Source organism: Schistocerca serialis, chromosome 1, assembly GCF_023864345.2.
Source record: "Schistocerca serialis cubense isolate TAMUIC-IGC-003099 chromosome 1, iqSchSeri2.2, whole genome shotgun sequence".
NCBI classification, from domain to species: domain Eukaryota; kingdom Metazoa; phylum Arthropoda; class Insecta; order Orthoptera; family Acrididae; genus Schistocerca; species Schistocerca serialis.
This window is the reverse complement of record NC_064638.1, coordinates 778,877,344-778,949,432: the sequence shown is the minus strand read 5'-3', so window position 1 is coordinate 778,949,432 and position 72,089 is coordinate 778,877,344. Positions and strand designations below refer to the sequence as shown.

General features: G+C 39.7%; 2 protein-coding genes across 2 annotated transcripts in view; one reads left to right on the top strand and one right to left on the bottom strand.

The window, feature by feature from the left end:
* Positions 1-37,786: 37,786 nt before the first annotated feature.
* LOC126432011 (zinc finger MYM-type protein 1-like) lies at positions 37,787-40,023 on the top strand. The gene is made up of 3 exons (XM_050090439.1): positions 37,787-37,805; positions 37,964-39,324; positions 39,685-40,023. The coding sequence occupies exons 1-3, from the start codon at positions 37,787-37,789 to the stop codon at positions 40,021-40,023; spliced, it is 1,719 nt and encodes a 572-aa protein (XP_049946396.1).
* Positions 40,024-69,004: 28,981 nt separating this feature from the next.
* LOC126483190 (nuclear pore complex protein Nup153) overlaps positions 69,005-72,089 on the bottom strand; it is a 104,701-nt gene continuing 101,616 nt past the window's right edge. The window contains exon 9 of the mRNA XM_050106597.1: positions 69,005-71,067. Within this exon, the coding sequence (XP_049962554.1) occupies positions 70,983-71,067 (85 nt within the window). The 3' untranslated portion in view covers positions 69,005-70,982. The remainder of the gene's footprint in view (positions 71,068-72,089) is intronic.

Genomic DNA, 72,089 nt, shown 5'->3' with positions numbered 1-72,089 from the left:
ATGTGAAAATTACCAAACTATCAGTTTAATAAGTCACAGCTGTAAAATACTAACGCAAATTCTTTACAGACGAATGGAAAAACTGGTAGAAGCTGACCTTGGGGAAGATCAGTTTGGATTCTGTAGAAATGTTGGAACACGTGAGGCAATACTGACCTTACGATTTATCTTAGAAGAAAGATTAAGGAAAGGCAAATCTACGTTTCTAGCATTTGTTAACTTAGAGAAAGCTTTTGACAATGTTGACTGGAATACTCTCTTTCAAATTCTAAAGGTGGCAGGGGTAAAATACAGGGAGCGAAAGGCTATTTACAATTTGTACAGAAACCAGATGGCAGTTATAAGAGTCGAGGGGTATGAAAGGGAAGCAGTGGTTGGCAAGGGAGTGAGACAGGGTTGTAGCCTCTCCCCGATGTTATTCAATCTGTATACTGAGCAAGCAGTAAAAGAAACAAAAGAGAAATTCGGAGTAGGTATTAAAATCCATGGAGAAGAAATAAAAACTTTGAGATTCGCCGATGACATTGTAATTCTATCAGAGACAGCAAACAACTAGGAATAGTCGGGTGATGCTGAGGGAATTAGATTAGGAAATGAGACACTTAAAGTAGTAAAGGAGTTTTGCTATTTGGGGAGCAAAATAACTGATGATGGTCGAAGTAGAGAGGATATAAAATGTAGACTGGCAAGGAAAGCGTTTCTGAAGAAGATAAATTTGTTAACATCGAGTATAGATTTAAGTGTCAGGAAGTCGTTTCTGAAAGTATTTGTATGGAGAGTAGCCATGTATGGAAGTGAAACATGGACGATAAATAGTTTGGACAAGAAGAGAATAGAAGCTTTCAAAATGTGGTGCTACAGAAGAATGCTGAAGATTAGATGGGTAGACCACATAACTAGTGATGAAGTATTGAATAGAATTGGGGAGAAGAGGAGTATGTGGCACAACTTGACAAAAAGAAGGGACCGGTTAGTAGGACATGTTCTGAGGCATCAAGGGATCACAAATTTAGCATTGGAGGGCAGCATGGAGGGTAAAAATCGTAGAGGGAGACCAAGAGAGGAATACACTAAGCAGATTCAGAAGGATGTGGGTTGCAGTAAGTACTGGGAGATGAAGAAGCTTGCACAGGATAGGGTAGCATGGAGAGCTGCATCAAACCAGTCTCAGGACTGAAGACCACAACAACAACAACAACAACAACAACAACAACAACCCTGTCACTGCCACAGCATCACTCTTCTGGGCTCCCCTCCAGATGGGCTATGAATAAGGCTGACTGGGACTTGTTCGCCTCCATTGCCACTATTGAGCTTCTTTCTAATGATGTCATTGATGTGGTGGTTCACACGATCACCACCGGCATCGTTTCTGTCACGGAATCTGCAATTCCCTGTTCTTCTGGGTCCCCTCGGCGGAGGACTGTGCCTTGGTTGTCACCTGAGATCACTGAGGCGATTAGAGACTGCAGGCAGGCCCTCCAATGTCATAAGCGGCCTCCATCACTGGAACACCTCCTTACCTCTGTGCCTGAGCCTGATGCCTTATTTGCCAATGGAAGCAGGAGTGCTGGGAAAGGTATGTCTCCTCCATTGGCATCCGTACCTCTCCATCACAGGTTTGGGCCAAGATTAGGCGAGTCTATGGCTATTGTACCCCCATCAGCGTACCTGGGCTTTCCCTGAACTGAGCAGTCTGTACTGATTCAGACATGATTGCAGAACTCTTAGTAGAGCATTATGCCCAGAATTCCATTTCTACAAATTACCGCTGCCCTTCTGCTCACTGAAAGAGTGGTTGGAACATTGGAGTCTTTCATTCCACATGCGCCACCCTGAATTGTACAATGCTCCATTCAGTGAGTGGCAATTCCAAAGTGCTCTAGCCGCTTGTCCTGATACGGCTCCCAGGCCGGATCGCATCCACTATCAGATGCTCAAACACCACTTGGTGAACTGCCAGCGACACCTCCTAGACCTTTTCAACTGTATCTGGGTTGAGGGTGAGTTCCCGTCTCTATGGCAGGAAAGCATTATCATACCAGTGTTGAACCCTGGCAAGAACCCACTGGAGGTGGACAGCTACCACCCCATTGGCCTCACCAACATTCTGGGTTGTTTAGGGAAGAAGACCAAACAGCGAGGTCATCGGTCTCATCGAATTAGGGAAAGATGGGGAAGGAAGTCGACTGTGCCCTTTCAAAGGAACCATCCCGGCATTTGCCTGGAGTGATTTAGGGAAATAACAGAAAACCTAAATCAGGATGGCCGGACACACCAGCGTTCTGTGCAAGTTGCTCGAACGCATGGTGAGCTGGAGGTTAAGTTGACTACTTGAGTCTCGGGGCCTTCTGGCTCCATCTCAGGGTGGGTTCTGTAAGGGCCGCTCTGCCACCGATAATCTGGTCTGCCTCGAGTCTGGCATCCATACGGCATTTTCCCGCTGTCAGCATCTGGTTGCTTTCTTTTTTGACATGTGGAAGGCATATGATACCACATGGTGACATCACGTCCTCACCACACTTCATGGGTGGGGTCTTAGGGGCCCGCTCCCGACTTTTATTCAAAATTTCCTGTCGCTTCGTTCCTTCTACGTGCAAGTTGGTTCCTCCCATTGTTCCTCCCGAGTCCAGGAGAATGGGGTCTTGCAAGGCTCTGTGTTGAGTGTCTGCCTCTTTTTAGTTGCTATCAATGGGCTAGTTGCAGTTGTGGGAATGTCCATACTGGCTCTTTGTTTGCTGATGACTTTTGCCTGTACTATAGCTCCACTGGCATTGCAGTTGCTGAATGGCAGCTATAGGGCCCTATCCGCAGGGCACAGTCTGGGGCCGTCATGCACGGCTTCCAGTTCTCGGTCACCAAGACCTGTGTCATGCATTTCTGCTGGCGTGGCACTGTTCACCCTGAGCTATAGCTTTATCATGACGGCGAACCTCTTGCTGTGGTGGAGACGCACCATTTTTGGGCTTGCTTTTTGATACCCAGTTGACTTGGTTCCCTCATATTCGACAGCTTAAACAAATGTGCTGGCGCCATGTTAACGCTCTTTGTTGCTTGAGTCACACCAGCTGGGGCGCCGATCAGTCTACCCTTCTACGACTGTATCAGGTGTTGATTCAGTCCTGTCTCCATTATGGGAGCCTGGCTTATGGTCCAGCATTGCCTTCCATGCTGCGGTTGCTTGACTCCATAAATCCCTGCAGGATTGGACTCGCACAACTTGAGCTTCCCGCACAAGCCCTGTAAAACAGCATACTTGTGGAGACTGGTGTCCCTCAATTGCAGATCTGGTGCCTACGTCTACGGACCACTTATGCTGCATATGTTTGTAGCTTTCCCGGGCATCTAAATTACCATCTCCTGTTCCCCAACTCAGTCGTCCATCTTCCAGAACAGCGGCCCCGGTCGGGGTGTACAATCACAGTTCGCGTCCAGGCTATTCTCTCTGGGCTTGAGTTTTTCCCTCTCCCACTTCTTCTCTGGGCTCATAATCATATACCCCCATGGTGTGTGCCCCGTCCATGCCCTCAGCTGGATTTAGCCCAGGGCCCGAAAGACTCAGTCCCTCCTGAGGTCCTCCACCGCCGCTTTCTTTCCATCCTCGCCATGTTTCACGGCTCTGACGTGATCTATACCGATGGTTGCTGGTCATATTGGTTATGCTATTACTCTTGGGGATCATTCTGAACACTGCTCATTACTGACTGACTGCAGTGTTTTCACTGCAGAGCTTGTCGCCACCTCTCGTGCCCTAGAGTATATCCGCTCCTGCTCAGGTGATTCCTTCATTATCTGTAGTGACTCCCTGAGTGGTTTACAGGGTATCGACCAGTGTTTCCCTCGCTCTCGTCTGGTGATGGCTATCCTGGAGACCCTCCATACTCTTTCCCATTGCGACTGCTCCATGGTCTTTGTGTGGACCCCGGGTCATGTTGGCATCCCAGGTAATGAACGTGTTGGCAGGCTGGCCAAACAGACTGTCGGTGCACCGGCTTTGGAGATTGGTCTTTTGGAGTGTGAGCTCCAATCAGTTTGGAGGCAGAAGGTCCTTGGCACCTGGGGTGATAAATGGCGCACCCTGCCTTCACCCAACAAACTTCAGGTTGTCAAGGAGACTACAGGCGTGTGGCGTTCCTCCTTGTGAGCCTCCCACAAGGACTCAGTTGTTCTCTGCCGGCTACATATTGTCACACCTGGCTGATGCACAGTCATCTATTGCGCAGCAAGGCCTCACCTCTCTATGTCACAGTGGTTCACATTTGTGCTGCCTAATTCGCTCCCTGCACTTTTAACGGATGACGCTTGCAGTGGCAGACTTAGTTTTGAGTTTTATTCGTGCAGGGGGCTTTTGTTGCTCGATCTAAGGATTTGTCCTTTTTTGTGTTGAGTCTGGCCTTTGGCCTACAGTTTTAAATTGGGGTTTTTAGTGTGTCTTTTGGTGGTTGGCTTTTCCTTTTTTGTTTCCATGGTTGGCCAACCACCTCTGTGTGCTTTTAATTCCTTTTGTCTGGTCTTTGTCTGTGTCTTTCTTGTTCTGTGTTATCCCTTGTCATCTCCGTTGCTTGTTCCCGCCCCCTTGTGGGTGCTTCATGGTCGTGGAAAAAGGGACTGATGCCCTTTGACCTTTGCAGTCTTGTCCCTTCAACCCCCACAAACCAACCAAAAATTATTTCGAGAAGAAACATAAGAATATTTTTAATTTTTATATCTATGTATCCTTATCTAATTCTAATTGTTCAACTTTTTCCTAATTAGTTACCCGTGACTGTGTGGATAGCCGAACCCCTCCTTTATCCAGTAATATATTCAAAATAATCTTAAAAAACCATTTACCGCTTTAAACAATATTTCCTTGATCATTTCCAAATCCTTTTCCCCCAATTATTACCCTACAAATGGCGACTGAACAGTGATCGCGATCTCCAAAAATTTTACATGGAAGTACAATAGAAATTAGAATGCATTATTGGAGATCAACAATGTACTAACAATTAGTTTTTATTTTATATTTATGTTATACAAAGGAGAAAGACGGAAAAGACAATTAATAATTACTGGGAACAAGAAACATTTAAGCCATCCAAATATACTGGAAATTACAAAATTCCAAATTACGAGGAAATGTGAACAAGACAACTTTCAAGGTCGGATCAAGAGTGTTATTGAATCTTATTCATATGAGATCAATTCCATCATGATCCCACCCTTTGTTCAATTTCTCAACCTTTGCAGCAAGCAAGAAAGTCCAACCTTGTAATGTTCATTCTTGTGGTGTTTGTGACACAATAGTACCACAATTACATACAATCTTGTTGCAAGCAAAAAGTAATTTCTAAAAAGACAAGAAAATTTTCAGTAATACTTTAACATTTTTTTATATATTCAAATATTACGTGTGTTTTTTCAAAAATGGAACCCAACAACAAGCAACAAATAGCTATTAATAATAGTGAAAATGTCAAAGTATGGATAAATTTGCCAATAAGGGATGACAATAACGAATCGTAACAAGCTGGTAATTTGCCAAATAATGAGAATATTCTGTTAAACTCTAGTATAATCAGTGAACCACACGTGCAGTTTGGGGATAATAAATGGCTCATGCTTGACGAGACTGGTCTGAATTCAATATCGGAAGGTGAAATTTTGGAGAAAGAAGTAATGAAACTGACAATGAAAATTTTCGTGACTCAATTTTGAATGAACAGAACTAGTTCGTAAGAATGAGTAATATAGCAATATAGATATAAGGGAAAGTAGAAAAAATATAAATGACATGGTTAACAGCCTAAAGGCACTAAACTGCTACTGTATAAATGAAAAACCTACTAGACTAGATGCATGCCTTGACAATGTAATTAGTAATGTAAATCAGGATCAACTAAAGCATGATGTGATTGAGTTAGAGTTATCTGATCATGACGGGATATGGGTCAGAATGGACAGTATGAACCCAGAGAGAACTAAACAGTTAGTCACTTTCAGAATACTAAAAAGAGAGCAATATTGTACAATTGAAACATGAACTGAAGGTGGTAGATTGGTCAAATACACTACAAAATATAAAAAATCTTGATGAATGTTTCTCTGTTTTTATATATTATTAAAAATGCAGTAGATAGTCACTGTCCACATATCACAAAAAGATGCATCCCTAACAACAGAAAAAACCTCAGCACTCTAACAAGTGGTACACTCCAGAGCTCAAGCAAATGAGGACACTGCTACTTATAGTAAAAAATAATAGTGATAAAAATGAGGAAGCCAGGAAACACTATGTGACCCTTAAGAAGTTGTACAAATATGAAATAAAATCAGCTAAATGTAAAGTATGTGATGAATATATTGCAGGCTCAAAAAATGCCTGTCAAGCAGCTTGGAATATAATAAAAAGTGAAATCAATATGAGCAAACAGGAAACCACAATGCCTATAGATTGCAACATCCTTAACGAATATTTTATAAATTGTGCCAGCTCTCATTCTTTGTCTTCTTCTTCTTCTTCTTCTTCTGGTAAAAATAATTCTGATAATATTTCAGCTGCTGTAACCCTTCGTAAACAACAAGCACCAGCAACCAAGAAATTCTCTTGGTCGAAAATCACCTCCGGCCACATTATCAAATCTATAAAGAAACTTAAAAACTCAAACACAGGATATTACGGGCTTAGTAACAGTATTGTTAAACACATAGCCACTGCAATCTTAATGCCACTAACATATCTGATGAATCGCATACTTGAAGAAGGAATATTTCCATACTTGAAGAAGGAATATTCCCTGAATGTCTGAAAATGAGTTACACTCCCAATCTATAAGAAAGGTGACAGAAAAATGTCAAACAATTATAGACCTATATCAATAGTTCTCATTATATCAAAAGTAATAGAAAACTGCATACATATATAAATTTACAATTATTTTGAAAGTAATAAATTATTGAGTGAGAACCAGTTTGGCTTTCGATCTGAACTATCGACAACCAAAGCAGTTGAATACCTCCTTAGTAATATATATGAAGGATGTGAAAAACAAGAAACTCACTTGTGCTACACTGTTAGGTTTAACAAAGGCCTTTGACTTAGTCACACATGAAATAATGATAAAAAAACTAGAACATTATGGTATTGTAGATAAACCATTACAATTTTTTTCAATCATACTTAAGCAATAGGGTACAATTAATAAAAACAAACTATGAAAAGTCAACACCCACGAAAGTAAAGAGAGGAATTCCACAAGGCTCAGTGATTGGCCCTTTCCTGTTCATAGTTCACATCAACGGCTTCTCAAATTATATGCCATGCAACAATGTACTGTATGCTGATGATATGAGACTAATAACAGATGGAGAATATATGCAATATGTCATAGAACACAACAAAGTAGTAACTGAAATGAGCAGTGACTGGTGCAGAGCAAACCTTTAATCAATAAACAAATTGAAAACTGAAGAAATTTACTTCACCCTGAAACCAATTGAACAGAATACAAAAAATGTCAAGTTACTAGGTTTACATATAGATCAAAAACTTACCTGGGGCAGACACACAAATTATCTATGTGGCAAACTTGCTCAAACTCTCTTTCTATTACACAAACTGAGACACATTATCAGTAAAAATCTGCTAATCTCCACATACTTTGCTTTTTTCCATTCACAACTGCAATACGGAGTACTTCCTTGGGGCAACTCAGTGGGTTCACGTACCCATCTTCAAGTGGCAGAAGAAAGCAGTCAGGTGCATTTTAGGACTAGCACCAAGACAAAGTTGCAAAAATCATTTTAAAGAACTAAAGATAATGACACTACCTAGTATATACATTTATAATTGTTTAATATATGCTAAAGAGAACATAAAGAACTTTAATTTAAGATCTGAAGTGCATGTTCATAATACTCGAAATAATAGTAACATAGACCTACCATATACAAGGCTGACATTAACACACAAGAGCCATAAACACCTTAGCTCGAAATTTTATAACAAACTCCCAAAGGCTGTGAGCGAACTACCGATGAATAAGTTTAAGCAAACAATAGAAATGTGGCTCAATTGTATGCCATATTACTCACTTGATGAGTTTCAAAACAGTGACACAAAAGAGATACGCTACATGAAACAAAAAAACTGCCATTCGAATTATACCTATGTGTTAGTGACAGTAATGTACCAACAAAGACTTTTTACATGGATACGTAAGATGTACCATAAATAAATTTTGATACTGTTGTATATTTAACTGTTATGATTTATTATTATTATTTCTTTACTTTCTCAGACGTTAATCTGGTTAAAAATGGGAAGTTACGCGGACCTTGATCAAGCGTCACTTCCTTTTAACTGTACGGTATATGTTATATTGCATTTAGGAACTTTCGGGTTATTATTATTATTATTATTATTATTATTATTATTATTTCTTTCCTTCCTCAAACGTTACGTCTGGTTAAAAATGGAAAGTTACGCGGACCTTGATCAAGCGTGACTTCCTTTTAACTGTATGGTATATGTTACACTGCATTTAGGAACTTTCAGGTAATTGAGCATGCATCAATAATTACGTATTTCTGTAGTTGTATATATAAGTTTGGACGTAGCTGTATTGCATTGATGTACTGGTGGATATTGTGCGGTATGACTCCTGTAGTTGATTGTATAATTGGTATAATGTCAACTTTATCCTGATGCCACATGTCCTTGACTTCCTCAGCCAGTTGGATGTATTTTTCAATTTTTTCTCCTGTTTTCTTCTGTATATTTGTTGTATTGGGTATGGATATTTTGATTAGTTGTGTTAATTTCTTCTTTTTATTGGTGAGTATGATGTCAGGTTTGTTATGTGGTGTTGTTTTATCTGTTATAATGGTTCTGTTCCAGTATAATTTGTATTCAACATTCTCCAGTACATTTTGTGGTGCATACTTGTATGTGGGAACGTGTTGTTTTATTAGTTTATGTTGTATGGCAAGTTGTTGAAGTATTATTTTTGCTACATTGTCATGTCTTCTGGGGTATTCTGTATTTGCTAGTATTGTACATCCGCTTGTGATGTGATCTACTGTTTCTATTTGTTGTTTGCAAAGTCTGCATTTATCTGTTGTGGTATTGGGATCTTTAATAATATGCTTGCTGTAATATCTGGTGTTAATTGTTTGATCTTGTATTGCAATCATGAATTCTTCCGTCTCACTGTATATATTGCCTTTTCTTAGCCATGTGTTGGATGCGTCTTGATCGATGTGTGGCTGTGTTAGATGATACGGGTGCTTGCCATGTAGTGTTTTCTTTTCCCAATTTACTTTCTTCGTATCTGTTGATGTTATGTGATCTAAAGGATTGTAGAAGTGGTTATGAAATTGCAGTGGTGTAGCAGATGTATTTATATGAGTGATTGCTTTGTGTATTTTTCTAGTTTCTGCTCGTTCTATAAAGAATTTTCTTAAATTGTCTACCTGTCCATAATGTAGGTTTTTTATGTCGATAAATCCCCTTCCTCCTTCCTTTCTGCTTAATGTGAATCTTTCTGTTGCTGAATGTATGTGATGTATTCTATATTTGTGGCATTGTGATCTACTTGACTGTTTCTGGGTCTGTGTTACTCCATTTCACTACTCCAAATGAGTAGGTCAATATTGGTATAGCATAAGTATTTATAGATTTTGTCTTGTTTCTTGCTGTCAATTCTGTTTGTTAGTCTTTGTCTATATTTTTCTTTTAGTTCTTCTTTAGTATTTGTATTATCTATTCCTATTTTTTGTCTGTATCCTAGATATTTATAGGCATCTGTTTTTTCCATCGCTGCTATGCAGCCGCTGTGGTTATCCAATATGTAATCTTCCTGTTTAGTGTGTTTTCCCTTGACTATGCTATTTTTCTTACATTTGTCTGCTCCAAAAGCCATATTTATATCATTGCTGAATACTCCTGTTATCTTTAGTAATTGGTTGAGTTGTTGATTTGTTGGTGCCAGTAGTTTTAGATCATCCATGTATAGCAAATGTTTGATTTTCTGTTGGTATGTTCCAGTAATATTGTATCCATAATTTGTATTATTTAGCATGTTGGATAGTGGGTTCAGAGCAAGGCAGAACCAGAAAGGACTTAATGAGTCTCCTTGGTGTATTCCATGCTTAATCTGTATTGGCTGTGATGTGATATTATTTGAATTTGTTTGGATATTAAGTGTGGTTACCCAATTTTTCATTACTATGTTTAGGAACTGTATCAATTTAGTATCTACTTTGTATATTTCCAATATTTGTAGTAACCATGAATGGGATACACTATCAAAAGCTTTTTGGTAATCAATGTATGCGTAGTGTAGTGACCTTTTTTTAGTTTTAGCTTGATATGTCACCTCTGCATCTATTATCAGTTGCTCTTTACATCCTCGTGCTCCTTTGCAACAGCCTTTTTGTTCTTCATTTATAATTTTGTTCTGTGTTGTATGTGTCATTAATTTCTGTGTAATGACTGAAGTTAATATTTTGTATATTGTTGGTAGGCATGTTATGGGGCGATATTTTGCTGGGTTTGCTGTGTCTGCTTGATCTTTAGGTTTCAGATAAGTTATTCCGTGTGTAAGTGTATCAGGGACTGTGTATGGGTCTGCAATGTAACTGTTAAATAATTTATATTTAAAAACAAAGATGATGTGACTTACATACAAAAGCGCTGGCACGTCGATAGAAACACAAACAAACACATACATACACTCAAAATTCTAGCTTTCGCAACCAATGGTTGCTTCGTCAGGAAAGAGGGAAGGAGAGGGAAAGACGAAAGGATGTGGGTTTTAAGGGAGAGGGTAAGGAGTCATTCCAATCCCGGGAGCGGAAAGACTTACCCTAGGGAGAAAAAAGGACAGGTATACACTCGCACACACACACATATCCATCCACACATATACACAGACACATACAGACATTTGTAAATGCAAAGAGTTTGGGCAGAGATGTCAGTCGAGGTGGAAGTGCAGAGGCAAAGATGTTGAAAGACAGGTGAGGTATGAGCGGTGGCAACTTGAAATTAGCGGAGGTTGAGGCCTGGCGGATAACGAGAAGAGAGGATATACTGAAGGGCAAGTTCCCATCTCTGGAGTTCTGACAGGTTGGTGTTAGTGGGAAGTATCCAGATAACCCGGACAGTGTAACACTGTGCCAAGATGTGCTGGCCGTGCACCAAGGCATGTTTAGCCACAGGGTGATCCTCATTACCAACAAACACTGTCTGCCTGTGTCCATTCATGCGAATGGACAGTTTGTTGCTGGTCATTCCCACATAGAATGCGTCACAGTGTAGGCAGGTCAGTTGGTAAATCACGTGGGTGCTTTCACACGTGGCTCTGCCTTTGATCGTGTACACCTTCCGGGTTACAGGACTGGAGTAGGTGGTGGTGGGAGGGTGCATTGGACAGGTTTTACACTGGGGGCGGTTACAAGGGTAGGAGCCAGAGGGTAAGGAAGGTGGTTTGGGGATTTCATAGGGATGAACTAAGAGGGTACGAAGGTTAGGTGGATGGCGGAAAGACACTCTTGGTGGAGTAGGGAGGATTTCATGAAGGATGGATCTCATTTCAGGGCAGGATTTGAGGAAGTCGTATCCCTGCTGGAGAGCCACATTCAGAGTCTGCTCCAGTCCCGGAATGTATCCTGTCACAAGTGGGGCACTTTTGTGGTTCATCTGTGGGAGGTTCTGGGTTTGAGGGGATGAGGAAGTGGCTCTGGTTATTTGCTTCTGTACTAGGTCGGGAGGGTAGTTGCGGGATGTGGAAGCTGTTTTCAGGTTGTTGGTGTAATGGTTCAGGGATTCCGGACTGGAGCAGATTCGTTTGTCACGAAGACCTAGGCTGTAGGGAAGGGACCGTTTGATGTGGAATGGGTGGCAGCTGTCATAATGAAGGTACTGTTGCTTGTTGGGGGGTTTGATGTGGACGGACGTGTGAAGCTGGCCATTGGACAGGTGGAGGTCAACGTCAAGGAAAGTGGCATGGGATTTGGAGTAGGACCAGGTGAATCTGATGGAACCAAAGGAGTTGAGGTTGGAGAGGAAATTCTGGAGTTCTTCTTCACTGTGAGTCCAGATCATGAAGATGTCATCAATAAATCTGTACCAAACTTTGGGTTGGCAGGCCTGGGTAACCAAGAAGGCTTCCTCTAAGCGACCCATGAATAGGTTGGCGTACGAGGGGGCCATCCTGGTACCCATGGCTGTTCCCTTTAATTGTTGGTATGTCTGGCCTTCAAAAGTGAAGAAGTTGTGGGTCAGGATGAAACTGGCTAAGGTAATGAGGAAAGAGGTTTTAGGTAGGGTGGCAGGTGATCGGCGTGAAAGGAAGTGCTCCATCGCAGCGAGGCCCTGGACGTGCGGAATATTTGTGTATAAGGAAGTGGAATCAATGGTTACAAGGATGGTTTCCGGGGGTAATAGATTGGGTAAGGATTCCAGGCGTTCGAGAAAGTGGTTGGTGTCTTTGATGAAGGATGGGAGACAGCATGTAATGGGTTGAAGGTGTTGATCTACGTAGGCAGAGATACGTTCTGTGGGGGCTTGGTAACCAGCTACAATGGGGCGTCCGGGATGATTGGGTTTGTGAATTTTAGGAAGAAGGTAGAAGGTAGGGGTGCGGGGTGTCGGTGGGGTCAGGAGGTTGATGGAGTCAGGTGAAAGGTTTTGTAGGGGGCCTAAGGTTCTGAGGATTCCTTGAAGCTCCGCCTGGACATAAGGAATGGGATTACCTTGACAAACTTTGTATGTGGTGTTGTCTGCAAGCTGACGCAGTCCCTCAGCCACATACTCCCGACGATCAAGTACCATGGTCGTGGAACCCTTGTCCGCCGGAAGAATGACGATGGATCGGTCGGCCTTCAGATCACGGATAGCTTGGGCTTCAGCAGTGGTGATGTTGGGAGTAGGATTAAGGTTTTTTAAGAAGGATTGAGAAGCAAGGCTGGAAGTCATAAATTCCTGGAAGGTTTGGAGAGGGTGATTTTGAGGAAGAGGAGGTGGGTCCCGATGTGACAGATGTGACAGAGGACGAAACTGTTCCAGGCAGGGTTCAATTTGGATAGTGTCTTGGGGAGTTGGATCATTAGGAGTAGGATTAGGATCATTTTTCTTCGTGGCAAAGTGATATTTCCAGCAGAGAGTACGAGTGTAGGACAGTAAATCTTTGACGAGGTCTGTTTGGTTGAATCTAGGAGTGGGGCTGAAGGTGAGGCCTTTGGATAGGACAGAGGTTTCGGATTGGGAGAGAGGTTTGGAGGAAAGGTTAACTACTGAATTGGGTTGTTGTGGTTCCAGATTGCGTTGATTGGAATGACTGCGTCAGCTTGCAGACAACACCACATACAAAGTTTGCCAAGGTAATCCCATTCCTGATGTCCAGGCAGAGCTTCAAGGAATCCTCAGAACCTTAGGCCCCCTACAAAACCTTTCACCTGACTCCATCAACCTCCTGACACCACCGACAACCCGCAACCCTACCTTCTACCTTCTTCCTAAAATTCACAAACCCAATCATCCCGGACGCCCCATTGTAGCTGGATACCAAGCCCCCACAGAACGTATCTCTGCCTACGTAGATCAACACCTTCAACCCATTACATGCTGTCTCCCATCCTTCATCAAAGACACCAACCACTTTCTCGAACGCCTGGAATCCTTACCCAATCTATTACCCCCGGAAACCATCCTTGTAACCATTGATTCCACTTCCTTATACACAAATATTCCGCACGTCCAGGGCCTCGCTGCGATGGAGCACTTCCTTTCACGCCGATCACCTGCCACCCTACCTAAAACCTCTTTCCTCATTACCTTAGCCAGTTTCATCCTGACCCACAACTTCTTCACTTTTAAAGGCCAGACATACCAACAATTAAAGGGAACAGCCATGGGTACCAGGATGGCCCCCTCGTACGCCAACCTATTCATGGGTCGCTTAGAGGAAGCCTTCTTGGTTACCCAGGCCTGCCAACCCAAAGTTTGGTACAGATTTATTGATGACATCTTCATGATCTGGACTCACAGTGAAGAAGAACTCCAGAATTTCCTCTCCAACCTCAACTCCTTTGGTTCCATCAGATTCACCTGGTCCTACTCCAAATCCCATGCCACTTTCCTTGACGTTGACCTCCACCTGTCCAATGGCCAGCTTCACACGTCCGTCCACATCAAACCCACCAACAAGCAACAGTACGTCCATTATGACAGCTGCCACCCATTCCACATCAAACGGTCCCTTCCTTACAGCCTAGGTCTTCGTGGCAAACGAATCTGCTCCAGTCCGGAATCCCTGAACCATTACACCAACAACCTGAAAACAGCTTCCACATCCCACAACTACCCTCCCGATCTAGTACAGAAGCAAATAACCAAAGCCACTTCCTCATCCCCTCAAACCCAGAACCTCCCACAGAAGAACCACAAAAGTGCCCCACTTGTGCCAGGATACTTTCCGGGACTGGAGCAGACTCTGAATGTGGCTCTCCAGCTGGGATACGACTTTCTCAAATCCTGCCCTGAAATGAGATCCATCCTTCATGAATTCCTCCCCACTCCACCAAGAGTGTCTTTCCGCCGTCCACCTAACCTTCGTACCCTCTTAGTTCATCCCTATGAAATCCCCAAACCACCTTCCTTACCCTCTGGCTCCTGCCCGTGTAACCGCCCCCGGTGTAAAACCTGTCCAATTCACCCTCCCACCACCACCTACTCCAGTCCTGTAACCCGGAAGGTGTACACGATCAAAGGCAGAGCCACGTGTGAAAGCACCCACGTGATTTACCAACTGACCTGCCTACACTGTGAAGCTTTATATGTGGGAATGACCAGCAACAAACTGTCCATTCGCATGAATGGACACAGGCAGACAGTGTTTGTTGGTAATGAGGATCACCCTGTGGCTAAACATGCCTTGGTGCACGGCCAGCACATCTTGGCACAGTGTTACACCGTCCGGGTTATCTGGATACTTCCCACTAACACCCACCTGTCAGAACTCCGGAGATGGGAACTTGCCCTTCAGTATATCCTCTCTTCTCGTTTCCGCCAGGCCTCAACCTCCGCTAATTTCAAGTTGCCGCCGCTCATACCTCACCTGTCTTTCAACAACATCTTTGCCTCTGCACTTCCGCCTCGACTGACATCTCTGCCCAAACTCTTTGCATTTACAAATATCTGCTTGTGTCTGTGTATGTGTGGATGGATATGTGTGTGTGTCCTTTTTTCCCCCTAGGGTAAGTCTTTCCGCTCCCGGGATTGGAATGACTCCTTACCCTCTCCCTTAAAACCCACATCCTTTCGTCTTTCCTTCTCCTTCCCTCTTTCCTGACGAAGCAACCACTGGTTGCGAAAGCTACAATTTTGAGTGTATGTAAGTGTTTGTTTGTGTTTCTATCGACCTCCCAGCACTTTTGTATGTAAGTCACATCATCTTTGTTTTTAAATATATTTTTCCCACATGGAATGTTTCCCTCTATTATATTCATGTTAAATAATTTAGTTAGATGTGAATGTGTTGAGGTGAACTACTTTAGCCAGAAATTTGCTATTTTATCTTTTCCAGGGGCTTTCCAATTGTACGTATAATTAATTGCTCGGATGACTTCATGTTGCAAAATTATCACTTCAGGCATTTGTGGTATCATCTTGTGTGTGTCTGTTTCTGCTTGTATCCACCGTGCTTGCCTGTTATGTTGTACCGGGTTTGACCCTATGTTGCTCCAGAAGTGTTCCATGTCTGTTATGTTTGGTGGATTGTCTATTTTAATGTGTGTGTTATCTATTGTCTGTTAAAATTTCTTTTGGTTTGTATTGAATGTTTGCTTTTGTTTCCTTCTATTTTCAGTTTTTTTTTGTATCTTCTAAGTCGTTTGGCCAATGCTTGTAATTTCTGCTTCTTTTCATCTAATTGCTCTATCGCTTCTTGTTGTGAGATTTTACCTAACCTTTTTCGTTTTTTGTCTGCTATTTCATTTCTTATAAATTGTGTTAGCTGTTCAATGTCTTTTCTCAGTTTTTCTATTTTGATCTGTAGCCTGTGTTGCCATGCTGGTTTTGTGGGTTTCTTCTGTGTGTTGGTTGGTTCTGATATCTGCCTAGTGTGTATATTTAGTGCAGTGAGTGCTCCTATATAAATCAGTAGTTATAACTCTTCCATAGTTGTATTTTCATTTATTTTGTTGTGTATGATTGTGTTGATAGTTGTTATTGTTGTTTCAAAAAATGGTTCAAATGGCTCTGAGCACTATGGGACTCAACTGCTGAGGTCATTAGTCCCCTAAAACTTAGAACTAGTTAAACCTAACTAACCTAAGGACATCACAAACATCCATGCCCGAGGCAGGATTCGAACCTGCGACCGTAGCGGTCTTGCGGTTCCAGACTGCAGCGCCTTTAACCGCACGGCCATTTCGGCCAGCTATTGTTGTTTCAACTTGTGGGTTATTTGGTGGTCTAAGCAAGAATGGTCTAATGTCTGTATTTGTGTCTTTGTATTCTATATATGTCAGCTGAAATTTTTCTTCTATATCTAACATGTGTGTCACTTCGTGTTCTATTTGCGCTTGTTCTGGTGGCTGTCTTAAGGTTTCGTTTTCCTCTGATTGTTTAATTGATGCGTGTTGTTCTTTGTTTGCTCTGGGATGTTTGAGTCTTATTATTATTACTATTGTGAATGAATAATAGTTGTATTATCAATATTACTTTAGCATGCATATCTGCTTGCCCTGCACAGGCACAATTATGTACAATAATAATTATTGCAATTTAAACAAATGTATTGAACATATGACAATGACAATTGTTTGGAAAACATACTGAAAGGCAAATAAAGATTATATTCTATTCTAGTGTGGTACTGAAAGCCCCCCCTCCCCCCCCCCCCATGCAAAAAGGGGGGGGGGGGAGGGAGGGGTCATCATTCAGAATGAGTCGTTGAATTGAAAAATTAAACACGCTTTCTCATTATGGTAAAAGCCCATATCCAGTTATGAGGTGCAATTAGGTCGGTTTTAGTTCAGGATTAAGTCTATTTTCTTGAGTAAGCAATTTTATAAAATTCTTAAGTGACTTAATTTTTTGTAATTCATACTTGTATAGTTATAAGCAGAACTCTGGACATTGCAAAAGGCAGGACATGTTTTTTAGTGGGGTGTGTGATCGCAATGTATGGCTGTGCATCCTCTGCATTGTGCTACCTTTTACAGAGTTCTTGTAATATGCATTCCATTTCTCTACCAGCACAGTTGACAGTTACGGGATGGTCACTGGTGCATGTGGATGTACTGCAACATGTCTCCCCACACAGGTGCTAGAGGGGAATTATACCTCACAATACCAAGAGTGTGGTGTTCTTTTGCCCACCCTTTGAAAATATTGAAGTCTAGTCAATTGCTGTATACTTTACACTTTAAAACTTTGAAAAAAATATTTATTGTTGAATTATTCTACCAGATTCCATGTATGTTTTAAATTTTTCTTTTAAACTTTATCAAAAAATTTAAATCTCAGTAGTAACCATGATACTTTCCCAGTGAATATTGTATTCAGTATTCCTAGGTTCAGCACCTTGTTTACACACCTGTCTTCCTTTAAAAAGTATGTTGAGAGTAAGTGTGAATAACAGTGAACCAAATTTTAACTTTTTTTTTCATAGTTGGTGGAACACATCAATGGAAATGTGTTGCTATGTTTAAGTGTGTGCTAAAAGGTATTTTCAGGTTCTGGACCATACTTACAAATCAGTACCTCTAAAAAGTAAGTTGTTAATATAATTCAACAATTAATGAATTTTATTAAGGGTGGGGAATATAAAAGTATCCCCTTCCCACCCCCCTCGATAATGCACATTATGGAAAATGCCTTGATATTGGTAGGGTTAGGGCAGGGGAATGGGCAGGCCGGTCCATTCACCTAATATCTTCTTGTTCTGAGAGTTCCTGTAACTGTTGGTTGTTGAAGTTCCCCATCTGGTTGATGAAGTTACGCATGTCATCCCTGAAAATGAGGTCCAGGACGACAGTACTTCTGGAACGACAAACGTCAGAAAGGAACAGAATGTCACACGTATATGAAAGTAGCTAGGATGGTTGCAGGTACTAGTAGATGGGAACAATGGCAGGAGGGTGTCCACAATGAGGAAATCAAAGAAAAACTGGGAATGAACTCTATAGATGTAGCAGTCAGGGCGAACAGGCTTAGATGGTGGGGTCATGTTACACGCATGGGAGAAGCAAGGTTACCTAAGAGACTTATGGGTTCAGCAGTAGAGGGTAGGAGGAGTCGGGGCAGACCAAGGAGAAGGTACCTGGATTTGGTTAAGAATGATTTTGAAGCAATAGGCTTAACATCAGAAGAGGCACCAATGTTAGCACTGAATAGGGGATCATGGAGGAATTTTATAAGGGGGACTATGCTCCAGACTGAATGCTGAAAGGCATAATCAGTCTTAAATGATGATGATGATGATGATGATGAGGAGGAGGAGGAGGATGACGACGGATGTTGACTGGTGAGTGTACTGTGTTCAAACATTTGGAGGAAATATGCCCATGCAACATTATTTCTACCCTCACCACAATACCTGAATTACCAATATCATCACGTTCGACAATGTTCCTGGATGCATTACATGTTGCATCATATGGCAAGAAGCAGGAACACATAATGCACCCAAGAACATTGTTGTTTCGTGGACAAGGCATTAAGGTTTGGAGGGGTATAATGTTGCATGTGTTTACTGTCCCCAAATCTTTGAACGTAATACATTCACCAGTCAACATCACTGTGACACTTCACTCGCTCCCAACGAGGTGTCCATTTGGCCCTGACACTTGTATGGAAGACAATGCACGACTGCTTCAAACAGTGCAGATGCAAGAGGTTCTGGAGCAAGAGAGTATTTGACAAATGGTCTCACTTGCCCATTCCCTCATCTTAAATTACGTTGTGCATGTGCTGAATGTAGTGGAGAGACATATTACAGCACATCCATGTGTACCAGTGAACACCCATCTGTTGTCATCTGCATTGGTGGAGGAATGAAATGCCGTTTTGCAAGAGAACTCCTTGCCAATCTTGTGACCAACATGGGAGCATGTTGCAGAGCATGCATTGCTATCCGTGGTGATCACACCCACTACTAAGAACCATGTCTTGCTTTTTTTAGCATCCAAAGGACCTTCATAAATCGTGGTGACTTCGGTGCAATTATTGTCCTTGAATGAAAGCATCATGTCTGTTCATCTCATTGTGTATTTCTTTCAGATGCCTTTTTTATAATACTGTAGTAATTCTTATGTATGTTCAGAGTTTGGTCGAGCTACGTTACTTGGCAGCAACATATAATGCGAAAGTTGCTTAAACACCAGTGTAGTATGAATGTATGGGCCCATGAATGCTTCCAGGAGAGCCCTGTTGTCGTTTACTATAGCATGAAACTATGTGTTGTACAATCTCTTACATCACCACCACCACCGTCACAAGATCCTGAAGGGTATGCAGATCTGTATTCCTATTGCCACCTCCATAATATCAACAAATTGTTGCTGTTACCAATCCAATGCTGTCATCAGCCTTCTGTAATTGACACCCTGAAGCAGTCCTCAAGACACTGTATTCCATTGTAAATAAGTTCTGGACTGAGTCTACATTTCATCAGTCTTGTTAAAATTATATACTGTAATGTAATTGGTGTATGTACAATTATTGGTACAATAAATGTGACAAGTCTTGTAAAGAGCGTGAAAATCAATTTTTGTGTTTTAATAAAGAAGCTTTCAAGCTGTTAGTCAACTGTTCTATTTAAGTTAAATAAACATTATGCACCTCATTATTTCAAACAGGTATAGGGGAATAATCATCCCACAGCTAAAAACCAAAAGTGGTGCCTTGGTGATAATTGATTTGGGTGTAAATATGCAAAATAATGTTCCACAATGAAAACATTTTACGACAAAGAACATTGATCCATCTGCAATAGTGAATGGTACTTATGTTGTTAGAAGCTTGCAGTATATTGAAATATAAATCTAATTAAGTCCTAATGAAGCATTAATGACACCTTATGACTGTTGCTAAAAGTGCTATTTGGTTTCACTATTGAACAAGTTTATGAAATATGCACATATACACTAAAACAAATTTTTTTTATTGATATTGAGTACAGAATACACTTTATGTATTCCCATAGTAAAGCGTTCAGTTCAGGGAAAAGCATGGGAGGGACTTGGCATCCACGTCTATTTACTTATAACTTGAATTTATCATGAATTATAGTGTAAAAAGAAATAATGTAAACTAAGAAAATTGTAATTGTAAAAACTTCATACTTAGTTGAAAACACACATGCATATAAAATTACATGTGGGTAGCTATAAACTGAACTGAACCAACTGAAAGGAATAAAATACTTGATTTGAGGACGTGACTGAACAAACTTAAAAGTACTCACATTTATGCGAGATATCTGAAAAGTATGCTGTACGAAAGTAAAATTCTATTCATTGCATTGTCTGTACAAATGAACACCAAACCATAAGGTTTATGTAGATTTGAAAAAATTGGTCATATATAACACTTTTAGAACTGAGGAATCATTAACTCACATTGGCACAAGTCAGCCAGTTTGTTAAAAGAATAACTATGCCATATTTAGCCTTTCTTTCATATGAATCATTTTTCTGCTGCTCCTTTTCTGTTTTGTTTGTCTCAGTACATTGAGGAATAATAATCGTTTGCAAAAACCTGCATGAAATTGATAGGTACTTCATCTTGGTAACAAATGCAATATTTCATAAAATTTGATTGACTGCTCATGTAACACACTAAAGCAGTACCTGAACAAATCCTCTAGGTGCACATTTGCGTGTACAGTAGCATGAAGTATGTTAACCTATTCCTTTCAAGATGTTTCATGGAACAGTAGATGATATTGTGTTGTCTGTGGTAGTTGCCACTTTTGTTCACCCAGTCAGGGGCTAAAGAATTTAACTAGTAGGGCACTTTCAAAATAATGGTATGACCATACTAAACACCAAACATGGTATGTGTGCATTCATCCTTTATGGTACAAAACATCCATCAGGCTTATGGCATCAGGTAGAGGTTCATTGTTGCTTCAAAAGCAATGTTTAAATGTGATGATATTCAGCCATTGTAAAACTGTATGACATCAATTTCTGACTTTTTGTATAATATGACACCTTCTGACATGTGTGAATCTTCATCAGGTTTGATTCCATGATAATTTTTGTCCTACATCTGCTATCAAGTGGTGGCTCACTTCCAACAGAAAACACACCGACCTTCAGTATTTGAAAGCAAATACATTTTTGTTGCCTCTAATTGCACTTTCCACCAACACGTCCTTATTTTTCCACCAACAATACAAGGAAAAGCATAGATTGCAGCTTAACGTAAAGGTGACACGTTGAGTTGCAGACAGGCACTGCAAAAAGACTGTTACACTTTCAGAAAAGGAAATGAACCCCCACCAGATGCCATAAGCCTGATGGGTGTTGTTTTATACACACATACAGTAATTAGCACAAGCAAACACACCTCACACACATATGAACATCATCTCCGGCAGCTCGGACTGGAATGCCGTGAATTCCGGTCCGAGCTGCTGAAGACGGGAGCAAGTGAAGTGAGCTTGCTTTTGTGTGTGTGTGTGTGTGTGTGTGTGTGTGTGTGTGTGTGTGCGCTTTTCCAAAGAAGACTTTGGCCAAAAGCTAAACGTGTAAGTGTCTCCTCATTGTGCCTATTTGCAAAGTGTCATCTTTGTGATGAATAGAAATTTATGCATTTCTTACATTGTCAATATTCCAACCTTAAGTTTCCATTGGTTGCTCATTATTACACCCATGTGTGATAGTTCTTAGTCTGTTATCTAAATGTTAGTTAGGTATACGTTTCATGGATCATTTTGCACGATAGATCGTAATGATGTGGCACAAGTCATTTATGTTCAAATCACAAATTAATTTGTACATATGGTTTCATTCTGAACATGTCTAAGTTGGTATTTTTTTAATTTTATTTTTTAACAAAAAGAAAAAATTATATACAGATGTGAGTTAGTAATTGCTTCTCACCTACCTTTACACATTACAGTAATAGAATTTTTTCTAGGAATAGGAGGAGTTGACAAGGAGAAACATTCTCAATTTATTTTCAAATTTTACTTTGCTGTCTGCCAGACATATAACTGTGTAAGTGATCAAAATTACATCTTGCAGCATTGTGCACACCTTTTTGTGCTAAGGACAACCTTAATGTGGAGTAATGAATATCATTTTTTCCTGCTGGTATTGTAATTATGCACATCATTGTCCCTTTTTAACTTTATTGGATTATCTAAGTGCGGAAATAAATACACTGTGAAGCAGCAGTCAGAATGCTCAGATGTCTACAAGATGATTGTGGATGAGCACAACATACTATTCTTGCTGCACATTTTTGCACAATGAAGACTTTTACCTCTCTGACGATGAGGTACCCCAGGATATTATTCCATATGACATTATTGAATGAAAATTGCAAAATCCTCAACTTACTAATTTGCCTCTCCCCAAAATTTTCAATGATTCTAAATGCAAATGTGACTGAACTAAGATGTTGTACAAGTCCCAAAATGTCCTTTTCCAATTTAAATTCTCATCAATATGGGCACATCTACCTGAATACTCTGCAAATCACATGTACCTGACATAGGGTTAATTGAACCACATTCATAATAATGTTCTGTTATTCCACTCTCAGTATGCAAAAAGAACAAACAACTATAAATTTCTTTCTTAAGAATGTCGAAGTTTCCACCATATTTATTATTCCCTCACAAGGTACTCCTAGATGTGCAGAACTGAATATGTTATGTCTTTTTAAAATTGAGGGTGATACCATTCACAGAAAACCAGTCAACAATACTTTTCAGAACTATGTTTATCATTTCTTCTGTTGCTGTATATATGCTTGGACTGATTACAATACTAGAGTCATCTGCAAAAAGAACCAGTTCTGTTGTACATTAGTCAGATGATCATTTAAATATAGAGGACATGAGATTCAGCCTTGGGAAACCCCATAAATGACTTCCCCCCAGTCAGAATTATTCCACGGACTACATTTGTTGAATTACTAAGTACGACTTACTCCATTCTTTTGGTTATGTATGACATTTTCATTGGTTGGCTGTACCATCAATCCTATTAAACGTCAGTTTATCTGAGAGAATGTGAAACCAATTACAAGTTACAAGAATCTCAAACCAAAAACTAAAGATACACAACCTCTCATTTGAAGATAACTGATTTGTCACGCACAGGTATTCATAAAAATATCTGACATCTCAAGTTTCAAAGCTATATATAGTTTCGTAGCATGTAGGTTCTAGGTATTTACATTTTCACACTTAGATTGAAACATGAAACTTATTTACATTTTCACACTTAGATTGAAACATGAAACTATCTGCTTTGTGTGCCAAAAGCAGGAAGAAGATCAAAGGCAGTACTGACACACTGACCAAAATTTTGCACCCTATAGCCAAGGCTATAGATTCTGTTATTGAACAGAGTTATAAAACAGCAGGAGCAATACCGATGACTGAAATGTAACAACTGGTATTAACTTTAGCAAGGAAATGCATAACTACATATGTAGTGCCACCATTGCCCAGAGTGCTAATCAAATCTTTATAAATGTATTGCTGCATGAGAAGTACATAAAAATATTCAAGTGTTCCTGGTGTCATGCCTCCATTAAACGATGCACCTTCATATGAGGCAAATGTTAGATGCTCATTTATTTGTTTTTAGGTTCAAAATGGTTCAAATGGCTTTGAGCACTATGCGACTTAACTTCTGAGGTCATCAGTCGCCTAGAACTTAGAACCAATTAAACCTAAGGACATCACACACATCCATGCCCGAGGCAGGATTCGAACCTGCGACCAGAGCGGTCGCTCGACTCCAGACTGTAGCGCCTAGAACCTCACAGCCACTCTGGCCGGCTGTTTTTAGGTGTGTAAAGCACCTTTCAATAATGTATAGGTAGCACACATGTTTCATAAGTATGCTTTTGACATATTCTCTCTTTTTTTTATATGTGCTTTTTTCCTTCAGCAGTATCTTGTCCTTAAATATTTTAACTAATAAACTGATATTACTAATCTAAATACCTGGTAATTTCTAACATTAACAACAGGTTATGGGCCCAGGTGTCAGGTTTTACAGTACAACAAATAAACGTGGCAATACTAATCACCGAATTCAGTACGTAATTCACAGTCATGGGACAGGAGATGGAGAAGTACAGGATACCATTGTTTGATGACATGAACTTTAGCAACTGGAAATTTGGAATATTTGAGTCTTGTGGGAAAAGTCCTACACAGAAATGTGTGCAGATGACACAGCTGAACAATATGTGCAGAAAAAGGTTTTCTGGGAGAACTTAGCAAAAATGATAAGAAGCGTAAGTCACAAGTAATACAAAGAATTTCAGACAGTTACTTGGAGTATGCCAAGAACATGGAAACTGACTATGATCTGTGGAAATCGTTAACTCAAACTTTCAATTGGAAAGGTAGGGCTTACCAGCTTCTCTTAAGAAAAACTCTGTTGACAACGAAGTTTAACACAAGTGATAATGCTATTGAAAATATTCTATTTAAGTTAGATGAGTTAATACATTATTTGAAAGCATCAGGTCCCAATGTTGTTGAAACTGTTACAGTGTGCAGTTCGATGCTAACAATGGCTCCACAATATGAAGTTGTTGTTGCTGCTCTGGAAACCTAGTCAAGTGAGCAATTGAAACCGAGTTTTTGGAAAAGGTAGAATATTAGACAAAGCAGCAACATGTAATAATTCTGAAGGTAAAAAAAGGTTGTTAAATGAACTGTCTGCCTCAACAGCAATTGCCCCTCAGCAAAGTCAAAGGAAGTATCAAGTGACAATCAAACAGATGCAGCCACCACCACCACAGAGGTGGAGAAGTTGATGTTGAAAGCACTGTCTCTGGAAAGAAATTTCAAATAAAAATAAAAGATGTTCTTGTAGTATAACACTTACTAAATAATTTGTCTGTGTGTGAAATAGAAATGGCTGTATTCTACATTGTTTGTGAAAATTCAGTGAGTTCAATTTGAAAGGGTGATAAATTTTCAGCTTGGATCACAGAAAAAATTCAGACTTGTATACCCTTTCTTTCAGACATACTAAGAATTTTCTGTGCAGTGCTTGTGTTTCAGACAGAAGTGTAGAGTTATGGAATCAATGCTTAGGATACAAGAACCTCAAAAATATGAAGAAACTTCATTATGTAGCAGGGGGAATGGACACACAGAATTTTTCTAAACCCGTAAATAAATACTTGGCCTTCATAGAGTGCAAACAAACACAGTTACCACATATCGAGTCTCGTGTTTGAGCCAAACAACCACCTGAACTGATATATAGTAATGCGCCTGGGTCATATGAAGCCTGTTTCTTTTGATGGAAAGAAATATATAGTGTCTGTAACTGATGATTATACTCACTTTGCAGAAGCTTACACTCTTCAATTAAAGTCTGAAGTGTTTCATTATTTTAAAGTATGCTATGGAATGGCTACTGCTCACTTTAACATGAAAATCAGCAGATTTAGATATGACAATGGTCTTGAATACATTTCAGATGAAATGTCACAATTCTTGGTAAAAGGACAGTGCAGTTCTAATTTACCATAAGGTACAGCCCTCAGCAAAATGAAGTGGCTGAATGACCATCTGTACTATTATTGTTAAGGTTCACTGTATGATTCTTGGATGCAAACTTGGAAAGCAGTTTGGTTGCGAGTTGGCAAAGCCAACCATGGTGTAAACGGAGACTCTGGTTGTGGTAGTAATTGACATGTAGCGAAGCCTAATGTTTATATCTGCACCAATTGAAAAATCCAAGGGGGTTGAAATATGTAACTTTTACTGGCAACTGTTTTCAGCATTAACTGTAGTCCTACATCAGATTTAGAAGGAGAAATTCCAGCAACACCATGGTATAGAAGGAAGCCAAATCTAATTAAACTGTGTGCTTTGGATTATTGTGTTCTTGCATGTTCCAAAGGAACTATTGACAAGTAAGTTTGACACCATGCCATTACAGTGTTTCGCAACTGGATGTTGTCCCAATGGTTACAGAGTGTGGTGTGCCAAACACAAGATTGTATTTGTAAGAGATGTAATTTTTGAAGAAAATAAGCATGTATTTGAAGGTGATAGTAGTGATGACTGGATCTGGAAGAGAATGTTCAAATGGACAACATAACACATAATATAACAGAACTGTTGAAGACAACTCAGAGCCTGTGATTTCAAAAGAAGTGGAGGAAGCAGAACGTCTGGGGAAAAGCAATATAAGAACAAGTAAACCTAGAGACTTGGAGGATTATGCAGTGTTAGCCTTGAACGTGGAAGCATTTGTTGAAAAGTTACCATAGAATTTTGAAGATATGAAAGGCCAAAAACAATAAAGGAAAACACGGACTTTCTGGGTTGGGTTGTTTTGGGGGAAGAGACCAAACAGCGAGATCATCGGTCTCATCAGATTAGGCAAGAACGGGGAAGGAAGTCGGCCGTGCCCTTTCAAAGGAACCATCCCGGCATTTGCCTGGGGCGATTTAGGGAAATCGTGGAAAACCTAAATCAGGATGGCCGGACGCAGGATGGAACCGTCGTCCTCCCGAATGCGAGTCCAGTGTGCTAACCACTGCGCCACCTCGCTTGGTGCGGACTTTCTGTCATCGAATGGAACTTGGACTTATGCACTCCTTCCAGTAAATAAAAGAGACTTTTTCAGTGTAAAAAGAGATGCCTAGAAAACACTGAAAGGTAACCTATAAGCCACATTTAGTTATTAAAGGTTGTGCTGAGGTAAAAGGATATGACTGAGGAGACATATCCTCGGGTGGTTTGACCCACAACATTAAGAAGTTTTCTTAGTGTGGTGAATGAACATGATTTGTTTATGGAACAAACAGATGTGCAAAATGCATCTTAGTGAACTGACTGAAGAAATTTATGGGAAAGTTCCTCAAGGTGTGAAGATTAAGGGAGGACTTGTATGCAAACTCAATAAAGCTCCACATGGACTGAAGCAGGCACCAAGAACTTGTAACTGTACATTTGACAATTTTATGGTGGAAATTGGGCTTCAACAACCCCAAGTTAACAGATACTCCTATGTCAAAAGCACTGATGATTGTAATACTTGCTTGGTACTATATGTGGATGATGTTCTAATTGCTGGGAATCATAAAAGCAGAATCACTGATATGAAGAAGAAGTTAAAATTGAAATTTCAATTGCAAAAACTCGGAGAACCAAAATTATTCCAAGGAATAAACTTACAGATGACCAATGGCAAAATGTTTCTTAGTCAACCCCATAAAACACCAATGGAACTCAAACCTAGTGGAGATGCTTGTGGTGATGTTGTTGGAAATAAACCAACAGAGGATTAATAAGAGTTTTTGATGTATGTAATAATGGCTACAACACCATACAAGATCATCAGTTAACTATTTTAGTATCGTAAAAATAAACCAACAAAATTCTACTGCAAGGGTTTGGAATGAATTCTTCAGTATATTAAAGGAACATCTCATGTTGGTTTGCATTACCATAAGGGGAATTCAAATGTACTTCTCTGCTATGTTGATTCTCACTGTGGAAGTGGAGACGACTGAAGACTTAGGTTTACAACAGGATACATACTCAAGGGTTTTGAAAATACTGTTTGTTGGGCTAAGAGAAGCCCTGTGGCTGAAGTTTAATCTTCTTGAAGAATATAAAATAACTGTGAAAACTCAACAGTTTATGAAGATAATCAGTCATGCATACGTATAATAGTACAAAAGTTGGAACATAATATCCACATGCTTCTGTTGTCTAAGTAAAATTTCATGTCAGCTTTACTGAACATACAATACATTAGCTTCAAGAAACAAGTGGAAGATATATTGACAAAAGCAACTACGTGTGTACAGTTCAACAAGGTAGGATTGTGAAATATGCAGATAGTTACTGAAATTATTAAATTACTTTGACTTATTTTTTCTTTCTTTTTATATGCGTACTCTTCCTTCTGTCTGTATTTTGTCTTTGTGATTGTAATTACGATAAGAAATAAATTTATATTACTTATCTCAATGCCTGGTGCTTTCTATCTTCAACAGCAACACATTTTTCACCACAAGTTGTGTTTATACTGGTAGAACACAGTCAAGTAAGTATGCTTCCGCAATTTATTTTTATCATTGCCATTTTAAAATATTTACCGAAGCCACAAGAGGACAGAAATTCAAAGGTTTCAACAAGGCACACTACAACCACTATATATCCAAGGTTTTAATAACTTAAACAATAGAAAATCAAAATCAGCCTGCATACACAAAATATTAAATTTCATGGCGAATCTTAGTCAGAAGCTAATTTCCTGTTGATTTCTGCCGAACATTCTCATTGGTTCATAGTAACCCCATTGTCATTGGTTGACTGCACTGTGCAGACTTTCCTTTAGGATGGAATGCATTGTTGATCGAGGAAATAAATGCACGTCCAACAAGCATACCATCCATATGCAGCACCTCAGGGATATAGTGAGAACCGTAATTTCGGAAGCAACTGAAGAAACGGTAACAGAGGCCGGCAGGGGGTACGATCAAAGAAATCGCGGTTCTCAACACTGTAACAACCAGAATGGATGGAACAATGGGTATGGCCTGAACAGGAAGCACAACAAAATTTTGGTAATAGTAGTAATCAACCACTGAGTAACTAAATAATGTCAGTTACGAGTAGGAGAGAAACACAGAACAGGGTCATACCGTCCCCAGTTAAGTACAAGGCCATATGTGGAACAATTCTGAAGCCACGGTACACACGATTAACTCCCCAACTCCGCCACAGGGAAATAACGATCAGTCGGGCCAAGCCCCTGCCAACGACTGTGAATGGAAATCGGGGCATAAGGCTTTTGAATAGCTATTTTATAAGATATTATAAGGAAAATGACATGAGAGATGACCTTTAAACAGATTAGAGGACGAAGTACAAGCTATTATAAAAGCCAAAATTGGCAACAGAGTTACAGTTTCTGCTAGGCACTGGCGCAGTGGCGAATTTAATTTTGCAAAGTCTGTTTAATGAGCTGTGGAATGAACTCAATTTGTCCGCTTTACCAGTACAAAGTTGTCACTTTATAACTGCACTGGGTTGTAAATCAAAGGTTGTCAGGCTGTAAACTTATTTACCTATTAACATAAATGAGAACATGTATTTTTTAGCACATTTGTAGTAATCGAAAAATTAATAGTTAACTATCTGTTAGCTTGATACAGGCAAAGCTAAGTGCCAATTGTATATTGACAAAAATCCTATTTCAGTTGATTTGTTGAAAACAAAGGCAAATGTCTACACTCATTTGATAAACAATGTTAATATACTCAGTTGATGTATCTTGACATTTTATATAGACCCGTAACATTTAAAGATGTAAATTTGGAGCAAGTGACCACCCCATTCAAAATACATCAAAAAGTTGAAGAGTCAATCCACGGACGTATGTAAGAGGGGTGGGGGGTTCTGTGGGTCCGATCCCCCCCCCCCCCCCCCCTTCAATAGTTGACACAAAAAACGCCAATATTAGAAGAATACCCGCTTTTGAAAACTCGTGCCACAAAATAGTTGCGCACTGCGCTTGGTTGACGTAGCGACAAGCCATGGAGGAATGAGGCTGCAAAAAAATAGCTGTGCCCTGCGGCGGGGTGTCTACCCCCACCCACACTGTGTGTGCAACGAAGTGAGTGCAATTTTGCTAATCGTAGCGGAATTCCGCTACGCGTATTGGAGTTTTTTGGCCTTCGTGGCGTAGCGGCGAAATTCTGAAATTGTAAAAAATGTAGCGGAATTCAACTTTCTTTGGCGAAATGTAAAACCCTCGTAAATTTTCACTGCCAAGTACATGTAATATATACACGGGAATGCAGATACAGAACAGTCTTTCTCCATGATGACAGATATTAAAACTAAAAGACTTATTAAGCTACTCGCAGAAACGTTAAGTGACTTGTTGAAAGTATGACTAGACATCCAAAACAAGAACCGTTATTGATCATTATTATATTTCGTACACAGTTACGGAGGGGCATTTGCGTAAGTTTGAAAAACGTATCAATTATTATTTGAGAACAAGGTGATCAAAATATTGCTGCATCAATAAATTCATACATTTCACTGTGATTTTAATAAACATTGAAACGTCTCACACATACAATGCTAAAAAAAAACCTTGTAAATTAATTTCTTACGCCTTAGCCAGTTCAGATCCCATATAAAGAGGAAAATTACCTGTCGCATCAAACTACAATTACTATATTTACAGCAACTATTTGAATGAAGCACGATATTAGGTCCATCACTGGACTCTGCCGTCCTAGCTAGCGCTGATCGTAAAATGCCCCAGCTGGAAAGATATGGAATATATTGGTTTATAGCTTAAATTATTTATTTAGCCTGTATATCGTCAGGAATTATATAGACTATATCATAAATTACATTTGAAACTGTAGTGGAATTTGGATGTGCTCGTAGCAGAATTAACTTATTTTTGGCTGGCAACACTGAACGGAACCAAGCCAATGTGTTCTGTCGCTTCCCCTTGGGCATTCACTAGAGATGGGTCGAACTCGTTCATTCCCGCGAACTACTACATTCATTTCACTCTATGCCGTGAAGCATCAAACTACAATTACTATATTTACAGCAACTATTTGAATGAAGCACGATATTAGGTCCATCACTGGACTCTGTCGTCCTAGCTGTCGCTGATCGTAAAATGCCCCAGCTGGAAAGATATGGAATATATTGGTTTATAGCTTAAATTATTTATTTAGCCTGTATATCGTCAGGAATTATATAGACTATATCATAAATTACATTTGAAACTGTAGTGGAATTTGGATGTGCTCGTAGCAGAATTAACTTATTTTTGGCTGGCAACACTGAACGGAACCTATCCAATGTGTTCTGTCGCTTCCCCTTGGGCAGTCACTAGAGATGGGTCGAACTCGTTCATTCCCGCGAACTACTACATTCATTTCACTCTATGCCGTGAAGCGTTCAAATGAAGTAGTTCATTCATGAAGGACGGTACCGTAGCCTGGCGAAGTTGCCCAGTTCGCCGCTCAGCCGCGGCTACTCTCGCTTCGCCTCGCTCGTACAATAAAGCTTCGTAATACTTCATAATTTTACCAACAGATGACCGAACGTCCGCGCAACGTTTTACGCTCTTACAGCGCCTGAGTTAACTTAAATAGAGCATGATCGAAGGGGACAAAGGAAAGATAAACAGAGAAGCCTGTCACATATAAAGAAGGTATTACATTTAATCTTGCTCGACATTTTCTCATGAAGCGCCCAAAAAAGTCTTTATCTGCCAAGTGAAACCTTATTTGTTGTATTCATGGACTGAAAATACGGCTACCAACGAAATGCCGTTCAATTTTATGTTCCTTTTAAAATTTAATCCAAAATAGGATGAGTATGTTTAACACTGTCACGAAGTCTATTACCTACGTTAAGTAATTATTCAGAAGTTTTCCTGATGATTTTATTTTGTGGAGAATAATAACCCTCCAAATTCAAAACGTAAACTGTCATTGGTACGATTTCAGGTAAAATTCCTCTTTATTTTATTCGGAAAGCAGTTTTTGTGTTTGTTCACTCTTATACAATGGCTAACAAATCGCGATCGCGTAAAAGTAGTGAAATTTGGGGTTTCTTCACCGATTTAGGTGACGGGAAAGCAAAGTGCACCTGTTGTTCTAAGTGTATTTCATGTAAAGGAGGAAATACATTTAATCTAGCGCGTCATGTTTGTGTGCTGCATCCAACAGTATCATTGTCAGTCAGGCGTTTAGCGCCCCCTGCTCCTGCATCTTCCGATATTTCTTGGACAAATAACCCGACAATCCGGAACCAACATCAGCAATTACCAGAAGCGAACAGCAGTCGGTGCCAGAAAATAACAGTATCACTTCATTATCAGACAGCAGACATCAATATCACGGAACATTACCTATGTATTTTCCGAAACCTCTTTCGAACAAAAGAAATCAGGAAACAGATTTCGCACTTCTGCAGACTGTTGTAAAGGATTATTTGCCCTTCAACGTAGTGGAAAGCAAACATTTCCAAAGTTTTGCAGGCAAACTGAATTGTGCTCACAGAATGCCAGCTCGGAAGACCATTTCCAATACGCTACTACAACAACAGTACGCCACGATGAAAGAAATTGCGGAAGACCACTTCCAATACACTACTACAACAACAGTACGCCACGATGAAAGAAATTGCGGAAGCTGTTGTGCTGACAATGGATGGGTGGACCTCAATCACAAATGAGAGTTATTTGTCGGTGACAGCACACTACGTTAAAGACCTGGAGCTGGCGTATTCCCTCCTAGAGTGCTTTAAATACGACGAAAGGCACACGTCAGAAAAACTCTCTGAAGAACTGCGACGTGTCACAAGGGAAGGGGGCATTCAAGAAAAAGTCGTGTGTGTTGTTCGCGACAATGCTGCTAATATTGTGGCAGCTACGACTCACAGCCTGGAAACACATCCCCTGCTTTGCACACACACTCAATTTAATTGTTCAGAATGGGCTTCCGCACATCCAACCCATTCTGAATAAAGTAAAAAAAATTGTTGAATTTTTTTAAAGAAGTTCGCAGGCCTGCACGAAACTGAAAAAGATGTAGGAACAGTTAAAAGAGCCAGTTCTGACACTGAAACAGGACACTGTTACAAGATGGAATTCAACCTATGATATGCTGCGAAGAATAATCGAGGTTAAGAATTCCCTAATGAGAGTTATTACTCTGAATTATCCGGGTCTTCCAAATCAGACTGCAGAGGACATTGCAAGTGTAACACAAGCCTGTGACCTGTTGAAAGTTTTCAAAGACTGCACCGAGGAAATGTCAATAGAAAATGTTGTCACTGCTTCAAAGTTATACTCCTTAGTCGTTCGTTGAAAACATGGTGTTGCAGGTTTGTTAATAACACTGAAATTCATGTAGACGTGCAACAGATGGCAGAAAAGTTAGCTGATGACCTAAAACTACGATTTCGAAATATAGAGGAAAATTCCATTTTCGCAGAAGCAACTTGATTGGACCCCCGGTTAAAATTACATGGTTTTTCTGATAAAAATTCTGCTGAGAAGGTGAAATTAAACCTGATCAGGCACTGTGAGAAATTTGTGACGAACACATCCACTGCTACTGCAACAATCTCAGTTCCAACCACTGAATCTACTTCTAGTCTCTGGTTCGAATTTGATGAAGGCTGCAGAGTAATCCACACCCGAGGGCAGCTGCAGTAGTGGAAGTGGACAAATATTTACAAGAGCCCCTGCTACAGAGACAAGGCAATCCACTTCAGTAATGGTCTGAACGGCTGTCAGTATACCCCTCGCTCTTTGAACTTGCAAAAATACGACTGTGTACTGTTGCAACCTCCACGCCGTGTGAAAGAGTGTTCTCGAAGGCAGGATACCTTATAACTTACAGAAGAAATCGCCTGACAGGAAAAAAAGTGGAACAAATAATGTTTTTAAACGGAAATCTCTGAACATTCGCCAAATCCGTTGATGTTTATTCATAAATATATATGTATTTTTTTTAAATTTAATTAGGACAATCCTCAAATTGACTTTTAGTGTAATTATTTCAATAATGTGTACGAGATAAACACTCCTACATGAACGATTGTCGTTCAAGCGTGGATTCCACGCATGCTTCAGTTCCAGACTCACAAGGTAATCATTCTATTTTCATGTTGGCTGTGCGTGCTCACACAGCCAGCCTCTTCGTTTGTTATATGATTTTTAGCCGCAGTTTTGTAAAAAATAAAGAAGAACCATCTAGTTTAACATTTAATTACAAGTGAACAAATGGGCCTATCGCAAAATACGTTACACAAATTTTTTCTAGTTTAATTCTGCGTTAGGATATTATATGAGAGAATTTGGTTATAATGTTTAATAACTATTTTCTATTTATATTTATAGTAACAATTGCCTGGATTATGTGCGTTTTCCCTAGGAACTACTCACTTCAAAACTCTTGAAACGTGTTAATGAAATTTCATGTGGTTACAGGCACATGTATTGGCAGTGTAAATCTCAACTTGCAGAATTATTTAATCACTTATTGAAAGTTTCTTATAATTTTTCTAAAATAAGTTTTCCATGGCCAATATAAACATAGAAAGCGTGTGATTGTTTTGGAGCTCTCTTTTTGTGGTACCTAATCTTGAAACTACGATCACTGAGACTGTACAGTGTGATATAATTTTATGAAGTTTAACATCGAATAATGGTTGCAACTTTGCCCATGTTGAGTTGCTTCTTTTTGCCAGCAAAAATGGTGACTGTTCATTGGCTGAAAAGTAAACGTGACAAACAGTGGCTGATATAAAAAATTTGCTCCCCTAAACACAACGTAATATATGTGCCCCACTTAATTTTGCACGTTTGTTTTTGTCACTGTTATTCACGTTAAAGACACTTACACAACTGTCAAGCAACACCAGCACAAACAAGTTTGTAAATAAAAGGTTCCAGTTGAAAATCGTACCACACTGTACACGAGCAGAAAGTTTTTTACTTTAAACACAACACTGACAAACTGACTAGTTTGGATTACTTGACCAAAATGTGCTATGAGATAAAATCGTTAAGACAAGAATGACAATGCAGAATAATTTGATTTCATTGTCGCCTCTTTCTCTATTCTCAATGAACGTTAACTTAAAAGCCGACAGCATTCTGGCAATAATAACTTTTCAAAACTCGATTCCAGACGGAAAATGAGTATTTAAATTGCCATTGCGTCGCCAAGTAAACTAAAAATATTTCAAACTTATATTGTCGATTGTCGTTGTTACGGCTTGTTCAAACTACCAGGTTATTTCACAATATTAATCATTCTTGTCATGTGTTAGAGCAGTTATTTTTAAAACATGAAATATTAAATAGAATGCAAAAAATGCCGCACTCTAAAGCTACCGCCCTTACGCCCGTGCCTAGTGGGCCTATACGTAAATCCATCTCTAATGACGAAGGTACAGGAAAGTCAAGTTCACAGGAGTTGAATCGGCAGTAGCAAGTACAAGTTGGTCGACTGCGACTTACTCATGTTCTTTGTCTAACTGCTGCCATCCTCAGTGATCTAATACAGAACTTTGCATATGGCGCTACTGAGAAGAGATTGTTGAGCCAAGTTCTTTTCATTGACACAATGTAAGTTGTACAACTGTAGTTCTTTTAATTTCGAATTGTCTATGAGAACTGATACGAAATTAGCAGCTACAAGTGTCATCATTCAACATGAAACTATCAATTCCGCAAAACCTGCAAACTTTTGTACACAAATGACAAATGTAGTGTTAACACTTCAGGCCGAAAGAGCGGCTTCTTCCTCTCGCAACGCCCCTGGCACCTCGCTCGGCTAGGAGGTGGTAAGCGGAACTTACTTCCCCTTTTGTGTTCTTTGTGAACAAACTTTATTTTAGGTTCTAAAGAGGAGACCACATGGGTAGTGGATTTTAGAATTTTTTGATATTTATGTACGTGAAGTTCACAACTCAAATAACAATCAGCCAAAGCCATTCGACGCAACCCTCAAAAATTATCGAGGAAATCGACTTTGGAGTTTTGCAATTATATGTAAGTACCAATAATTAACACCGCTCTCTCAGCTTTAAGTGTAGCTGCGGTGGTAGTGTACTGGCCTCACAACCATAGAGTCGGTGTTTCGAATCCTGCTGTGATAGTTCTTTTTCCGTTGCGTTCAAATACTTCAACAATTTTAATATCTAATGGCAATTTTTACGAAAAATGCACATATTTTTTGTTTATTCGTTACCTTCTATATTTTATAGATTGCCCTCATACGCGTCCAACATCACAGTCGTTTTTTCTCTTGTCAGAAGGTGATCTAGCGCACGCCTCGTGAAAACACAATCTGCTTCGGCAACGTTCCGTAGAGCGCATAAGCCAACACCTTAAACACACAGGCCTTACAAGAGCCGTGCGACGTCACGCCGTTAGCCGACTGGCTGGCCGCTATGAGAGCCACCCAACAGCCACCAGCTGCGCGAGTGACGGCCCAAAGGCGTGACGTGGCACGGCTGGTAGGGAGGCCTGTATATAGGAAATTACAAATAAACAAAAATACGTGCATTTGTCGTAAAAATTACCATTAGATATTAAAATTGTTGAAGTATTTGAACACAGCGAAAAAAATTGAACTATCGCGGCAGAATTGGAAACACTGACTCTATAGTTGTGAGGCCAGTACACTACCACCTCAGCTACACTTAAAGCTGAGAGAGCGGTGTTAATCATTGGTACTTAGATATAAATGCAAAACTTCAAAGTCTATTTTCTCGAGAATTTTTGAGAGTTGCATCCAATGGCTTTGGCTGATTGTTATTTGAGTTGTGTACTTTGCGTACCATAAATATCAAAAGATTCTAAAACCCACTACCCATGTGGTCTCCTTGTAAGACCTGGGCAGACACCGAGCGAGGTGGCGCAGTGGTTAGCACTCTGGACTCGCATTCGGGAGGACGACGGTTCGATCCCGTCTCCAGCCATCGTGACCTAAGTTTTCCGTGATTCCCCTCAATCGTTTCAGGCAAATGCCGGGATGGTTCCTCTGAAAGGGCACGGTCGATTTCCTTCCAAATCCTTCCCTAACCCGAGCTTGCGCTCCGTCCCTAATGACCTCGTTGTCGACGGGACGTTAAACACTAACCACCACACCACCACCACCACCACCACCTGGGCAGACAGAACGCGGCCTGGCGCGCGGCTCACGTCACAGCGTATGGCTGCGGCGTTCATTGACAAGGGACAGCTAGGCCACACAGCAACAACAGCTGGCCGCAACGTCTGCTGTTGCTGCGAAAGGTCAGCTGTCACACAGTGGAAGTAGCCGAACGATACCACAAATCTACTGCCTCACAACCGCCAGTGTCAAAACACAGCAGCAGTCATATGGGCGCGCACATGTGCAGCGAATTTCTGTTCTGAAACAACCTGCCGATGGTCGCTGCGTCAAAGTCGCCCTCTACTCCGTGTTCTTGTATACCGTACTACTGTATTTGTTTAATCTTGAGCTACATAGAAAGAAATCTCACGAATTGGTTAGATGAAGAACTGCAAAAATTTAAATATCTTATAAGTAAACAGTACAAAAGTTTGATCTCAAAGGAATTCACACTACATAAAATACAGATATTAAAAATATCTAAAGCCAATGGTACCAAAATTTTAACAGAGCCCTTTCATATAATCTTGTTGAAACCCTTGTACATATTGTAAGTAAGAAAGCAGACTGTCTGCATTGAACAGGAAATTCCAAAAAGTTCCTAGCACTCATTTAAACAAATTGCTTGGATTGTTTTGCAGAAAGCGGAATACAAATTATATAAAGATGTCAAATAATACTATACATGTACCGCCATCGTTGGTATTTAAGAAGAGCTGTACAGCTATTATTTTGTATTATCAGTTTTGTGGAGATTATTTTGGGCGATATTATCAATAAAACAGAAATTGCACTAGTGCTGGATGTTAATGGAGGACTTTTATGACTGTCACATTTATAGTCTGTCACAGCCCAATAACAAGCATTAGTTTTGACACTGACCACTATGTAACAGGTATGGAGTATCCTGTCACAGGTATTTCAGGAAGTGTGTCAAAGACATAACCTTGACACAAAAACATCTGCAATAAAGTAGCAGGGTGTGATTTATTGTCCATTACTATTTCTAGTTGTACACCAGCGGAAATGGATGCGTGTTTTGGTAGTGTTTCATTTTCTTCTTCTCTTTTACAGCTACGGTGGAACTGTCTCCAGCTAAATACATAGATTTTGACATTGGGAGATATGTCGGTCATCCTCCAGCCAATGATGAGGAAAAGCTGCGTGCATTAAAAGAGCCTTGGACCCCACGGAATACTTTCAAGCTTCCAGTCACTGGCAAGAAGAACCTTTCTTATCAACGTCATTGGACTACCAGGCACTCATGGCTTGTGTATTCAAACATCATGCAGGGAGCATTTTGCAAAATATGTGTTTTACTTGGAAAAATGCAAGGCGGCTGTGGTCATCAGGAACTTGGAGCCTTTGTTAGTAAGCCATTTACCAACTGGAATAAAGCTTTAGACAGCCTTAATCACCACGCTGATACAAAATATCATAAATTTGCTGTCGAGCAGGCAGCAAACTTTATAAAGGTCATGGAGGGAAAAGCTCTTGATGTTTCAGAGTCCATCAATGTGGAAAATAGTAAAATTGCTGAAGAGAACAGAAGAAGATTGAAAGCTATTGTAGAAACAATTCTTCTCTGTGGAAGACAGGAAATTGCCCTAAGAGGGTGTCGTGATTCTGGAGAAGTTGGAATAAACGAACCTGCACATAATGACGGTAATTTTAGAGCGCTACTTCGTTTTCGTGCTCGATCCGGTGATGAAGCACTTAAGAATCACTTACTTACGCAAAACATCCACAGTAGAGCCATGTATACCTCTTCAGGAATTCAGAATGAAGTTAGTGAACTGTGTGGTAATGCTATTCAACCACACGTACTGAAAAGGGTCAAGAAGGCAGGTTTTTTTACTGAACTGACTGACGAAACAAGAGACATATCACGCCAAGACCAACTAGCGTTATGTTTACGATATGTAGACTGCCCATCTGGAAAATCGAGTATCATGGAGGATTTTCTTGACTTTATTTACGTGGAAGATGTTTCAGCGCAAGCATTGGGAAACACAATCGTAACACATCTCTTATCTTGTAACTTGGATATGGACAAATTGGTAGGGCAAGGCTTTGATGGCGCTGCAATAATGAGCGGCCAAATACGAGGCGTGAGAACAATGATTGCAGAACAATATCCGACAGCACTATTTGTTCACTGTGTGGCACATGTTCTTAATTTAGTTCTTGCGCATTCGTGTGAAATACCTATGATACGGAACTGTATTGGAACAATAAAAAGTATAGTAAACTTTTTTCGACAATCTCCACTTCGGGACAACCTGTTGAAGAAAATTTCAAATCAAACTGAGTCATCTCGTTCAACGCTGATCTCCCTTTGTGAGACACGATGGACCGAAAAGCATGTGGCTGTTGAGAGATTTGCAGAAATGCCTCCTGTAGTATGCGCAATACTTGAGGACCTTCAAGACGCTGTTAGTAGGGATGTCGCCACTGAAGCATACCAACTGCAGACTGCCATGGAAAATAGCCAATTTATCATGTCGCTTGTTATATTACGAAAATTTTTTTCGTATACAGCGAACCTGAATAAAGCAAGCAGAAGGTCAATGTTGACCTGATGAACACTTGCAGTTATGCAAAAACAGTTAAAAGTATTTTACAAAATATTCGCTTGTTATATTACGAAAATTTTTTTCGTATACAGCGAACCTGAATAAAGCAATGCAGAAGGTCAATGTTGACCTGATGAACACTTGCAGTTATGCAAAAACAGTTAAAATATTTTACAAAATATTAGGAATGAAAGTGAGTTCTTAGTCCTTTTCGAGCAGGCAAAGCAGATGAGCTCAAGTGACATAACTGTTCCAAGAACGACTGGAAGGCAAACCCAGCGCAGCAATGTACCAGGAGAAACTGCTGAAATATATTATCGTCGAAATGTATTTTACCCTTTTCTTGAACATGTGGTCACAGAACCTGATGCTCGTTTTAAACCACATGAAGCAACAATCGAAGAAATTCAGATGCTTCTGCCTGAAAAAACCAATAATGACTCCAGGACAAAAGAAAATCTTAAGAAGATAGCGCAAACATTTCTTGGTGAGAATGTAGGCACAACAATTCTGAGTGAATACGAGATATGGCACAATCACTGGAAATCTGTAGAGTAAAAACCCGTCACTGCTATAGAAGTTATTGATCAGTGTGATGAACTATTTTTCCCTTCGATAAAAAAGTTTATTATCATATTAGCCACACTCCCAGTGTCAACGCCAACCCCTGAAAGATGTTTCTCGACTATGAAGAGGCTAAAAACTTACATAAGGAATAAAATGGGAGCTGAAAGACTTACTGGTCTTGCTCTAATGAGTGTTCATCGTGATCTGGCGGTGTAACTAGATTGTGAAGAAATTATTAGTAAGTTAGCAGCAAGACGTAAAAGGCTAAATCTAATACTTTAAATTAAATTAATTAATGTTTATTTTTAAATTATCTTACTACCTGAAGTTACAGCAAAATGCCAAAGAGTCACAATTTAAATACAAAGACTAATATAATAACATTATTGCTTAATATAAATGATTAATTATGATATTCAAAAATATATAATTACCTCCAATGTTAGCTTACAATTAGTTGCTTTTTCATAAATAAATACCTCAACAGCTACAATACATGTTTTATTTAAAGACGCTTGGATCAATTAGCGTTTCTCTACAGTTTTACCTGCATGTAATATGGATGCTAACGTATTTGTGTTTTTCTTTTTTTTTAAATTTCTGCTTGATTGACTCTATTGGCGCTAACAGCAAAACCTTTTTATGTGGTGGGCGAAGACAGGTTTACCTTCCTAAAAGATAGTGTTACCCCCCCCCCCCCCCCCATGCACAAGCTGTAGGTACGTTCCTGAGTCAATCATACTTACACCAGAACATACGCATGATTTACATGCCATATTGAAATAGTTCTCTTACGTTTTTGAAGAAAAACTATAGTTATAAAGGGATACGTGTATCAAATGAAGGTACACCCACATGAAACTCTCTGTCGCACGCTATATGCAATTTCATGAATGAAAAAGATGGCAATAGTCAAACCTGATGTTAGTGTTCGCCTTGTCCTTGAAGCTAGGGTAATAAATAAAATCATCATACCCATAAGAACCAGGCCAGACAATACTGAAGAGCAACTGTTAAAATTGCACCGAGTTAAGTATTTGACCTCAGGGCCTCGTACTGCCAATTTTACTCCACCCTGGAAGACGCCAGTATACTGCCTTCCTGTGCAACGGTAGAAGTTTGCGTTCTGCCTTAATGTGAGTCTCGGCGTATTTATTGCAGCATTAGATACAGTGCTTAGGCCAGAACATTTGAGTCAAATCACTATATTATGTGGATGACCTTATCGCTACATCCACGTGGGAAGTACATGTACAAATACTTAGAAAAGTCTTAGAATGGTTCTCTGAATAAGAAGTTACCGCTAACTTGTAAAAATTTGAGTTTGCGCGGGAAGAGAGAAAATTTTTAGGCCGCATCATCTCACCTACAGGTATTAGACCAGATCCCAAAAAGCTAGACGCAATCAAACATTTTCCTTGACCACAGACAAAGAAATACTTAAAGGCATTCCTAGGGTTAGCATCATTTTTTTCGAAAATTCGTGCCCAATCAGTTATTAAATAGCGATGCTCTGCCAAATTTATCAAGGAAAAACACACATGGTTATGGATGCCCAAGTGCCAAGAATGAAGGCAATGAAACAGGTTTTAATAAACTCAGACACATACCCAGTCATCTCAAGGACTGGGGACAATATTGTTTCAAACCACATCAGAACAGGGACGTCAACACATGAACATCATCAGTTTCGCAAGTCGTACAGTTACAGAAAGTGAACAAGCTTATTCAGTCACAGAAACTGAGGCATTGGCAATAATATGGGCTTTTCGAATGTTTCAGTATTTTTAATGGGGAAATCACACTAAGATATTCTGTGGTAATCAAGCGCTTTCATTCCTATTAACATGCAAATTATTACACCAACAGGTAGTCTGATGATGCCTATTTTTACAAGAATTCGATTTTGATGTAATTTATGTCAATGGCGAACAGAATTAAAGTTGAATCAAATGAGCCCCTGGTCACAATTTTTAGCCTTAGTAACCAGGTTTCAACATTTCTAAGAGTGTCTTTATCAGAATTTAAACGCTGAAAGTTACGGATTATGGGAAAAGAAATTTTTTACAGCCAGCTGTACAGGTATGTCTCGGTCTTGTATTGTTAGTCAGTACTAACACTTTTTTATGTATAAAATATTTCTTTTCCCATTAATTTGTAATTACGTTATAAGCCACATTAAACGTTTAAATTCTGATGAAGGCACTCTTAGAAGTGTTGAAACCTGGTTAACAAGACTAAAAATTGTGACCGAGTGCTCATTTGTTTCAAGTTTAATTTATAAACCGTCACCGAAAAAATCAGCCATGTTTAAAACTTGGTAAACAGAATATTTTGGCAGACGCTTTGTCTAGGATTCCGCAAGGATTGAGAGAATATGTGGAACTCAAAGAGCAAACCTCAGATTTCAGACTAGTACTTATGCATGACAATTCTCTTAGACCTTATTATCTTAAAATGGTGCAGGAACATGCCTCAGTAACAAGGAGAGGATGAACAGTGGCATAAGCAACATACAGTTTGTGAACAACAATTCTAAATTAGGGAAACGACACAAATAGAAGAACGGAGTATTATTTTACTAAAGAACACATGAATCTCAGAATTGGTGTGGCTGCTTGCCAGAAAAATGCATTGACAGCTTTACACAGTTCACACACAATGCATGGGGACATTATGGCATGACAAAGTGTACTAGTAAAATCACATCTTACTGTTACTTCCCAAATATTAGAAAACGGCTACTGCAAGTAATCAATTAATGCATTATATGTCAAAACGCTAAACAAGCAAATAAATCATGTCTGAATGAACTGTCTCCAGTCCTACCAACAAAACCCAGAAACCTCGTGTCTATTGACGCGACGGAACTGTTTCCAACCGCCAGAGGAGGTGCAAAACACGCAATCGCCTCATAATCACAGATTTTCAAATATATTAAAATTGTATGTTACCAAATCTCTTGTAGCGGGAGCCATAATAAAGAGAATAGTAGGAGGTTATTTTGTTTAAGTCTGCAAGCTGAACGCCATACTCACTGACCATACTAGCAATTTTACAGGCTCTAAAGGGAAAGAATGTGTTAAATCTCAAGGCATAAAACATATTTTTGCTATCGAAATTCCACCCAGAAACAAGCCCCATTGAGCAGGTATTTCAAGAATTCAATAGACTCATCAGAACATACATCCCCACTAAACACAGTACACGGATACAGTATGTAACAAATTTCGAACAAATAATAAACAACTTGCCTCACTTATCTTCAGGGTACACATCTTCCTAAAATAATGTTTGACAAGCTTTAAAGTGATGATTGGGTGAAGCCTTTACCAAAATTATACTAAAAAACTGTATCTTTGGAAGAAATGGTACGACAAGGATTGATAGCTCTAGAACAAATCACACAGTACAGGAAGGCGGAGTACTATAAAAAGATTGGTCATACGACTGCCTTTCATGTTGGGTAAGAAGTGTAGTTACGGTCACATCCACTATCAACAAAACATAGGATACTTAACCGAAAATGCCAATTAGTGTATGTAGAACCTTGTTGTTGTTGTGGTCTTCAGTCCTGAGACTGGTTTGATGCAGCTCTCCATGCTACTCTATCCTGTGCAAGCTTCTTCATCTCCCAGTACCTACTGCAACCTACATCCTTCTGAATCTGCTTGGTGTATTCATCTCTTGGTCTCCCTCTACGATTTTTACCCTCCACGCTGCCTTCCAATATTAAATTAGTGATCCTTTGATGCCTCAGAACATGCCCTACCAATCGATCCCTTCTTCTAGTCAAGTTGTGCCACAAACTTCTCTTCTCCCCAATCCTATTCAATACCTCCTCATGTAGGACCTTATGTCATACATAAAATATAATATCCAGGATGTTACTGAGTAATACGAAAATCGGGAAAAATGTGTGGATTGTACCCACATAAAGATGTGGAAGTGTTTATACGATAAGACGGAGGTCATGGACAGACTACGATTAGGAAAGAGTCATTTCCAAATAACACATGAAAGCGAAATATGAAGGTGGTCATAAAAAGCACAAATTGTTTCTAGGATGATTTTTATTCCATACTTGAGCGACTTGTATATAAGGAAAGAAGGTGATGGAACTAAGTGAAAACACACACTTCTATATAGGTTGGGGTGTAATATAATGTAAAGTAAGGTAAGTAATATGAGTAGAAAAAATTAGTTTGTGAGAGAATTTATGTTTGCAACACTCTTAGAAAAGGTAAAAATTATAACCATTACACTGTGTATTATTTCACATTTGCTGGAACCTCATTGGAATTCGTTTCACGTGGAGCGGATGTCAAGCTGCCTCGAGAACAGTCAAGTAAGACAATGAGGATACGTTTTATGCTGTGCATTACGCGTACGTACATCGACTCAGATGATACGGGGCGACAGCTTTGCAGGCACATTGAACCTGGACAGCACTGGTCAGGAAAGTGATCCAAATAAGCTGCAGTTCTGCGAACAGTTGCAGTAAAGATGTAAAAAGAAACAATATAGCTTTGGATGTAAATAAACAATATAGCTTTGGATGTCACTTAATTTTTAAACAGAAGGAAATAATGTGTGCAAAACTTACAATTCTTAGGTGACCAGTCGAAAAACATAAAATGCTCTCGATCTTAGCTAACATTGTATTGCAATTAGACACAAGAATGAAGAAAATTCCTGACTTTAACAAGGGTAATTTTTCTGCATGAACTGTGTGTGGCGTAAAAGCGCTCTTCTCTTTCCCATGTAGTTAAATATTGAAGTCACTGATGGTATTACACTCAGTAGTCTGGTAGCCTCTGAACTCATTTCGTATCGGACTTCGAGGAATACGGTACAAATCAGTACTGTTACGTTGATAACGAGGCGATCAGTTACAGAATCCAAATAGACTAAAAATCCACATTTCCTCTTCCTTTTTTATGATGTGTTGTTCTACATTTCGCCATCGTTCGACAGTGACGTGTCACAAAGCTTCGTACATTAGTTTCAATACCTTTGGCAGGTTAAATGTCGTGTTATTACTCGCGAAAAATCCCTTAACTTGGCTCTAGATCAATTCTACTGGATCCGGATTGCAGTTTTACCGCGAAAATGTTTTCCATGTTTCTATGATGTTTAATCAGTCTGGGTCGTGTGAAACCACATCTGTCCACAAAACAATGGGAATATTCAAATAAAGAGTATTTCATTTTCCATTTTTCTCCAAAAAATTTAATTGTGTAATGTTTTCTTAACTTCAACAATATTTTATAAAATATTGTCATGTAGAAGGAGGTGCAATTAGATGAATGACGAAAACTAACTTCACTTAATGAAGGTTTATTCAGGACTTGCACATACAGGAGCGCGGGGCGAACTGCCTCTGGCCAGAACACATACAGTATATATACAGATACAGAACATTCCAGTACAATGATTCTGGACATTTGTGGATACTTCTAGAATGTACTCGAATCGAATATAGAAATTAAGATTGTACAGTCCAGGTGAGTTTCGAACTCACGCCCCTCGATACAACAGTTTGTTATCATAACCACTACACCACAGTGCAACTCATCTTCTTTTGTGACATTGCTCCCTCCTTAAGAGAACAGTGTCTCGGTGTTATGTCCTCCTAGTCTGGCAATGAGTCATCGGTCCTGCATACTCTGACACCCAATGACTGGCGGTGATCTTCTTAGAACTGCTGCTACGCTCTTCATCATCTTTCAACTTGTTGCCTGTCGCTGGAGCTTCGAATTTACTCTGGGTTGCAGGATCCTTGTATGGCTTCATTCGAAGTATGTGGACTGTATCTCTGGTCTTTCATCGTCTTGTGTCAGGGTCGAAATCTTACAACTTCATAAGTAACATCATACAATTGTCTTACAACCTTATAAGGTCCAAAGTAGCGCCGTATGAGCTCCTCAGGGAGATCAATCTTCCAAACAGGAGTGAAGATCCAGACAAGGTCATACGGCTGGTGGCTCACATCATACCTTCGGCGATCTTTTACTTGAGTCTGCAGCATGTGGAGTCGAGCTAACTGGCGTGCTTCCTCATCTCTGATTAACACCTGACCGATGTAGTCGTCGTCGTCCACATCATCAGGATGTAATGGAAACACAGTGTCCATCATCGTAGTCGCCTCACGCTCATGCACCAGCAAAAATTGCGTACATCCTATGGTGCCTTGTTTGGCAGTGATGTAGGCAAACGTCACGAAAGGTAGCACCTCGTCCCAGTTGCTCTGCTCAACACTGACGAACATTGATAGCATGTCGGCCAAGGTCTTATTAAGGCTTTCAGTAAGCCCGTTACTTTGTGGACAGTAGGCAGTTGTCATGTGATGAGTTATGTTGCACCGACAGTTTATCTCTGTCACAAGATTCGATTGAAAAACTTTCCTTTGATCCGTAATTAACGACCTTGGAGCACCGTGTTTTAATACAATGTCTTCCACGATGAATTTGGCTACCTCAGATGCTTCGGCTATTTTTGCGGCTTTTGTAATGGCATAGCATGTCAGATAATCAGTGCAAACAATAATCCATCTATTGCCACTAGCAATCGTTGGAAATCGTCCAAGGAGGTCAAGCCCAACACGCTGGAAAGGGGTTTCGGCTGGAGGAACTGGTATGAGTCGGCCAGGTGGTTTCTTAGGAACTGCCTTTCTCCTCTGGCACTCTTGACAGTGCAACACATAGTGACGGACGCTCCTAAATAAACCTGGCCAGAAAAATCTCTTGCGGATTCTATCGTATGTCTTAATAAATCCTAAATGTCCGGCCTCAGGTATGCCATGGAATTTCTGTAGAACATCTAAGTGCATACGTTTAGGAATCACTGTTGCCACCTCTTTCCAAACGGATCAAAGTTTTCTTGTGAAGTAATCCATTAACTATCTTAAATTGTCCTTTCACATCCTCTGACCGATTTAAGGCAAGCATAATTTGAGATATCTTGGCGTCCTCCTCCTGCTCAGCTTCGACCCTGACTACTGGAGTGCAGCAAGACAGTCGCTATCTTAATCAAACTCTTGATGGTCTTGTGCAGGGTTTCTTGAGAGACAGTCGGCATCTTGGTGTTTTCTTCCACTTTTGTACACTATGGTAATGTCATACTCCTGAAAATGCAGTGCCCACCTTGCGGGTCATCCTGTTGGACCCTTAAGACCTGTCAGCCAACAAAGTGAATAATGGCCTGTAACAACTGTGAATGGCCTTCCATAGAGATATTGTCGAAATTTTCACACGGCCCAGATCACAGCAAGACATTCTCTTTCTGTAGTTGAGTAGTTTCTCTCAGCTTTTGTAAGTGTCCTGGAAGCATAGACTATAAGCTTCTCTTTTCCATCACAAATTTGCACCAGAATAGCACCAATCCCATACCAACTGGCATCTGTGTGTAGTTCTGTAGGTGCTCTCTCAACATACAGACCAAGTACAGGGTCAGTCGTCAGAGCTTTTCGCAGCACATCGAAAGAATCTTGTTGAGCACCAGCCTAGATAAATTTAGCATCACCTTTTAACAACTGTTGGAGTGGCCCGGCTTCGATATAAAAGTCTTTGATAAAATGATGGTAATAAGAACATAATCCGAGGAAGATTCTCACATCTCTAATACTTTTAGGAATAGGAAATTCCGTTATAGAGCTCACCTTTTCTGGGTCTGGCTGCACACCTTCGTTTGACACAATGTGTCCAAGTACAGTAGAGCGTCGATTATCCGAAGTAACTGGGGGACATGGGTGTTCGGAAAACTGGTTTGTTCGGATAATCGAACTGTACATGTTTATTTGCCAAAAAGAAGTACTGTACAGTAAATTTATTCATAAAAACAGGCATCTCTTTTAGTATTACAAAGTAACATACAAAGGCAACTTCAGTAGGAATATATAGTATGTGGCACAGTTTATTAAACAAAAATATATACATGTTACATACGCATTTTGCATGAACAATACACACAGTATACAAAATTAACGTTTAAAAAAATCCTTTATTTTGTTCTGTCTAAGCAAGCCTACATGCTTACTAGTAGCTAAGTCACGTACTTTTTTCGTTACAGGTATCAGAAACTGGGCACTTTCAACTTGGGCTTCAAACCATCAAAAGGCAATATCTAAACAAGTGAACGCCTCAGAAGCTGTTGGTATACTTTCATCTTCACTTTCTGGTGCACTGATTGATGAGATGCTGGCGGCGTCATCTTTATCAGTGACGGCGTTTACAATCTCGCTGTCCTGCCTGATTTGGTGTCCTGGATTTGCATCATCGATATTCATCCATTCATGAACGTCTTCTTCATCACGTTTGTGGCAATGTATTTCTTTTAGCATACTGATAATTTCGAACATATCATTCTGTTCGCCATTTTCAATCATACCTTGTGAATTTTCTTCTGTGTCCAAAATTTTATTCCAGGCTTTCTTCAAATTCTCTTCCTTTACACTATTCCATGCTGCGCTGATCATGTAGGACGCGTCTTTCAAGTCAATATTCTTATGATTTCTTAAGAGACTTTCTTCTCTATCCTCTTCTCTTTCTAACAATAACTTACGTAACAATTCTTTCCTGTAATATCGTTTGAAAGTCTCAATAACGCCTTGATCCATGGGCTGTAATAAGGAGGTTACGTTAGGTGGAAGAAATATTGCCTTTATGAACTCATCTTTTTCGTTTAAAATATCACATGACGGATGAGTTGGTGCATTGTCAAGGAGAAGTAGTGTTTTCTCCCTCTTCCCATTCTTTAGCTGATGAGCTTTTACAGAGGGTACGAAAACGTCCAGAAACCACTTCATAAAAATCGTACTATCCATCCAGATACTCTTTTGTGAGGTGTACACAACAGCAAGGCCGAGATATTAAAGTGCTTGAAACAACGCGGTTTTTTACTTTTACCAATGACGAACATAGGCAGTCGGTGACTTCCAGTAGCATTAGCACAAGCCAAAGCTGTAATACGGTCCTTGCTTGTTTTAGGACCAGGTTCTGCTAATTCATGACGTGAAACAAGAGTTTTTCTTGGTAAAGCTTTCCAGTAAAGTCCAGCTTCGTCAGCATTGTAAACGTTTTCGAGAGCATAATCTTCTTCCCTTAAATCGTCCCTTAGTTCGACTTTGAAAGAATCAGCTGCTGAAGAATCAGCCGACAGTTTTCCTCCTTGTATTGTAAGCTCATGAATGCCGTGTCTTGACTTGAAGCGTTTTAACCAACCCATGCTCGCTTTAAAGTTCGAAGGCCCTCCAAGTTTTTCGTTGAACTGCATTGCCTTCTCACACAGAATGGGACCTGAGATAGGTTCTCCTTCCGATCTCTTTTGTGTAAACCACTTGTAAACAGCATCATCTAGATCTGTGTTAGTGGGGAGCTTCATAGTTTTACGGCTTGTTGTTGATCCATCAGTAGAATCAAGCATACCTATAAAATTTGCTATGCTCGTCTTTTGTTTTTTTACGTCCGTAATTGTCGACTTCCCCACCTTGTACTCACTGGATAAAGTGGTTGCAGATTCACCTTCTTCTAACCTTTTAATAATCTCGTACTTGTCCCTCATAGAAAGGACAACAAGTTTACGTTTAAGCATTTTGTATCGTCAAGTTCACTTCCTCACGCAGCAGCACACGAGTGGTCGTAACAGACAACAGAAGGTGACTGTTTGCACCGTGAGAAGCTCTTCTTGGGGGCGCGCAATCCTTCGAACTGCGCGGAGCGGCACGCTTCAACTCTTTAAGTTGGCGCAGCTGTTGCTGTGAACAGCTTTGATACTGCCGCTGCTTCTACTGCCAATACCAAGCCGGCAGAAGTGTGCTGATTGTTGAAACACAGCGACTGGCGGCTTGGCCGGTCAGCAGCGCCTTGTGAAGGCCCCATTAGAAGCAATGTTCCGCCAGCGGTGGCCCAGTGCGGCGAGTGCTGTGGGATACTTGGTTTGGGAGTGAGGGGGATGATGGACGGTAGGGTGGGAGAGTAACAGGTGCGAGCGAGTACACAGTTCGGTTAAGCGGTCGTTCGGTTGACCGACGTTCGGATGATCGACGCTCTACTGTAATTTGATTTCTTTTGCTCCAAAGAGACACTTTCTTGGATTAAGTTTCAGTCTGCCTAATTGGAGACACTTAAGAACGGGCCTCAGTCTTTTTATATGTTCATCAAATGTCTCCGAGAACACTATAATGTCATCTAAATAACAAAGACACATCGTCCACTTCAGGTGAAGTAGAAGATTATCCATCAACCGTTCAAAAGTTGCTGGTGCATTACACAAACCAAACGTCAATACCTTAAACTCATACAGACCCTCAAGGGTGATGAATGCAGTTTTCTCACAATCTTCCTCATCTACCTCAATTTGCCAGTATCCCGACTACATGTCCATGGTTGAGAAAAACTTAGCAGCCTTCAGCCAATCTAGTGTATCGTCAATTCGTGGAAGAGCGTAAACGTCATTTTTAGTTATCTTATTAAGCTTCCTGTAATCAATACAAAAGCGCCAACTGCCATCCTTCTTCCTGACGAGAGCCACTGGTGACGACTGTGGGCTCGGCAAAGGCTGAATGATGTCATTCTTCATCATTTTCTCTAGTAGTCACGAATTATTCGACTTTCTGTTGCTGACACACGATATGCTCTCTAGCTTATTGGTTGATGGCCTCCAGTGCTAATCCAGTGCCTCACCATCGATTTGCCTAATTTGCTCTTCACCCGTGGATTGAAGCACTCAGAGAACTGGAAGAATGGCAAGTAGCTTCTTCTGTTGTTCCTTAGTGGAATCTGGTGATAGTCGAGCTAGAAGATCTTGTCTCCTAGTGGTAGCGCTAATTTCGCCCACAGACTCAGCATGGAAGGTTTCTATGACACACACAGCTGTTCTGCAATTAACGGCTCAGCATTTGCTGTGCGCATGCGTCTTGGAAGGACATGTTGTTCATAGCGACAGTTAACTATCCGCTCTTCACTGAATCCATTATTAAACGAGACGACAGAGGCTGGTTCAAAAATGGTTCAAATGGCTCTGAGCACTATGGGACTTAACATCTGTGGTCATCAGTCCCCTAGAACTTAGAACTACTTAAAACTAACTAACCTAAGGACATCACACAATTCCATGCCCGAGGCAGGATTCGAACCTGCGACCGTAGCAGTCGCGCGGTTCCGGACTGCGCGCCTAGAACCGCTAGACCACCGCGGCCGGCAGAGGCTGGGATAACCAAGTTATTCTTCAGTGGTATGCTTCTCTTAGATTCCAGTACAAGATCCATGGGTTGATGCATGGCATGACACATGACAGTTACCTTTCTAGTGCTGACTACAGGAATGATCACTTCATCCAGCACACAGTCTCCACACACTCGGATGCACGTCTTCCTGTCCACAGTCACTCACCCCGTCTAGCATAATCTTTGAACGACCACAATCTATAATTTTCTGAGAAGCTTTCAAAAAGTCCCATCCGAGAATGACGTCACGACTACGCTCTTGTAAGATGATGAATTCTAAGGGCTGTGTGTGGCTAGTTATACCCACACGAATGCTACATCTTCCTGTAGGTTTTACATATTTTCCATTAGCCACCTTCAGCAGAGATGTTTTGTTGTCGATTAATATGGTTTTCTGCAACTGGGGACAGTACTTCTCCGAAATGACTGAATCTGATGCTACGGAGTCCACAAGAGCTTGGGCTGGTCCGCCATTTATGAGGATATCGACGTAGTTTCCTATCACTTTTGTAGTGATCGACGGCGAAGGATTTTTCTCCTCTTCGGCCTCACCTCCAAGGAAGGTCGCACCCTTTAGTTTTCCAGGTTGCGGCGGCCAGGTGATCGGCTGGAGCTTCTAAACACCGATGGAAACCTTGATCGGCGTGTTGAGGAGCGCCCTCTCCAGCAGCTAGCTTGTGGCGATGGTGACCTACGTCGTGCTGCACCCATATCTTATTGTTCATCTTCATCGTACCGGAGTTGGCATCGGCTAAGATCGATCTGCTGTCTTCTGGCGCGGGTGTCATCAAATATCCGCCTTTCTTGACACTAGCGCTCCACATGTCCCCGTTGTCCGCAGTGGAAACATACTGGTTGGTTATCCTGGATGCTCCAGACGTCAGTCTTCCTTGGTACCCAAATAGGTTCCTCATGCGGCATTATGGGAACGTAACTTCGCCTGGGTCTCGACTTTTTTACCGTTTTAAAGAGAAATGAAGGACGAGAGATTGGGTTCAATGTCTGTTCCACTTCCTCCTTTATGACCTCTTGAAGCGTCTCGGTTTTTTGCTCGCCTTGCAATCCAAATGCCTTTTGAACTTCCTCTCTCACTATCTGATGAAGAACACTTATGAAATCAGTTGCTTCCTCCATCACAGACATCGATACGACGTTTGGAAGCCATTCAAACTTCTTGCGTGTAATTCTTTTTTGATGCATTGTCTCGATATAGTGGTACATTTTATGAAGTCGTCTGCAATCGAAACTTTCTTCAGGAGTAGGGCTTGATACATGTCTTCAGCAACACCCTTCATGAGATGTGCAACTTTGTCTTTCTCCTTCATTCTAGGATCCACTATTTTACACATCTCCAAGACGTCTTGAATGTAGGATGCTGTAGTTTCTCCTGGACGCTGTGCCCCGCACTTTAATTTATCTTCAGCCTTCCACTTCTGTCGTTGTGTGTCGCCGAAATACTTGTGCAGTTCCACCTGGAATACTTCCCAGCTTGTGAACTTCTCCTCATTGTTCTCATACCATTGCCAGCCGGAGTGGCCGTGCAGTTCTAGGCGCTGTAGTCTGGAGCCGAGCGACCGCTGCGGTCGCAGGTTCGAATCCTGCCTCAGGCATGGGTGTGTGTGATGTCCTTAGGTTAGTTAGGTTTAATTAGTTCTAAGTTCTAGGCGACTGATGACCTCAGAAGTTAAGTCGCATAGTGCTCAGAGCCATTTGAACCATTTCTCAGACCATTGCTTGGCAGTGCCCTCCAAGTAGAAAAATACGTTACCCAAACACATGGTGGCACCCCATTTGTTAAATTTGGCTATATGCTAATATACCTTCAGCCAGTTGTTTGGATCTTGGCCATCGTCACCAGAGAACCTGCAAGGATGTGTCATGTGGTGGCACACAGTCTCTGGTAGATTGCGATCTGTTGAATATGGCTCGAACTCGGGTTTCTCGCCACGTAAACGGCAACTCTGTCGTGGCGTGATGGGAGCTGCTGTGTCGTCGATAATGTGCGCTATCACATGTTCCAATACCCAGCGCCTCCACCGGAATAATGTCACGTAGAAGACGATGTAATTAGATGAATGACGAACACTAACTTCGTTTAACGAAGATTTATTCAGAACTTGCACATACAAAAGTACGGAGCGAACTGCCTCCGGCCAGAACCCATACAGTATATCCCTTTCAGACCAGCACCTAAACTTGAAATGAAAATTTTGAAATAAATGCATTTTTGTAACTATAAAAAATATGGAATCGTGGACCAATTGCTTAGAAAATTTTATTTTTAAATTTTGATACAAATTTTGAACCCACACGATTGTGTCGGTCGGGATTATCTTACATATTTATGTCATTTCTTGCAGTGATATTCACGAAAGCAATTACTGTCTTTTGACAAACACAAATAAATATTACACTTCAGACATCTTGTTCTCGTCCTCTTCTTCCAATTTTTTTGCCTGCAGCAACGAGCTGAAGGCAAATCATCAACAATGGCCAGAGATGATATCCGTCTAGCCGCTTCTCATCTCATGGTGTGTTTGCTGGTTTGTACATTTTATTTGGTGGCTCTTCATCGGATTCACTTTCATGTTCCTGTCCTGAAGAAGAAGAAATTAGCGCTTCCCCAATCACTTGTCGGAATCCAAGAAGATCTAAAGTGATTTTCTTTTGTACTTTATTGGGTTCGCATTCAACTTTGTATTGTAACCAGGAATTGACGCAAGCCAAATCAAGTAAATGAATCAAAACTTTTAAAGTCCACTTTTTGTCTTCAAGAAAGTCCTGTAGATCTCCATCATTTGATCACAGCGGTCCACTCCTCCCATACACAGGCTGTACTTCACTACGACTGCAGGACATGGCACTAAGATGTACTTCTTTTCTGGTTTACTCCATCTCTCAACATCGCTTACAGGTTCACATCCTGTACAAGTAGAGGCAAGGGTCACAGCTTTTGAATCTTTCCACTTGACAATGACTATTTTATCATCGGCCCTGCAGAATTCTTCTACATCTCCTCTCTTCAGTCTTTTTTCTTCTGTCAGGTGAACTGGTTTCACTCTGGTTTTCATTATGGTTCCTGTTCCTTCCAGCCTTGGGTCTAGTAACTGTTGCAATAATGGTAAAGCTGTAAAATATCTGTCAAAATATAGCCTTGCACCTTGAGGTAATGTTTGAGCAAGGTGAAATATTACAGATGGCACAAGACCAAGGCCAACATCTGGCAGAGGAGTTGATTTACTTTAATACAATTCAAAATCAAGTACTAAACCTTTCGTTGTTGCCAAAACAAAGTTTTTAATTCCCAAAGGACGCGATTTGTTTGGAACATAATAAGACAATGTGCAGTGTCCAGTAAATGGTACCATTTGCTCATCAATGGAATAATCATTTCCAGAAGGGCGTGGAAGTCTCAAACAAGCACTGCGTACAACATTAATTGCAGATTATACTTTCCACGATCTATTAGTTTCTGATTCACATGGAATGTTGTTAGTGTCCACAACATGTAGTGCTGTTCTGAGAGTGAAGAACCTGTCTCTAGACATACAACCTGCAATAGTTGGCATACACAATGACTTCTGCCAGTACATACGTGTACAAGGATATCTAATGCATCCCATAAGTACATGCATGCCATACAGCTTTTTTATCTCTTGAGGATTTGTATGAGGCAACTTCCCTTTCTTCGAAAAGTAGTATCTGTTAGTGCAGTCAGATGCTAACTGAAAAAAAATCTTCTGGGTAGTACTCGCTGAAATAGCTCATTGGAGTTTTAGTTTCCTGTCCTACCTCACTCTCTGAGTGCGCAAAAATTTTGGAGGTGAATGGTCTTTTTCTCCAAGTGCACAAAGGACGATGTGTTTCCACTGTTTTTTTTTTAATTCTTTCTACTCTATTGACTGGGAAAATTGTCCTGAACTTCTGGAGTAACTGGTAGTATTGTTGCAGAAGCATTGTTACAATTTTCCTCCTTGTCAGAAGATTCAGAGCTTTCTCCAAGTCTAGGTTTGATTGTTGGAAGACTCCAAGTTGTATCTAACAATTCGTCATAACTACTGAAGACTTCCACTTCAGAGTCATCTAATATCGCTACAATTTCCTCGTCAGTAAGCCCTAAAACGAAACAAACAAACGAACTGTGAAAATAATGCGTAAATACAATAGTAAAATGACTTATCTATTCCGTAATCTGTTCCGAATCGTAACCACAAACATCGACCGAAAACGACAAGATGTCGGTAAAATAGTCCCAACACGCACAATTGTGCGTATGGATATTACAGTCATTGTAGCTATGAAAGTATTCAAGTAATTGTGGCGGACATATTTTTGTTTACTTCTGTACACCTTACGGAATCTCAAACACATTTTCCCAAATGTCAAAACGCGATAAATAAAGCGCAATAAACATTTCCCTCGACAGACATGCTTCCGACCCGCCATCTTGAAAATTACCAAAGATTAAGACACAATATCTCGCGTCTGTAACGAGATATCGATATAAATCGAGTTGTATACGAAACAGCAATTCCTGCACACTCGTGTGACTTAGAACCTTAGACCATAGATATTGGTTTCTACGGTCGAAGCATGGAGGTAGAATAAGGGGAGATGGCGCTACAGACTTGCGCTGTACGTTGTTTTGAAGCCAGTGGGCGAGGCCTGCCGCCATCTTGGATCCCCCAAAACATTAGCAGACGAGTGTTTACAATTGCTTCTTGTTCGTTATTTATGTCGTGTGCACGTGATATTTGTTTTATATAGTAAATGTTACTCGGTTTTAGTGAACAACACAGCATAACGGACGCAACTTCAAACGTTTTTCTGGTCTTAAATGCGTATTCGATACAGTAATACGTAAAAATGTTACGCTTCTTGCCTCAGTACTGTAATTCCTTTTTGTTTATACACTTAGAATAACCGAGAAGAGACGTATGTGCTATGAAATGCGTGCTTTTGTAATCCATTTCTATTCACTTTCATTGTGTTTGTGTCGATAATTGATAAAGCCAGAACTCCAAAAACAATGATTGATAGTTTAGAGGCACCGATTTGTATTCGTTGCATTTTCAAGTCAAATGCAAATTTTAAATGTTCACGTTTGCAAGAAACTTACCTTATTTCCTTTGGTGTCCCATAGATGTACACAGCGATGATATAAACAAGCCAGCTGTCATGTCAACAAAGTGAAAATTACGTTAAATTACGAAGGAACAGAACTGAATTTAAGATTGTCAGGCCCATTGCAATTTCCACATCTGCTTTCTTCTTAAATTGTACCTACCAAATGACATTCAGTGTGGCAAAGAACAGAAATTTACAGGGTAACACGACAACACAGTGATTAATGTAATGATTTAAGCCTGGACTTCGATAGGGAACTTTGCTTTAACAAATATGTAACCATTTAAGTACTTATAATTTAACCACTGTAACAGGTGTTCCACACATTTTACTGAAGATTTAATTAACTACATGTAGTTACATTAGTTTTACATTAAATTATTGCATTTTAAAACATTAGTCCCCATTTCCAGGATATTTCTTGCCAGGACTTTTCAGTTACTTCAGAATAACCACACAGTGAAAACCAAGTGTAATGCTCACTTCCAGACAGCTGTTCGTCTTGGATTGATAGGAAATCTAAAGTTAAATCACAGAAATAAAACCATACTGTAAAACTTTACAGTGCATCAGAATTTCAAGTATACATAAGAAAATAGCACTTAAATAAGTCCACTTACGAATGAAATGTGATTTGTTTAAACTTTAGACTACAATCAGAACGATTAGTACACCCGTGAGCGACGCAAGCCGGAGTTTTTTATCAAAACACTTCACGACTACACGGAATCAAACCACCAGAAGCGAATGTTTTGGGGTAGCTAACATGGCGGACCTTCTCTTGGATCGGCTTCAAGTTTGTGACGTCATGACAACTCCTCCTATTTTTACCTCCATGGGTCGAAGCTTAGAACCTTCGACCATAGATACTAGTAGACTGGCCTTGCTGTGCAGAAGCTATAGGGCTGGTGTGGCTCCAACATAAACCACGTGACTGTTGGCAAATCGTAGCGGGATTTCAAATGAGCGGTCTGCCATCCTGTGTTTGTCTCGTATTTTACCCACATTTCTAAATTGACTTCCAAACGCTTACTTTTTTATTTGCGAAAAATTATGTCAGAACTACATTTGACCTGGATTTGTTCACAGTACCATTTATAAAATCTAAAAAATATATCGAAGGCCCCTCTGGTGGGCAGCAGGACTAAATTACTATAAACTATCAGTTAAAGTAAAATGTCGTAAAAATTCTTTTAAACAGTAAGAGTGGGCTCGTGTCAAAACTTTAAATACTGGATTCGCCGCGTTTTGAGCTCTAGCACTTATAAAAGAAAATGGGATTTGGGAATTATGTCAACTATAGGTCCCAAAATTGTCGACTTTAGGAGCAGGTCTATTTTAGAGTATTAATTTTAGGTGCACTTCAAAGGTTCAGTTCCTACTATTTTTACAAAAGTTTAAACTATCAGTTTAAAAAAAATGATATTTTTGATGAAAGGTGAGACTCTGAAGTTTCATAAAATAATTTTGGAACCTACATTTATTTAATAGTATTAGAAGGTAGAAAAAAATGCTCTTCATGTGTCAACTATAGGTGCTCTTACCTTACTATAATCTCACTTGTATATACAAAAAGGCGCGTATGTGCAGATGGCTTAAAGTTTTTCCGTTTCAGGGCCTGTATCCAAAGCTGTCTTCGGTTTTCATCCTTAGGGAACCTATGAGTAGGAACGAGAAACACTTGTACTTCTGTAACCGAATTATCACAGATACTTTCCAAAATGTAATCTGAGTCTGACTTTACAGGCATCACTTTCAACACTTTAATTTACGTGATACTCTATTTCAAGTGTAAAAAACATATAACAGTCACTTCAACATATTTCAATAAACGTATCTGCATTATCATAGAAACACACGTGAAATGTAATGCCATTTCCCCCGACAAAACGCTGAGTACAGCCATAAGCGCAACACGAAACAACCATGTTTTGCCGACATTCACATGACTTTAGCCCAGAGATGTTGGAGCCACGAAAATGACGTCAGGGTCAGTCTATTATATTTATGGTCGAAGCTTAGAACTCAACTGCATAGCGGAATAATATGATGCTGCAACGCAAATAAACCGCGCCACACAATTGTGCGTATCGGGTCTGAAAGGAATATAGCTACAGGACATTCCAGTACAATGATTCTTGACATTTGTGGATACTTCTAGAATGTACTCGAACCGAATACAGAAACTAAAATTTTACAGTCCATGTGAGTTTTGAAATCACGACCCTCCATGCAACAGTTTAGTATCATAACCACTACACCACGGTGCTACTCAGCTTCTTCTGAGACAATATGTAATTAGAAACTGGAAGACGTGCATTTTTATTGAAGAATGATAGTTAAGTATGAGTCAGTTAACATATATTTGATGAGTTTAGATATTCTAACTGAAAAAAAAAAAACACATCGAATTTCGAACTGCCGCCCACCAGCATACACGAATTTCATTCTACGACAGTAGCGTTGCCCCACACATAGTAAAATACAATACATTGTATTTATTACATAGTGTTTCTCGAAAAACGTCAGACCTGACTTTTCTCTCTAAACTTGAGAACGGTGTTCCACATGAGTGTTTCACTAGGAAGCAGGAAACTGTTGTCCACGTCCACGGTGCATATTAATAGCGAGGCAATCAGAGCACAAGTAATATTCGCACGGACAAAGTTGATAATCGGCACGGTGGCTGATGAGAGCGACTGGGAAATGCCTTTACAGTCGCTCCCCTCAGCCACAGCGCCGAGTGCCAACTTCGTTTGCGTATGCAGTAACGTTTACGGAGGCTATGACTGTACACGATTTTTGAAATAAAAATCACGTAGCTAAAGTATGATTAAGAAAAACTATGATGGTTGTTAATACATTAGAATATCTTAACGGTTCTTTTGTAGTGACATAGTAGTAAGATATCTAATACATAAGTTGGACCTACTTCCAAGAGTGGAACAACGCCCAACTTACAAGAGGTACGGATTCCGACCAATCATCGCGTTTGTGGATGTTTATATCTGGTTTATTCTTATGATGAACGAAGTATAGCAAAGAGGTTCCTACAAAGAGGCAGGCGTTACTGTGTGCAACTAAAAGAGCAATTAATCTGACCAATCAGATAAAGATTTCTTAATTCAGTTGAGAATAAATGTTGTAAATAGATCTTTGTTGGCTAGTGCTAACACATTCACCTACAGTATTAAGCAACGATAGGAAGGGCCAATTTATGTACATATTTATCTTAAGGAATATGACACATCTGGCGGCTTCAGGAACGAACTAATATTCTGAATATTTGAATGAATAAATGAAGCGCCAGTGTTGTTACTCTTCGTGAGCATGTAAATAATATGGGAAATAGATTAGGACAGAGGGAAGCAATATATACAGGAGGAAAGGAGATTATAATGGGTGAGCACAAAGTCTTGCCCTGATTATAAAAATTTATAAGAGAATAATCGTTTGACATAGTACGTAACATTTGATGCCGTTACAAGGGTTAGTGTTATTAGTTGTTGTGATTTGTGACCAGTAGATGGCACTAGAGCTCCACAACGCCGACGCGGTCTGTTAGGTCACGTTAGCTGCTGGCGAAATGGCATCGAAGCAGGAGAAAGCGCAATGTGTGCTTTGGTTTCACGAAACGAAATCGCCCATTAGTGTTCAGCGTAAATTTCGGGCTTCTTACGGGTGCAGCCCTCCTGACGTTAAATCAATAAAGCGATGGCATGCAAAGTTTAACGAAATAGGCAGCGTTGAAGATGACCCTCGAAGTGGCAGACCTCGTGTGAGTGATGCAACTGTTGATCGTGTTCGGCAATAGTTTCAACGGAGTCCGTCTAAATCAACTCATCAAGCATCACGTGAACTTCAAATACTGCAAGCAAGTGTGCTGAAGATTCTGCAGGAAAGGCTTAGGTTGCATACTTACAAAGTGCAAATTGTGCAGGCCTTGTAGCCGAATGATTTGCTGACACGTGCTGAATTTGCAATTGAGATTCTTAACAGGAATGATGGTGCTAACATTTACTTAAATCACATATGCTTAACTGATGAATCCATCTTTCATGTCAGTGGAATGGTAAATAGGCATAATGTCCGTATATGGGGTTCAGAGTTCCCACATGCTACTGTATAGTCACAGCGAGACAACGAATGTTTGGTGCGGCCTCATGAACAACCAGGTTTTTGGACTGTTTTCTTTGCGGAAAAATCCAATACTGCTAAAATTTACTTAGACGTTTTGCAACAGTCCATTGCCCCACAGTTTGAAGAATATCAACCATGGATACTTTTCAGCAAGATGAAGCAGCCGCCGCCCCCCTCCCCCCTCTGGTCTTTGATAGTGTGTGATTTTCAGGATGAACCATTTCTGGATCGGTGGATTGGAAGAAACAGGCCACCACCCAGGCCACCCCGCTCTCCAGACATTACGCCTCTTGACTTTTTTTTTCTGGGGTGTATCAAGGAAAGAGTCTTCGTCACCCCAGTTGCTGACGTCGACGAACTGAAGGCTAGGATACAAGCTGCTGTGGGTACTGTGACAGAACACGTTACGAAACACCTGGGGGGGGGAACTGGAATATCGCCTCGACATTCTCCGAGCTACCAAAGGAGCACACATTGACGTTTACTAACGTAAGTGGTCTTTTTTTTTTTTTTTTTTGAAGAAAAAAAACCCTATGTAACGGCATCAAATATAAATTATTATGTCAAACGGTTATTCTGTAATAAGTTGTTATAATCAGGACAAGGCTCTGTGCCCACCCTGTATATACACACGAACTATTTAAAAACATAGAAACACAAAGAGAAGGAAAAACTATATACAACGAGATTATTAAGCGAACAAAAGAACGAGTTATACGAAAACTAAATACGCTTTATATTCTACTAGCTACTCCTATTTAATCTCAGAACGCCACATGCTAAGTTTGCTACGAACTACAACCGATTAAGCTACTCAGCTACACGAAACTACAGCTAGCGAAACTTATATCTAATTGGATTACTACTACGCTAAAACGCCGAAAGGAATGTTGGCTATCACGTAAATGGATTCGACACAGCACAGTGAGCGGAAGCAAGTTGCAAAGCTAAGTTAAAACGCCACAACACAAAACGTGATCCAGAAAAAACATCAATGCAGGGGAATTCACTGCCAAATATTGAAATAAGAAGGTAAAGAGCGATTTGTTCTCAGGAAAGCAAATAAACAGAGGTGTCTAGCAATCTGCAGAAGTACATAGCTGCAAAATTTGTACATGTGTGTGTGTGTGTGTGGAAAAGTTGTCTATGGCCTCTCGGAGCGACATGTATACTTAAGGATTTATGTCATAATTAATATTGCATATTAAGTGTAGGCAGCAGGTACCCCAAAAAGGGACCCTCCCCCACGTTCTATTACTTTTAGGTATGTATGTTAGTGATTGTGTGCGAGTGGTAATGAGAATTGTCCAAGCCAAGTACACTTGTTCTTTTACACTGCAGCGGTAAGCTTGAACTCTTGCTGCATTACCTACTAAGGAAGAGAACCGATCCAATTCGCACTATTTACAACCTGCGTGGTGGAATACTGACACAAAAAAGTATCAAATGATCCTTGTTCACGCATTACATTAGATTATGCATAATGTATAAATGGATTAATTAATATTCTATTACTCTAAGGTACAAGATTACAAGTTCTTAGGAATATGATATAATATACATCACCACTAATGTTTGTTCAACGCAATGACTTTTGAAGATGAAGGTAGCTATTAAGTCAGAATTTAATAAATAGCTTGACTAATCAGTTGCTTAATGAAGTCCTTTCCTATCCTCACCTCATGTGTGGTCGAAATGTTCTTGTATTTATGATGACAGTAATATTAACGATTTCCGAACTCAGCTCGCAGAAAGTTCTCTCTGTTGTCTGAAGGAGAAAGCTATAATAAATAAAAGGAAAAAAGGAATGGTGTCCAAGGAGGAAGTTTACCTCAAAAGTAGCTGGTAAGATGACACTAGAGGAGACCTAATTTAAATTTCAAAAATACATATGATTTAAAAAACTCTAATCCTTCATAAAACTGTTTGTTTCCAAAATTTGTATATGTATGTTGAGTGTTCTATGTGGAAGTGCAAACATGTCTGATCAAAAAGTGTGAATTAGAGAGGGGGGGGATCATGATGCAATGAATTAAGCGTCCCAAAAGTCTCAAAAACCAGGCGAAGGAATCAATTTATTAGTGACACTAGGATTTATGATCATAACAATGATGTGTTGTTGGCGAAGACATGCGGTACCCACCTCAGATACTGGAATAATTTCTTCGGGTGTGGATGTTCTGGTGGGTTCCTAAGGCAATGCACATCTGTGCTGTCGTCGGAGTCTGTGTATTATATAGACAAAATTAAGAAGAACTGGTCTCGGACTCCACACTGTTACCCTTAAATTGCGAGGTGACTTTTCTGTAACGTATACCACGAGATGGGGTATCTGGAGCCCCTCTGTTTAAACCAAGGTTTAAGGCAAAAATCATTTGAAATTCTTAATTTATGCTATATAACTTTTATTTTTACAGTTGCTTAAGTGTTGTTTAAATGCTTCTAGTTCATTTTATTCCACTAAACAAAGCCTGCAGCATTTTATTATTTATCACACAAAGGCACAAAATTTTGTGTGGTTCTTTTAAATAGTACTCAAAAATAGACTGTTGAAGAGTACTGAATTTTACATTCTGAACAATTATACAATCTCTGTAGAAAATAGACTTCCAAATAAAACTTAATTCCTGGGTTTAAATTTTCGCATAAAAACTCCACCCGATATGTGCAAAAAGAAAGTCTGTCAAATTGACACTCACTGCTGGGAAGTACATTTTTCTTATCACCACTCAGAACACATTCGATTTTAAGACATTTTAAGTAATAAGTACTTTTTTCTCTTTTGTTTATTTTTGTCATAATAATAGAAAGCAATATTTTAATGTTAAGCTATGATCAAAGTAGTCTCCATCGTAATTGAACATATCACCTTATGTTCCCAGAGAACAGAGGTTGAAAAATAAAGCCTCTGCCCATATGGCCTCACTAATGACAACACATTGCCTCCCCCTTTATATTTGTATATGTAATTTTTGTGATAACCAATATCTTTATGTAAAGTCAATGATCAATTATCTGTATGTAATGTGTACTGTACATCTTTGTAAGTACCAAACAATAGGGGGAAGATGTGGCAGTACTTTTTAAGTTTATTAAAAGACATGCTCTCTGACCGCTAGTCAGGGATAACATTCGTGCCAACAATGAAAGATAGTGAGATCAGAGATGATTATTAATGAGCAATCCAGCTCGCACTAATTACTTAGAAGCTGTCTGTATGTGTTGAGAGACTAGACGTGTGTGGAAGCGCATCAAGTATGATTAACATTGTGAATGTATTTCGAAAATGTTGCCTGTGAAAATATATTCAAGACAGTTTTAAAAAGTTATTTATCAGTCCATCAATTCCAATGTAACAATTTTGGATGATCATGAGGGTCTGCAAGGTCACCAGTAATAATAGAGGGAAACTCCATGTTACTGCAGTGTTGAAGAGGTATAAAAAGAAAATGATTTCACAAAGAGACACATTACCATAGGGGTAAAAGTCAATAGTTACTGAACACGAAAAAGGTAATGCAGAGGATGACAACAGATCTGCAACTGTACATGAAGCAAACAAGGGACACACCAAAGGGGGATCTAAAACAGATAGTCACACTTAATTACATTGGATGAGGAATTAACAATGGCCAAATTAGTCCATGACTTAATTAATAGTATAGAGGATGCTAGATTAGAGATTACTCTGTTGCAGGAAGGGATTCACCGTGCTACCCATTGGCAATTAAGTATTAACAACACAATTGTTGTTAAAGGGTCTGCAACAGGCAGAGAATGATTTTCCAGCTGGCCTACAACACAGTCACAACAGATAAGTAGCAACATAGAACTCTTTTTATCAAGGTTTATTCAGACCAAGCCAGACTGTACAGAAATACAGTTTCTTGTAACCAGATTAAATACCCAGTACTAATGTTATAATATACATCAGAAACTTTTCAAGTGGGAACATGTCATTAAAGGGGGGCGGGTTTGAACTCACGAAATATTGTTTGGTTTGGAAAAGAGGAATACACATGTCGGCAGCAATTTCAGTAAGTGTATCAGGGAGTTAGTCACCATTTTTCCAGCCCACGTTGTATATATTGTCAATCATGCAACTTGCAGTTGTTGGGTCAGATGGAAGCACCAGAGTGTGAAGGAGTAGTGTCACTGCTTGGGCCGCATTTCAAAAGTGTGGGGAATCACTGGATCTATTCTGTTTTCACCAGAAAGTGGCAATAAATTTTGAGACTGAGACTTTCAAGGGTTTAGCAAATGTGAAGTACAGGGGAGTGGGGGGCTATTGATTAATGGTATGAAATTTGATATGGCTGAAACACAATTTAACCTTCCTATTACAATTACTGGAACTGCTACGATTACAGATTCATGACCAATGTTGTATTAGCCAGGAACACCTTTCAGTGTAGTACTTACACAAAATTTAACTTTTCTGAATAGCACTTTAGATTTCACAGTGCTACCTGATCAAATCAGAAAGAAGAAAAATGTCAATGAGTCGCATGTTTCAACATGTACAAGAGTATTATATACAACGTAAACTGTACATTGTAACAATTGGTGTATCAACCACTAGTATTACTGTGTTGCTAGCATTTGTGTGTGTTTTATACTCCTAGAGAAATAATCAGGAATGCAAATGAGAGACCGATTCATGAAATTCCTGTACAATGAATTAACATAAACAAGTAAAAAGACGGAGAAATGTGCGATTAAGCTGTGTAAATAGGATAAACTCGAGTTAGAAGTTGGTAATTAGAACTATTGTTATAATAACATTGTATGATGTACTAAGGAAATAAACAAAATGTGGGACGAATGTTCTAAGAGGAGGAAGGTGTTGCACAGTGGAACATTTTTGTGTGGGAAGACAAAAAACTAAGGTTATCAGCCGAGCATTGCATCTGCAGTGAAGCCAGTGTGTCAACAGCTGTGGCATTTGTCTTAAGTGAGTACACTTGGCAAATAGGCTGGCAGAAACAGCAAGCTTGGCAAGGCAGTGTGTGGCAACGAGCAATTCAGTAAGAAGTGTGCAACAGAGACAGGCGAGTCTCAATGTGCCTCCACAACATTATTTATGGAGCACGATTCACTTTGCAACTCCATTCACCATGGGTTTATCAAGAGGGCTAACATAACAAAACAAATCGTTAAGCAGATGTAGCAGTGGGGGAAGAGTACTGATGGCTAGGAATAATGGGTGATGGTTTGGTCACTACAAATGATGTCTAATAGCAAGACCCCCTTCTCCAACTAATAAATACACCAACAGACAGGCCAGTAGTCACTTGATCAGAGGGATCGACAGCTTTGTGAGCTGCCTTCAAGACTGGAAAGACAACTGCCACTGATGAGCTACTCAGGAGGCAATCATCATGACACTGAGATTGGGCACAAGCTGCTCTAATGTCGCAGCCACCAATCCACCACCGATTTGCAGAAGGGCGGGTCAGGATCGGTAAACAGCATGACATCACAACACAGTCATGTGCTGGGCAATAGCATCAGTCATCACAAAAACCAACAACAATTAAGTGCCTGGTGGGGCATCCGACAACTCTACAACACAGTGTGTGAGGCGAGGGGAGCCGTGGGAGGGACTGAGCACTCCTTTCTCTGAGAGGTCCAGTCAGAGAACCACAGCAGCCAACAGACATTAGTCTCTGCTCCCAGGACCTAACTTAGAAAGGAAGCAGCTCTCTGGATTGTAAAAATTACTAAACATGTCTTACAATTAATTCTTCTGTCACTGCATCTGCTCATACGTCTAGGAAACTACCACAACCATCATAGACACACTAGAGGCACCAGCTGGATGTGCTGGCTTCTACAGTAGTGAGATGTATCAACTGCTATGCCTAAATGTTTCTTCTCATCATCAGCATTAATTGCCACTTCTGGGTCTAAACATGTGGTGCCCTTTGTACAGGAATACCACAGGGGTGATTTATCCACAATTTCGGATCTCATATTCTTTAATAAAAGGAAGGCAGTCATTCTGGAGTGCAAAGATACCTTTCCCTCATACTTCACATTGACAAGTAGCTTTTTTAGTTGTACATCTGATATCAACCTTTTGAGGCCACAGCATATTTATGTTGTCATGTGGATCTATTTTTAAGCTAACCTGTTCCTACAAAACTTCTAGTTTGAAAAATTTCCTGTTTAAGTGAGCTACGAGGGCATCTGACTGATATTAGTCACAGATGGCTCAACCTGACCAGACAGTCTCAAAAGATGGGAGATGAGCTCTCAACAGCTTGTCTCTCAAAGCCTGACTTAGTAATTCCAGTAGTGACTTAAGATTTTTGTTTTGCCTTCTTTTTCCTTTCTGCTTTTTTCACATACTTTTAAACAGCTGTTAATATTTTCCACCCACTAGAGAGGGCAAAACTTTTGAAGACCACAGACATGGCTATAATATTGTTGGAATTAGCTGGGCAGGATGGTGGTCAGAAGCAGCCCAAAAACCTTGCAAGGGTGTTGTCCAGAATAACTTTCACCGTTTATGATTTAATTAGCATCAAAGTTGGCCAATCGGGTTGTAACGCATGCAAATTCAAGCAGCCTGCCAGAGACACTGATGCCAAATGTGTTCATTCTTCGTTTGGTTTCCCTACTTAAATTTATCACTTCCAAAGAAGGAACATTTTTACTGGTAATAAGCATTTGAATAAGAGGTAACTTAGGGACCCACAGGTGTGCTTGCATGGCGACCTGGTTGGCTAACTTCAATGATAAATAAATCAGAAATAACAAACGCACTGAATGGGCCTTCTCATCCCATCCGGTAAGCCTCCCCTGACCCAGGGTTCTGGGTGACTTTTCTGAACTGTACCCCTTTCCCTAAACCTCTCCAATCCTTTTCCTTCCCCCTTCTTCCTTTCCCTTCAACTCTTCTGCCAGAGGGAGCAACTGGCTCTGAAACCTCAAACAGTTAAATCCGTGTGTGTGTGTGTGTGTGTGTTTTTTTTCCCCTGCCGCCACTTTTTTACCTGTATATTACTGAACTGACATCACATTTCTGTCTATTGTGATGCTTCTTGGCAGGTACACAGCACTACGAGCAGCACCACTTACCTGTGCAACTTTCATCATCATCATCCCCCCCCCCCCCCCCCCCCCGCTCTTTTGCTTCTGTGTGTAACTCAAGAAAAAAATTCAGCAGACATGCGACTCCCAATGGTTCACACTAAAATGTCCCTACTGGGTTAACTACAAATGCAAGTGGCCTTTCTTAAGTTTGGCACTTAGTTTTCAGATATTCAAGGAAAGATAATGGACGGTCTACCAGTTTTCAAACTACTGTTGGAAAATCACACTATATACAGTGCAGGCCACCATGCAAATTGTGGTAAGTTCTTTACAAAATCAGAATAGAGCCAATGGTGTAGGGACTTTAATCATGTGCTACCACCAAAAAGTAGAAGCACATACAACAGTTATAACAATTCCCTTTCAATGCCAATGGAACAACTATAGCAATACAAAATGTGCATTACAAAATTCACATTATAAATTATCATTTTTTGATGTTATCAACTGTCTTTTAGTAGCAGCATATAACACATGTACAAGAGTTATTACATTTCCCTTAAATGCCAATGGAACAACTAATGCAACAAAAAATTTACAACACAAAATTCTCATCAAAAAGGAATCGAATATTTCTTGAAGTTATCAGTCATCATTTACTACATCATGGCATCTTTCAATACACATTCTAGTACTTCCTTGCCCCTGTGAGACTGCTCTATCTTTAATTTAGGGCTGCTGAATCCTGCTTCAGTAAACTAAAAGTTTTCAATATTTATACCGAGTCATACTGTGTCTGGCCCAGGACAAACCATAAGATATGAACAGTCACACTCTTTCAATATTGCTTACAGATAGCAACAACATGGTTTATTTTCCTGTGTTGAGTTACAGCCATTACTTCTTGAGGGGTATCTTCCCCATATATTATGCTGCATAATCAGAAGGATAATTCTAGCACTATTTCTCTCTTGTGTATCTTCTAAAGAAAATATAGTTTTAAGAAATTATGTACTTAATTCTGACCATGCTCAATCTTTGCTATTTTGATTTAGAGGGGAAGAAGAGCAGAAGGAAAGCTGCTTCTAAAATAGAAGACTATAAAAGAATGGACTCTATACTAAGTGAAAAATTGACTTACAGGAAGATACCCACCAATACTGAGACTGAAATCAGTTTTCTACACACTACTTGCAACATCACACTACCATCCAAACATATATAATAGCTTTACCCTTTATTTTGAGGGGTGTTGTTGACTTTATTACATGGAAAAAAAAAAAAATAATTCAACACTTAAGGACAACAGATGAACTATATTTAAAAAGAAGTTGTTCTATCAGTAAGTCCAGAATCAAAAATGGAACAGTGGAGATATATACATGTTCTTTGTGTAAGAACACACATGTAATACACCAAACAGCAATTTTAAGAAGAAACTTAAGGTTTGAAAACAATATATTTTGAACATGTTATGGATACAGATTTAATTTACATGTACAAGCTGTAATATGGAAACCGGATCATTTTCAAGTTGGTATAAATACTGATCAAAAATGAAATTGTATAAACTCTAGAAAAGAATCATACAACAATTCATACTGCTTCAACATTGTCTCTTAGACTTACATACACTATACCTGCTAAAATTATTAAGGAAATTAATGTCACTCAGCACTGTGTCGGAAAAGGAAAACATTTACTGGGCCATAGAATAAAACAAAATGACTTTGAGAGTCTCAGACAGTGGGAACACACTCATATACCACAGAAAAGTAATCATAAAGGCACAAATAATTGTATATGTGTGTTTGTCTGTGTTTGTGTGTCTTTAAACATACATATTTATATATTTGTTCACTCATTCATTCATTTATTTATTGGTGCTGAAAATTTCATCTTATATTTTCAACGTATTTACACATATTCTGAAGAAACATAAAGTCAACAGGCATAACACATTTGCACACGACATACACATATATATATATTATATAAACAACTATTCAAGATGTCATGTAGAAATGTTTTCCGTTGATATGGAGTCACAACCATCTATGTACAAAACTATCATAAGCATTACAAAATGGTATTCCACAAATATATAATAAGTACCAAGATGAAACTTTCAGCAGTAAATTTAAAAATATGACATTACAATTCAGTACAGTATTTACACACTAAGCAGTCTAACTCCTTACACACATTTTTTCATTTTCCTTTTTTTTTTAACCCATAAAAATTGTAACAAAATCATTTATAGATATTCAAAGCACACATCACTCACTTCATAAATCCACTATGCTGGTGACAGTCATACTGTACAAACTAAAATAAGCTGTATAACAAATTGGCCAGCGTCATTATTTCTAAAGAGGAATCTTCAAGGAGTGAGCCTGCCTATGCACAAGGCCTGGCCCACTAGAATATCACAGAAATGCTCGTTCCCCACAGTTTGTGGTGATTTTGTTTTGGGCCTTGCCAATTTATTCTCTTATCTTGTTTTACCTCAATATTGTGTACACACAGAAGCCTCAAAATAAATTCTATGGACCAGGCCATTATATCGGTGTGTGTGTGTGTGTGTGTGTGTGTGTGTGTGTGTGTGTGTGTGTGTGTGTGTTTTGTTTACATAAAAAAGGTGTCATTTCACTGCAACTAATATTTATATCATTCTAGTGCAGTAAATGACCTCTACCACTAAGTCATTACATAAATATTCACTAAAACTATGAACATTCTCTTTCATTAAATACATGGCACTTAAATAAGGCCCTCATACAATTTACATTCTTTCAAAATATTAAATTCAATATACATATTCTAGTCCAAATACTCGAGGAATGACAAATGAGGACATAGCCCTCAGATAACTGAGAATGTTCACAGTGTTCTTCTTCTATTAAAAATCCAAAGGAATCTACATGCTCAGTCACAGTAAATGTGCAATCACTACTATGAGTGAATGATGTGGCTGAGCAAAGCTCTAAGGAAAGGGATAAGGAATTGAAGAAAATTCCAAACATCACAGAGCCTTAAAACTTAATAACAACATAGTGCACTGCACAGACACCTCAAGCACAACACATTAACAAGTTGTGCTAAAACGTGAATTATAATCTGATTGTTGGGTTAATCAATCAAAACTGCAATTTCAATAATGCTTTCAGAATATTAAATTTACAAAATTATTTTACGATGATCATTATGCAGGTAAACTTTGAAAACAGTTCTCAAATGTCTGAGGTAGAACTTTTTCCTTAGGAAATTAATGTGAGCTTCTTTATTACACGAGAACATGAATATGCAAACAAATACAGTGTGAACTAAATTTGCATCAAAACAATTTAACTACCAAAGGCATTAATGCTTCCATCTAGTTAACACAATAATGCTTAGCGCCACTGTAGTGAGCCAATTATAAAGCATTGGCTCTTGCCTGTGTTCTGCGTACTGCCTTTTTAATTCGTCGTTGAGCAGGAGCAGGTGAATTAGCTTCAGCTCTGGAATCAAAATAAATGAATTATTTATCCTGAATAAATAGAACATTGATATGTCTGGATTACATTTAGTTAAGATTTTTATACTAATTTGCTCAAAGTGCTAAATACAGAAACAAAGAAATTGGTTCAATGATATCTGCAAATCTCTTCCAATCGCATTATGCAAACATCTATGAAGGTGTTAGCAGACAACACAGTTGTTAACTAAATGGTGACATCATTAGGAAATTGTTATGACATGCAGATACCTAATCGTCACCACTTAATTGATGTGTTAGCACACTTTACTTATCAGCCATGGTGATTTCTGCCAAGCACCGACTAATTATCACAACTGTCAATTATCTATTAGCGTCTGTCAAAAGTGATTTAAGGCAGAACAACCACTTTAAGGAGGGTAGGATATCAAACAGGCCGACTTGGAGCAGGAGAAGCACCACAGGACACTTTAATTAGACTGTCTATACTTTTACAAATTAATTCATAAAACTTTGTCATCATGACCTGGAAGGATTCATGATTCACACTTACAGCAGTGGAAGTTCAAAAAACATTTCATCATTTTTTCACTTATTATTGGCTGAATTTGTTGTTATAGGTACACTTTTCTTCATAAGTATGAGAGATTCTTCGATGAATTTTGCACTGCTTGCATACCATACTTATAGGTGTATCAAACTCTAGAATTTATTTAATTTATGACTTATCTCAATTTTTACCACAGTTTTTAATAGATTTGGAAAGTTCTAGACTTTCATGCACCTGTAGGTATGGTTTATATGCTGTGCAAAATTAATTGAAGAATCTCTCTTACTTATGAAGAAAAGTGTACCTATAGCAACAAATGCAGCCAATAGTAAGAGAAAAAAAATGATGAAATGTCACATGTAAAAAAAAATTATTTTGTTATGTTTAGAATTTCCACTGTCATGAGTGTGAATCCTGAATTCTTTCTGGTCGTGCTGATAAAGTTTTATGAATTTATTTTTAAAAGTATAGACAGTGGAAATTAAAATGTTCTG

What these genes read in the sequence shown, in the direction of transcription:
- LOC126432011 (XM_050090439.1), top strand. An exon ending in TTGAGGACCTTCAAGACGCT is followed by an intron (nt 39,325 to 39,684) that starts GTTAGTAGGGAT and finishes CTTTTCGAGCAG; the next exon opens with GCAAAGCAGATGAGCTCAAG.